We start from the raw sequence: 72,089 nt of genomic DNA on the forward strand, positions 1-72,089 counted from the left end.
TAAATTTATACAAATACCAAACATAAATAAAAAATAAAATAAATTATGAAAATTTATTTAATATGTTATTAAAAATAAATATTAATTTATTTATTTTTATATTCATGAGCCTCGCCGAGTTGAGTTTAGGGCTACTTGAGCTTTGCTCGATTAATAAAAGAGCCTAAAAATCAAGTTCGAGATCGTTCATTTAGTAAACCAGTCGAGTTAAAATAAGTTTTAAACGAGCCGAGCTCGAACTATTCAGGAATAATGCTATTCGTTTGCAGCTCTAAGTACTATCAGAGTATTATAAAACAAAACAAGGGGATCAACTCGTCCCTCCTGAAACTCATTGATCATGTCGGCTATTAATTTTGTTGTTAAAGAGCCTCAAATTAACGCTGAGAATTCGACCTGTAATTGAAACCCTAGCTCGGATTGTTTCGTTCGTTGAATCTTCAAGTAAGAAAAATACTGTAAATCTTTTCAAGAAAATTGAATAAGAAGAGAGAGAGAGAGAGAGAAAGAAAGAGAAAATGTTAGGTTTAAATTATTTGGATATACAACAAAGCAGGATTTTATTTTGAAAAGTAATTTGTCAAAGAATATAGGATGTATTGAAAATAAATTATAACTCTATATAATTTGACAGAGAGTAATTAAACAATTGATATACTTAATAATTTTTGGGTGCAAAAAGAATCACCCAGTCACATACTTCTTTATTCCAGTCTCTTCAGCCCAATAGAGGGCTCTCTGTTCTCTTGCTTTCTTAGTTTCTTGAGAAAGCCCAGCCCATAGGTGACCATTGTTTTTAGGGCATTTATATATAAGTTTTAATTTATGAATTTATATTCCATTAAATTCTAAGTAAGATTTTTTAGACTTTCAAATCTCATTAAATTTTTAATAGTTGGAATTGCCCTTCAAACAATGATTGTTTATCATTTATGATTATCTAGAAAGGAACATGATAATTTGACATTTATTTTGATTTTTAAAATTTTAAAATATCAACTTTCAAATTGAAAAAAAAAAATTTTATGTGCAAAAAAAAAAAAAAAAAACTTTTTGTTGAAAAAATTGAATTATTTGTTTTTGTTCAAAATTAAAAATTTTGTATCTATAAAGGAGAATGATGATGTGCAAAACTGGAAAAAAAATTGATAATGTTCTCAGTTTTAAAATTGAAAAAAATTGATAATGTTCTCGATTTTATTGGATAATTGAATCAAACTAATAAGTTAAAGAGTAAAAACTTTCAAATAATTATCTAAAACATTATTATATAAAATTGATAATATTTTTAATTTAAAAAATATTGAAAAACTGATAATATTATCAGTTTTACTAAATAAGATTTACTGATTTAAAAAAGCTTAAATATGATTTGAACTATCATAATATTTATAAATATGATTTTTAGGTAATTAACTGTTGTTTTTCATGGAAGCCCAATAGAAGACTAATTTGATAAATGCGTTTATATTGGCAGAAAATTCAAATATGTCTCATCGATGTGGAGCTAGTTGGCAATTTAGGGTTGTGTTGAGAATTGACTTGTTTTAGTGATTTTTTTTTTTTTTTTGAGATTTATTAGGAATTTTTTTTTTAAATATTTATATTTCAATTAGTTCATAATATATTTTTATATCCTAATAAATCTTATTACTTGGATATTTAATCCACAAAATCTTAATTTTCATATTTAAAGTATTTTATAAATAATTTAATTCTTATAAATATTTTTTAATTGATTAACAATTTGGTGATGTGAACATTCACGAAACATTTATATTGTCAATATGAATATTATTATTAGGGGTGTTTTGGTAGCTATGTCACTTATAAAACTTACTGGAATATAAAAAATAATTTGAATTAAGTAAAACATACGTAGGTGAAGAGGGATTTACGAATAAATATCTATTTTTTAATTTTTTTTAAAAGAAAAAACATACAAAAAAGTGAAAAAAAGAATTGACACTTTAAAAAAAAACTTTTTAACTAAATTTCATGTTACCCAAGTAGGTCTTAGTTTATTATATTAGCGTCAGTACAATGTTGTATCATAGTAGACAAAGGGCTATTTTGGAACCCACTTCATTTTCTTATAAAAAAAATTAAAAAAAAAAAGTTAAAAAGTAATTCTTAACTCTCTTTTCAAAACATTTCAAAATACGATTGTAATATGGGTCGCGTTTAGAAAAAGTGCTTTTCAAATACTATATATATACGTATTTATATTGTTTATTTAATTATTTATTTTAAACATAGTTTTAAACTTTTTATTACAGGCAATGGAAACTTGAAGGGTATTGCAGCGATGTCATCGGGCCCAAATGCTATATGTATATGGACTTTGTATAACTAGTCTTGTTAAAAAATTATTTAAAAAATTTGAATTTCTAACCTTAAATATATTAAGCCTTGTTTAGGAACATATTTTTTTTAGTAACTTTTTAATTTTTTGACTAAAATATGATATAAAAAAAATTAGTATGTTTGGAATGATTTTTTGATTTTTTACGAAAAAATGTGTAAAAAGTAGGAGAGAAAAGAGAATATTTGACTTTTTGATATAGGTTGTTAATTTTTTAATTTTTTTAATGACTTTTTAAATTTTTGGCTAAAAAATGATGTTGCCAAACGAGCCCTAAAGATGTATTCAAACTGTAAAAAATTATTTAGAAAATTTGAATTTCTATTAAAGAGGTATTCGAACTGTAAAATAATGATATTACTTTATTTTTAAAATGAGATAAAGGTATTTTAATTAAATAAATCTGGGCCATGTAAGAGCATCTCCAGCAAGGATAGTTAAAATAGCTATTCAAAATTTCACTTTATTATTTTAGTTAGTCATTTTTTTTTATATACACTCCAACAAGACTATCTATTTTAGCTATCTTCTATTAAAATATTCTTATACTTTAACTACCTTCTTTCCAATCTATAAAAAAAATAAAACTAACTTCTTTCAAATTATTATTTTTTTCATTCTTCTAAATATAATTATATTTTTGTGAAAGTTACATTTTTCTACTGTCGTATTTTTCAAATGGTCGTATTTTTTCAACGGTCATATTTTTTCAAATTTTTACAATGGTCATATTTTTCCAACGGTCATATTTTTGTACTTTTCTATTATAAATAAGACATTCTCTATCATTTGATCTTACCCTCAACTCAATTTTCCACTTCATCCAAACTTCCATATCTCTCTCTATGGCTTCCAATTCTCTTTATGATATGCTTGTAAATGACTCTGACTTCTCTGAATCTCATGATGATTTGGAGATGCTCAAAGCTGTTACTATGGATGAAGAACTACTAGATAGTGAGATAGGATCAAGCTCACGTCGTGGTTCTGTTCGAGGTCATAAAGTCATTCATCGTGATCATATTCAAGGTCATGAAAGGCTTTTTCTCGACTATTTTGCTAAATTGCCTGTATATCCTCCTGAGCTATTTCGAAGGAGGTTTTCGGATGAAGCGTTCACTTTTTCTTCGAATTCAAGCTACAGTAGAAGCGCACGATCCATACTTTCTCCAAAAAGAAATTGTGCTAGAAAGCTTGGTTTGTCTTCTCTTTAGAAGATAACTGTTGCACTTAGGATGCTTGCTTACGAAGTAGCCGCTGATTTTATAGATGAATATGTGAGAATTGGAGAAAGCACTGCAATAGAAAGCTTAAAATATTTTGTTAAAGCAGTTGTTGATATTTTTTCTAATGAGTGTTTGAGGTCACCAAACAGCAATGACATCGCTAAACTACTAGTGGTTGGTGAAAGTCGTGGATTTCCTGGAATGCTGGGGAGCATTGATTGTATGCATTGGAAATGAAAAAATTGTCCGACTGCGTTGAAAGGTATGTATACTGGTCACATTCATGAACCAACAATTATTTTGGAAGCTGTTGCATCATATGATCTTTGGATTTGGCATGCGTTTTTTGGATTACCTGGGTCTCATAATGATATCAACGTACTAGAAAGGTCTTTTGTATTTACCGAACTTGTTCAAGGGCGTGCTCCTGCAGTCAATTACACCATCACTGGTAATGAATATACAATGGGATACTATCTCGCCAATAGTATATATCCACAATGGTTAACATTTGTGAAAACAATTCCTTCTCAAGGAAATAAGAAAAAACTTTTTGCTGCAGCTCTAGAGGCGACAAGAAAAGATGTAGAACGTGCATTTGGAGTGCTTCAAGCACGATTTGCAATTGTGCATCGACCGGAACGTTTTTGGAATACTAAAATGCTTAAATATATTATGAAGGTGTGCATAATTCTACATAATATGATCATTGAGGATGAGCGGGATGACAATGGAGTAAAAGACTTCAATTATGATCAAATCGATGACAGTCCCCAAGTAACAGTGTTACAGGAGAGAACTATTGAACTTATGGAATTCATTCAATGTCATCATAACATTAGAGACAGGCAAACACATTCTCATCTCCAATCGGACATTGTCGAACACTTGTGGCAATTACATTGTGAGTTGTAAAAGCTTTGAATTTGAAGTTTCATTTTATGTATACTATTAGTTTTGAATGTAATCAGTATATGCTTTTAATTTATGTGTAATTTTATAATTCTATATGCCTTTTAATTATATGGTTATCATTTTAATTCTATATGCCTTTTAATTATATAGTTTTCACTTTAATTATATGCCTTATATATATATAATTAGCAATGTAGAGAAAATACAGCACAAAATAGCAGCAAAAATACCAACAAAATAGTAGCAAAAACACCACAAAAATAGCAGCAAAATAACAGCAAAAATAGTTCAAAAACAGCAGCAAAAATAGCCTAAAAATAGTAGCAAAACAGCCTAAAAACACCATCAAAACAGCCCAAAAACACTAGCAAAATAGCGACAAAAATAGATTAGAAAACATGCCAAAAACAGCAGCAAAACAGTTTAAAAGCAGCAGCAAAAATAGCCAAAAAACACCATCAAAACAGCCCAAAAAACTAGCAAAATAGCAACAAAAATAGATTAGAAAACAAGCCAAAAATGCCAGCAGCACAGCACAAAGAGCAGCAGAACAACACAGCACAAACAACATCAGATTAGACAACTAACATTGTGTACCAAAACATTGCCGAGTTCAACATCTATCCTAGACAAAAGCAGAACCAAAAGCAAAAGCCAAAATATCATATATCAAGTTTCTAGCCTACTAGACAAAAGCCAAAATATCATAAAGAGCAAAGAAAGAATGAATACTAATTCATTCTTCTTTTCTTAATGATTTCCATCTGCCGAGTACGATAAAATTCTTGTTGGATTTCCGGCAAGCCACTGAGATCCATCAAAATAACTCTTTCGTCCTCTTTAAAAAGTTCCATTTCATGCTTTTCAAGTTCCACCTCATGCTTTTCTTGCATGATACGAAGTTTTACTTGTTTTTGAACGTACACTTTGTCAATCATTTCAATTTTCTTGTCAAATATTTTCTTTTTGTCTTGCTTGATGTCCTCCAAAGTTTTTGTAATACTCGAATGTACGCTTTCTTTGTTCTTTCGTTTATTCAATCGCTCATTTTCAGCCTTCCTATCGGTTGGTCTCTCCAAGTCTACAAAAGCATTAGGTGAGACATCGTCTTCCCTTAGATTTATCGAATCCGGAGTACAAGGAGAAAAGGTTGTCCCTGTTCTTGGTCTTTTTGGTTGTTTTTTCTTCTCAGACTCTACCACCTATTTTGGTTGATCCCTTAACATAATCCAACAGTGTTCGACTTTGAATGTAAATTTCTTGAGTTCCTTGTACATAATTTTTGCCTTGGAAATCTGAAAATTAAATAAATAAATAATATTTAGCAACTTCACAAATAATAATAATTGTAGATGTACAATATTCAATACCTTGTCATCCTCATTATGCCACCTTGATGCAATGATTCAATTTGGGCATAGCACCCACAAAACTTATTCATGGCAAGCTGAATGGTTGACCATCGATTCATAAGAGAATTTTCATTTCGATTAGACTCAAATTTCTTGTGCTCATGGAAAAAATCCCATACTCTTTTCCAATAGGTAGAGTGTTTTTGCTCATTCCCATGTACCACATCTAAACTAATATTAAGCCAAGCCGATATAAGGAGTTTGTCTTCTTCTATTGTGAAGTTTCCTTCACGTTGAGGTTTTTTCGACAAAGATTCAATTTCGGCAGTAAATTGAGACTCTTGGGCATATACCTGAGTATTTTGATTCAAATATTGAGATTCCATCAGATAATGTTCATCAATGTTGGGCCTTTCTTATAAAAGATTGGTAAAATAACCATCTTGTTGTGAATCCATACCTATGGTTGAATAATAAATAAGAATTAAAAAAGCAGTGTAGAGCAGAGAACAATTTATTTATTTATTTATGTTTCCATCGAATTGACCAAAAACCTATCAGCACACCAAAACACAATGAAACATGCCAAAACAATAAGTCATTACAAGTTAGAACATGTGCTAGGAGTATCAAACAAAAGTTATCTCTATTTCCCATTTTATTTATAAATAGATTGAGAAAAAAAAAATCTTAAACTTAACAGAAATTCTGATAAAGTAGAAATGATAACAAAACGTGTCATCACTAATCCTGTGGCTAATCACCACCTCTACAACTCACTGTCCACAACACAACTGTTAGAAATTGGGCGCCCATGTGGCATGACCTTTTGAACCTGAACCTTTTGAACCTTATCCATGTAAGTTTGAATTTTAATTTAAAACTTATTTGGATAACCATTCAGGATATCTATATCTATCATATCAATAGATATGGATAGATGGATAGATAGATATTGGTGGTTATATATCTGATTATATATTTTAGATAATATATTGATATATAGGATACGTATATCAGATACGTTATGTGGTTTTTACCCATAACATTTTTTTCCAGACTCTCTCTCTAACTCTCTCACATATGAGAACGATCCAGCTTCTGCACTGTGACTTGTGTGGGTGATATTCCTTTTGTAGTATCACTCCATTGCTGGGTTGATTGTTTACATCCTGGAAGCACGTGATTTATCCACGAGATTCTTCGCTTCAGGCTCTACTGAAAGGTATGATTCTGATATTTTTTCCGCTGCGTCATAATACTTTATGATTTACATTGGTACTAGAGCCAATATGGGTATTTTTGTGTTTTTTTTTTATGCATTAAAATAGGTGTATAATTTTATATAAATATATACACACATTAGATGCATGAAAATTAATGAAGAAGGAAGATGAAGTGCATGGTTTTTGCACTTCCACTCTCATTAGATTGAGAGTGTAAAAAAAAAATACATCTTTTTTATGTTCATTAAATGTCATTTTTAAGAGCATAAATGTATTTATTTTGGAAAATGGAGTCTGGCAGTACCAAAATTGGACCAGAAAACACCCTAGAAGGCAGCGCGTGGGCCGTACACGCCATCTGATGTCGTCAGTGGCCTTCATGTGCTCTCACGCACTTCCACGCGCTGCCACACGCTGCCACGCGCGCGCCGTCCGCGCTGCCCACGCGTGCGGCGCGCTGAGCCACGTGCTAAGCCGCGTGCTGCGCCGTGTGCTGAGCCGCGCCGTTTTTTCTCCACCGGCTTGGCTGCTGATCTTAAGGGTCTGTTTGTTTTTTTTCTAAAATTCAGAATTGCGTTAAATGGTCATAAGTAATTCGTTATAGCTTTGTTTTAAGCGTGGTTAGTATTGTTAGACTCAGAATTAAATTTTCTATATTCTGTAAAATTTTTCAAAATTTTATGAAAGTAAAAAATATTTTCCTGAAATAATAATTCATTATTTCTGCTTTAAAATTCATCTGGTGTTGTATGATTAAGTTTCTGGGGCTGAATTCTTTATTGTAGACTATTGTTGTAGTTTACTATTTACTGGTATGGTTATTGCATTTTACCAGATTCTGGAATATTTATTTCTAATTTTATGTGTGTTTATTATTATTTAAAATTCTAAAAAATACCAGAAAATTCTAGAAATTTTCAGAAGTGATATACTTTCTGTTATGGCATAATTTGAATATTAAATACAACATATTTTTCTATTTTTTGCCTAGAGTTTCTAATATGTTGTAATTAAAATAGTATGATTAATTGTTATTTGTTTAAATTCCATTATTAATTGTGACATAGTATGAGTTGGTTGTGAATTTATATTATGATGTTATTGTATGGAATTAAAATTTTTTATCATGCTTTTAGACATGCCATAGTTAGTGAGAGGTTATTCGGTTGAGAGAAATCTTTGTAGATTAACTCCCGAAAACCAATATTTTGTGCATAAATTAAATTAAATTTTGGATAATTGTCACTTGTGGCGCAAGAGATGATTACGAGCATAGCGGATTTTCAATCTTATGACTTGTGTAATATTGTCACTATTTAATTTAGATTTTTGTGGCAAAATTATATTATGCTAATCAAATTAATTCCAATGCGAATTTGTCTCTAAATTGACTTAGCTTATGGAAGTTAATTGGTTGACCTAGACTTAGTAGAGATGTTCAAATATGAACAATGTAATCATATTTTTTAGATGAGCAAAAGTCTTGGAGACTTTAAGTCAGACCTTAATTAAGCCAAAGTAAGGAAACATGACTCAAAGTCGCCGTGGTTTTGTTGCCTTATTTGGCACAATAAAAACTAATGTGTGCTCTATGGTTAGTGGCATGCTACGTAGTTTTGGTTGGCGAGTTTTGGAGTTATGAAATTAGTAAGCCCTCAATAGATCTGAATATGATCTTGACTATTGAGCGGCGCGGTTTGACTTTGTAATTTGACTTGTAATGATGTTGCATCATTGGATGAAGTAACATTCAAGAGTCACGTCATCTAAGAAATGCGAGCTTAAATGAATTAGTCATTAAGTGTAAGGCGAGTAGCTAGTATGAGCAGTGTTTTTGCTTTCTACCCAATTATTGGGAGTGGATGGAGCAAAATTTCATGCACTATAATAGTGTACATTGAAGTATCACTTGAAGTTAAAAGATTAGCCCTTGGTAGCAGCAAACTCTATTAACACTAAGTGAAAAGATTAGCGCCAAGTGGCTGGAAAATCTATCAGCATTGCCAACTTGTCCAAGTCTGGACACTTACTGTTTCCACAGTTATGTGTGAGACATGAGGAGGTGCTTCTTTGTATGATTCCTTAGCTAGGCTAACGCTTTTGAATAATGTTTACCACTAAGCGCAAACGTTGCAGCATAATAATGAAAAGGTCAAGGCCGACAAGGTTGTTATGACTCTAAGAATTTGACGCATGGCTCGTGAGAGCATTGTGTTAAATTAGACTCTTTAGCCTAATTCACGCTTAAGTTACTTCAAGAGCTGTCATAATTGATAGCTTATTCTCTCCTTATTGTGGATAGTAGAATTAATTGCACGTAACTATGAAGCGAGAAATAGATATGGCAAGAGAAGTATCGTCATCTTTCAACTAGATGTATTAAAGTGTATGGAGAATAAAATTAACTTAACGGTGCAGGGGATTAGCACTTACTGGTTAAATTTGTGACTTAGGCGCACTTAATATCTCCATGACATCCTTTTATGATCTAGTGAATATGAATTAATCGTGAGTCATTACCTAGTTGAGCCTAAACCTTTAAAACTTGTCTTCGAGAACTCACACATTAAGATGATTGAAATTAGTTTATGACATTAGTCATGAACCGGTGGCTTATTATACTTAATCACATTAATGAGATGATGATACGATGGTTTGAGTAGGCCTTCTCGGGCCTACTCGCTTATGACATCATGCTTTCATGTGAATATGTAACTTTGTTCGCAATGGGTGCGCACAAGTAAGTAGGAAAGCCGTAGAAGGTCATTTGTTTTGGCGCATTTAGTCCACTATGATATTTGTGACTAGATATGTGTAAGGATATGATAGCTAAGCCTTAATCTCGACACATTTATAGATTACGATACACATCTGTGTCAAGATTATTTGATCCCCTATAAGTCAAAAGTTTTGAGCTGATTTTTGACATCGCACATATGAGGTTGAGATCAATTAGATAAGAGCTTTTGTGCTTTTAGTTTTGACCAAGGTGGTGAGTATCTATTTGAGTTTTTTTTTTAGAAAGCTCTGTGAAGAGAAATGGATGCTTAGAAAATTGATTATTCCTAGTACTCAACAACACAATGGTGTAGTAGAGATAAGGAATTAAATATTGTTAATGTTAGGTGGATAATGGCGCAAAATGTTTCCTAATTGGGAATTGCACTAGTTTGTTGCCTATATCCCTAACTAAGTGCCCTCCATATCAGATTTTACACTCCATTTGAGTAGTGGGTTAGCGGAGAGCCATCTATGGGCGATCTGTAACCGTTAAGCAGCTTATCTTTATTTTACTTCTCATAAGGTTGCGAAGTTAAGACCTAGGGTTCTATAGCGCATTATTGTATGCTGTCTTGTAAACACATAGGGTCGTGTGGCGCATTATTGTATGCGGTCATGTAAGCCCTCCGGGTCATGTGCATATAGGTAAGCAGCTTTGTGATAGTGTAACTAAGTCACATAAAGTTTTCTTAGTAAAGGTGACGTGAATAGAGTTTTGGAACTCTTTAAGATAGAGAATTCTAAGCATAGCGCTTTTATGTAGCCTACTTGAGAATGGAAAGAAATTTCCAATATCCCAGGGACAGTGGGAGCGATGTGCCTACTAATGGATTACTCTATTAGAAAAGAACACTCTACATTCTTAGTTGCGTGGCAGCGAATATGAAAATTTTTCACGTCATCACTGGGTGATTGAGAAGGAAACATTCATGATTGCTCTGCAAGATGATAAAGAGCCTAGGATAATGCCAAAGGCTCTAGTCCCCTGTTTTTAGAAAGTGGATCAATGTTGCGCAGTTTAAGACAAAATCTTTGAGTATTAACCATTTTTATAATTTGGTTGACTTTCGATTATGACGCGAAATTGTTCTGAAGTTATGCGTAATTTGGATAGTCATTGTTGAGGCATAAGGCTCGCTAGATACCGAAAAGTCGCACCATTGAGGAAAGTGTAGACCATGAGAAGACTTCCTCTTGGGGGAGTGAGGTTATTTTGACTTAGGCTATGATTGACATAAGTTCGAAACATTGATTTGTGGACATTGTGACATAACTTTCTCGTTAGAGAATTGGATAAGTAGATCCGTAGGGATTTATCTTCTGCTTTTATGGTGAAAAGTTAGGAGCGCAAAAAGGTTGCTAGTTCTAATAAATCTTTTACAGCTTAAAACAGTTATCCAAATAGTGGTTCTTAAATTTCGTCAAGCCATGATAGGCCAACGATGATCGATGAAGACCATTGAGGCATGATCAATGGTCCAAAAGAAGTTTTCCTTACTTAGCCATTATGAGCCAGGAATTTATAGCGTTGTTGCCACCTAGGGTGGGCAGTCCTTTGTTTTAGATATGATGGACATGTGTGATGTAATTTATATGCTCGGATGTACGATCCTTAGGGATTGTTTTGGGAGAATTCCTGTTTTGTCTTCGATGACTTACATAAGGAATATCCTAGAACGATTCTAGATGCAAAATTGCAAACCCATTGACTTACCTATTGGTAAAAGCCAGAGCCTTAGCTATTGAGTGAATCCTTGGATTGTCTTTGGGAGAAACAGTTGACCTATATTCTTTGATCTTTTCTTTGTTGTGGGAGCCTAAAGTACGCTATGTGGGCGTATTTGGCATGATAAGTGTTATCTTTGGTAAATGGTCAACTGAGTTGTTTAAACATTGACCTTGCTCATTAGACTGTGGATATAATGCTTTACTAGTAGTATTAATTTGCTCTTTGTAAGATTCAATGCGCTAGTTGGGCGCGTCAAGAATGAACGCAAATTGGTCACCAAAATATCTTTAGAGAGGTTATTGCGCAAGAGGTAGTGATCTTGAATCACTTCATGGAGGATTCCGTTGTATATGTTTATCGCAAGAGGTGCTGATAAGGCTTGTGTTTGGAATCTAGAATTGCGCAAGCTGTGGTCATGTTTTTTATATCGATCACTTATTTGTTGTGAGATGATGGGATGTTGACACAATTATGGTTTGTGTCATAATGATTAGCAGATGATGATGTCAGCAGGCAAGATTGGCTCACTCACACGAGCAATCACTCTTGGCGCTTGGGAGCGAGCAAGGATGAGACTAGTGGTTTATTTTTTATTTGGAGCCAAGAGAGGCTTAAATTATCTACTATGCATGTCGCCTTGGTTACAACCAAGATGAGGTCGTGTTAAGGACCAAACATGGATGTTAGCACCCACTTTCCATGTTATGCCTGTTATGATTAGCCAGATGCGGGATCTCATTTGGCGCCTAGAAGGCAAGCAAATACAGAATTCGGGTTAGGCGCTAGAAAACGACTAGACTAATATCTGTACGGTGTATCGAGTATGATGTCACTCTTTTGGAAGAGTTACTCCACCGTAACATGTATTCATACTATATGTGCTTGGCGACCGAGTAATGAGGTGAGAGAATGGATCCCTGTTTCCTCACCGTGTGAGTCTTACGTGTCATTATTGATATGAATTTCATTTATGTACCCTTTTGTGACTTTTGACTATGTCATAAGGTAAGGCGTTGATGTTCTGCTACTTTGGTATGTTGCCTGCGGTCATGTATGATTCGGCCTTAAGGGACATCACTGGAAAAACGGTCAATCCTAAACTAAATGGCATGAGGGCAAAGGGAAGATTATCTAGTATTACACCACTGTTGTATATTTACTGCGGGCAACTCACATCGCTCTGTATGAGAGGCGGATTGAGTGTGAATATATTGCAAGAATTGAGAGGGTCAAACATGCTCTTTTTGAGGGATTAGAGATGTTTTTTGGACCGGTGTAATTAGATGGGTCTGGGGTATATGAGACACTATTTCTGTTCTTTTTGGGTTGATGTCTCTATATTGGCTCATTTTGAGTTTCTAGTATAGAGCTCCCACATACAGGTGTTCTCAGCAGTCGCACGGTGCATTGGCTAGTATGAGATTGTTCATTTTTGGGGAGATTGAGATAGAGATGTGGTAGTGTCATGCCAACTCATGTGCGAGTGGGAGATGTTAGAAATTGGGCGCCCATGTGGCATGACCCTTTGAACCTTTTGAACCTGAGCCATGTAAGTTTGAAGTTTAATTCAAAACTTATTTGGATAACCATTCAGGATATCTATATCTATCATATCAATAGATATGGATAGATGGATAGATAGATATTGGTGGTTATATATCTGATTATATATTTTAGATAATATATTGATATATCAGATACGTATATCAGATACGTTATGTGGTTTTTATCCATAACCTTTTTTCCCAGACTCTCTCTCTAACTCTTTCCTATATGAGAACGATCCAGCTTCTACACTGTGACTTGTGTGGGTGATATTCCTTTTATAGTATCACTCTACTGCTGGGTTGGTTGTTCACATCCTGGAAGCACGTGATTTACCCACGAGATTCATCGCTTCAGGCTCTACTAAAAGGTATGATTCTGATATTTTATCCGCTGCATCATAATACTTTATGATTTACAAACCACTACTAGCACCATTATATCTTGTTATCACTAATCCTACCTTTCTTGTTTCAAAGAACTATAAAGTAAAGCTCAACCAGCTTCACATCAATATCAGCAATTTTCTACATAAGGCTATCAATCAATCCACAAGAGTTAAGTTTTAGACTACTTGCTTTAGGAAACATAGTTTTGAGTGTGTAATTTGGGTCTCTATTCTGTTGAGGTGGAGGCGTTTCATCTCCATTTCTATTTTGTACCCTGTTTTCATTATCTAACACTCTTTCCTAAGGTGGTAGGACTAATTTGGTAATTGCTTGCTTTTGGGTTTTGCCTAAAGTTTGTGGCTAAGAGTTGGTGATGATGATGCTGATGTATAATTGAAGCAGGTTTTTTTGTTTAATAATAGCAATCAACCTGCAAATTGTTCAATTACACTCAACTACCATTAATTTAGCCCATTTCGAAGTCCAGTCAGGTTTATTCATTAAAATTTGTCTAAATATATGAATTTGTTTCCTCAGATTGTCCAACTACCCACACAGAGATTAGCAGTTCAACTTTTCTGTCAACCGACTTTGGTAGTTATAGATACAAACATTGCTTTGGTAGTTATAGATACAAACACTGCTCTGCTCTTGTTTTAAAAACTTTGTTAATTCTTACTACATTTGCTATTAACCACAGATTTTTAAAAAATAATAAATAACAAATCATCAACAGTTAAGAAGGGTAAGAAAATATCAACTAACTAAGCACAAAATAAAAAATAAAATATTTTTTTATCAGCATATAGAAAAACAAATTAAGGACATTTTAGGTTGCACATGTACCAAACATAAGAGAGTTTTTCATGTCATATGGAATTTATGTTTAAAGTATTCTGTCTATAGAAAGCATTTAAAGTGAATTTATGTTTAAGAGAAATTATGTCATATGGAATTCATGACATAAGAGAATTTAGGTTGCACATGCACCAAACATATGGGAATTTATGTTTAAAGTGTTCTGTCTATGGAATTTATGTCAATGGAAAGCATATGAAATTTATGGAATTCATGTCATATGGAATTCATTCAATGGAGCAGAAATTTAAAGTGTTCTGCCTATATGAAGCTCATCTAATGGGATAAAATAATTGGGTACAATTTACAATCTATATTCTAATAGGAATTACAACAAACATATGGTATGCAATACAAATACATAGACAAATAAACAGAAATGACAAAACTTAGGCCTCGTTTGGAAACGGGCTAATTTAGTAATTTTTTGACTATTTGGCTAAAATATGAGCTAAAAAAAATTAATATGTTTGGGATGACTTTTTGATTTTTTACGAAAAGATGTGCAAAAAGTAGAGAAAAAAGAGAATCTTTGACTTTTTGGTATATGTTGTTGGTTTTTTGACTTTTTTAGTAACTTTTTAGCTTTTTGGCTAAACGGGAGGGTTCTCAAACGAGGCCTTATTACCTCCATTGAGCAAAAAGTTTGAGAAAAAGATAGAGAGGATGAGAGAGTTTGTGAGATTTGGAATGCTTTCTCTATGGATTTGTTGGGGAGGTACTGATAGAACTTTTAGCGCCAAAATAAGGGAAAAATTTTACCGTCAAAAACAAAATTCAGTAGCCAAAAACAAATAAAAAATTAAAAGGCCCATGAACAGTAGCTTGCTTGTCCAGGCGATGTACTGTAGCTCACAACCATCTTAGCGATGCTTGAGCGAGTCTGCTGGAGCCGTCTTTTACCCTTCCAAGCTCGCTTCTATGGCTGACAGCACAAAATGGCTATACTGCTATTCAAATTTTTTGAATTTCTGGCTTTGAAAATTTTAGGCTCCGTTTGGTGGAGCTTTCAAAATATAATTCTACACTCATTTTTGAGTGTAGTGTTTGTTTAGCGTTTTCAAAATTTAATTCCACACTCACTTTTCAAAACTCTTTCTAAAGTGGAAAAATTTGAGTTAACCAGATGTCCTACGTGACGTCCCACCGGTCGTCCGGTTGGTTGACCGAAACAGTGTTCGGTTTTTTTTTTTTTTTTTTTGTGCACCTATTACTTTTATATTACAAAAAAAAAAAAATATGTTTGTGAAATTTTTTTAGAATTTTTTTATGAGTTTTGAATAGAATTTTGGATTGTGTGTTTGGTTATAAGTTATAAATTTTTGTATCAAATATCATATGTCACATTACTCAATTCAAACTCAATTTAAAACTCTTTTCAAAACTTATAACCAAACAAATTTTTTACACTCAAATCATAATTCCAAAACTCACAAACTCAAAATACAACTTTATTCTCAAATCACAATTCTAAAACTCTACTAAACACTACCTTAGTGTTATTATTTAATGCGTCATTATGTAGTGGTGTAGGATCAGCCGGATATGGCCCACGTGCAAATTATAAAATTTAAAAGGAAAAATTATAAAAAAAAATCTCACAATTTGGCCTTTGCATGAGTTTTTAATTTTGTCAATTTAAATTTTAAATTTTAAATTTTTTATTTATTTTTAATTTAAATTGTTTGTCTGTTTTCGTTTAAACAGAAAATTTGTATGTTAGACATTTTATGTATGTGTCCTACAATGAGTTTAATGATTGAAATATATTTTTTCCCCTCAATTTTACTTAAAAAAATAAATTAAATTGATAAAATTAAAAATTTGTTATATTATAAAAGTCAAACTTTGAATTTTTTTTTTCACCAGATTTGTAAAAGTTAAATATTTTTTTGGTTGAACAAAACAGGTAAATGTTAGGAACCTTGAAGTTATAAATGTGTGAGACATTTCTTTAAAGCTATGAACTTTAGAAGGCTGAATGAATTATGATAGATGATTATGTTTAAGAAGCAGAGAAAAAGTGAGCAGTAAGAGCATCTTCATTAAACTTTTTAAAATCATTTTTTAGTTAATAAATTAAAAAAAATTAATTCCATTAAACTCGCTTGAAACTCGTCAAAATTTACGATGGCTACAGTAACTTGTTATAACAAGTGAGGTACTGTTCATCGCTACTTGTGTGTTACCGGATGTCTGTCTGGTCAATCAGTCAACGTCAACTTTTATTTTTTTATTTTTTATTTTTTAAGAATTATTTGATTGATAACTTATCAATTTAATAAAAAAAGAAAGGCTAACAAACACAATAAGAAAATAATATTTTAATAAGAATAAGTTAGAATAGAGAGTTTGATACAGTAAGTGCCAAGAGATGACTAACTAAAATAAAAAAATAGCTCTAATTTGACTAAAAATTTGAAAATTTTGGTGTGGGCTCTAACAAGATATGCTTAGAAATTCCACAAAGATTTTACTTTTGTTTCAGACAATTACTGTACAAGTGAAGTGAAGCTAACAGCACAAATTAATATTCAAAAGAATGATAGCAGTGACTTCTCTCTAGTCAAGCCCAAAATTGATTATAGTCTTATAGATGTTTAGAACCTAAAATAGGAAAAGGAAAAGGAAAAAAAGATGAAAAAATAAAAGAAGAAAGAAACAATCATGGCTACCGAAACCATGAGGACATTATTATTTGGGTAACTGGGGTAGACATCTCTGGTGGATCATCCTAGTTTTTTATTATTATTTATTTTAGTGGTGTAATCAAAAATTTTATTAGCCTAAATTATTTAACAAATATTATTAATATTATTATGTAATTTTTTTGATAGTAATGTTGAAAACATTATAATAAAGATATCAACAAACATACAACTAAGACACAAAAATTGTATATGGATTTCAATATGTAAGGTTATCTAAAATTGTGTCTAGTTTATATGTTCAATATGTTTTTTAAGTTTTACAAAATTTATTGAAATCAACTTTCACATTGTGTGAAAGATAAATAGCTTTAATAATACCAAAAGGGGATACAATAATATTGTGTCAACCACATTGGATGCCTGTTCCCTCTTCTTTAAATTACTATGGTGTTTTTGAGAACCAAACCATCCAAGTTAAGTGCACCTGTTTGTATTGCTAATTTGTATAATCAATCATGCACTAGCTTATTGTCTTTAAAGATTTGTTTAGTTGGAAGATGACCAATTTCTCAACTTCCCCAAATGGAATTATTTGTATAAACAAATTCTCTACTTTATTTATTTATAATGTTCTACATTTGTCTTCCCTTCTTTGGAACCAAACACCCTGGTTGATTTTATTTTATTTTTAAATTAAGAGGATATTTGTCTCAATTGCTCCAACTCAATGCCTATATATATCCACAACTTGTTTTTAATGTATAATCTTTACTTATAATAATAGCATAGCTAGAGGTCTAGATAAAGTTTTTTTTTTTTTTTTTTTTTTGTATATTATTAAATGGGGGCTGGCTTCCCTCCAGTTCGACATGGATTGGAGGATATTGTTGGGCTCTTGGGAGCTCACCAGGGGTTTCATTTCGATAATCTAAATTGTTCAATGTGTAAAACTCATCGAGTACTATATGCCTGTAAAACATCACGTTGATCGGATATCGATAACTATGTAATCAAATTAGTTTTGTATAAAAAAATAGACAGTGGAAAATTAAATGGTTGACATAAATCTAATCTGATGAGATAGCTATCATATCTGATCAACGTGATTATTTACAGGTATATAATACTCAACGAGTTCTATACATTGAACGGTTCAGATTATCAAAACCGGACCCGTGGTGGATCTCTACGGGCCCAACAGTACTCTCCAATTTGATCACGGACTAGACATTAAATGATATTTTGGGACTAGCCATGAGATCTTATTTGATTATGTATGAACTGAGGATGTTAGGTTCAATCGATTCAAGGGAGACAAATAATAAATTTTTTTTTTTAATGTAAATTGAATAATCATATTCATTTTCGCTATGTGCAGGCCTCATATTTCATTTTACAAGTCAAAAATCAATCTAAAAATCATAAAAAAATAAAAAATGACTGATAAATACATAAATGAATAATATCCTCTTAGCATTGTAAGAAAAATGGCATGCATAATCTCATTGTTCATCATATTTTTTGTTTTCAAACGAAAAATAGAAGCTATAATACTTATTTGTTAATACGAGTCTCACTGTATATTTTGTATAGAGTAAATAATTAAATTATGGAAAACATACTCCAATGATTAGCATTGTAAAAAATTAAAGATTAAAATCAACAATTTTCTAGTAGATTTGACTTATCAAATAATTCTCGTTCCTCAAAGAAAAAAAAGAAAAGAAAAGAAGACTGTTGTCATGTTCTTATTGTAAGAATAGAGAAATTATCGGATAGAGGACATACTGGTCTTATTTGAAAAATAAAAGAGAAAAGTCATGATATGTCTCTTCACTATTCAAAGAGCATGCCACTTATTTGCTATAGGTCAGATATGTTTTTCCACACAACAGGGGGATTGGATTATGTTTTTTTTGAAAGTTCAGAGTATCAATTTAAATAAGAAAAAATTTTGATACTTAGGTTTCAAACACCATCTCTTAAAGTTGTAGAGTTCTTTACAAATTCCTATTTGAATCTATGATTTAAAGACAATCTTTCAAATTCATAATTAGAGCAAAAAGAATGAGTGAGAGAGACAAGCCACCAAACCACGAATAGGGAGGAAGAGAAGGGCAAGGTGGGGGGGCCTGGGTCATATATGTTTTTGAGTAGAGAGAACAGGGATTAGTCAAAACATCATTTTATTCATTCAAAGATGAAAAAAAGAGAATTTCGGCAACTCATCAGATTCTGTATCATAAAAAGACCCTCTCCACCAACACTATTTTGTTTTTTAGATTTGATGAATAAAAAAAGGTAGAGCCCAACAAAATCAAACCAACAACTATCAATACACTTTTTTTAACGTTGCGGGTGGTTCAAAGATTTGAATAGAAATTTTATAAGAAAAAAAAAAAAGATAACTGAAATATAAATAAAATATATGACATTTAACCTATAGTTCATGCATACGTTTTCATGCATATTTTTTCTTTCTCTTTTTAAATTTCTTCTCAAATTTATAAACTAAATATAACCTAACATAGATCTATATCATGCTCCTAATAAACCCATTTCTATTTATTTGGCTATGCAAAAATAAAAATAAAAATAGGCAAAATACATCATCCAAAAGAATTAATTTTGAATAATACTAGACAAATAAAATTTTTATACACACAATGATGAGACCATTTTTGATCAACATCTACCGTTATAGTTTAAAATTTATAAATATTACTATTACATCATTTTGAATTAGTTTTTCTTTTAAATTTTTTTTATATATAAATATTATGTTTGTATATCAATTTCATTCATTTTTGTGTATGGTAATCAAAGCAATAAAACAACTTTCAAGAATTTGTATTCATTCTTTTCCAAATCCAACCAATTAAAAAAAAAGGAATTCTGCTCCTCCCATCTTATTTTTTTCTCCTTTCTATTTCATTTAAGAAAAACAATTTCTCAACAAATCCATCTTACCAAATAAGTCAAAAACAAAAACTTTTTAAAAAAAATATTATTTTTCTCTTTATTTTCTTTATGGTTGGGTTGTTTGTTAGCCTCAGAATATGAAATGCACATTTTTTGGATCACAAAAACAGATTTATTTGGAGGTTAAAATTGAAACAACTCAAGGATCTTGGTTTACAAAATAAATATGAATTTTTTGGTGTTCCCAATTAATTGATTGATGACTAATATCTTTTTTCTTTCCGTAAATTTTCATTTTAAGCAATTTATTTCCCTCCTATTAATTATAAAGGGTAATGCTAAGGATGTAAAATTTTCTACCTATGGGGTCTGTAATTTTGTAAACCCCGCACTTTTATGCAAGAAATTTGATTATTTATTTAGTAAAAAAATTTAGACTTATAACATTTTTCAATTGTAAAAGCGATTCCATCTTATGTAACAACTGATTTTCAAATTTTGGACACAAAAGCCTAGTTAATGCGAGAAGTTTCTATGAGAAGAAAGATACCATTAAATTGTTGGGTTCGACTTTTTTCAAGTCTGTCGTATCAACTTGTAAAAGCATTTGCACTTAGGCCAAGTTTGGTAACTTATAAAAACGTCAAAAAGTCAAAAAATTATTCAAAAATTTAAAAAGTTATCACTATTCACTTAAAGTCAAAAATTACGACTGCATAACTCTCAATCTTAATTTTTTTATACACACTAATTTATTCAATTTTTTAATACACATTTTTCCATAAAAAGTCAAAAAATTAACCCAAACATCCATATTTTTTTTCTCAATTTTTTAGTTCAAAAAGACAAAAAGTACACTTATTTAGGACACCCCAAACAACCCCTTAGCAAGTTAATTTTGAAACTAATTTTGGTGATTCGAATTATACATTTTTTACATTCGTTGAGTAAAATATTCATATAAAAAATTAAGATGATTGGATATCGGTAGCTATATGTTTAAATTGTATTTATTTTTAAAAAATGGACGAGAAATATAATTTTAAGAATAACTATACATTTTTTGTAATACAAATTTAATTCAAATATATGCCTACTGATGTCCAATTATTATTTTTTATATGAACATTCTACTCAACAAGTCTTAAAACATAAACGGTTCAAATAATTAAAATGCAACATGTGGTGGACTCTACAAGCCCTTCAAATTCTGTCATGTTGAGATGTGAAAATCAGAAAAGCTTAAATTAGACACTAGTTCATCTAAAAGATACCCATGACCTCCCGTTAGGACTAGTCGTGGTGGCTATTTAGGTTAGACCTAGTTCGTTTAAAAGATAGATAATCTGACTATGATATCATGTTAACTTATTGACTATGAGCTTATTTTAAAATCTAAGTTGTTAGAGAAACACCTAATTTTATTATTTTTATCCTCAACAAATACCTTCAATCCCTATAATGTTTGAAATGCCTCTTGTGGTGTTTGAGATAACTTATTTATAAATAATTAGATTCAAATTGAAGAAAAATAAACAGTTATGTGGACTATTTTAGTATCAGAGTACACACCAAGATACTGTCGTTTTGTACTACGGAGATACACATGATTTTGTTCTTCCTTCACTAGATTAAGCTTTTTAAAATTTGAGTATGACACACTTTATAAGGTAAATCAAGAGTCCCAGCAAACTCATGTGGGACATATTCCCACTCCCCACAACATTCATTTTTGGCATCATGCAACATCATGCTTAAATCAAACCAAAAGCAAACATTCCATAGATGTAGGTTTTGTAATTAGTATGGACTGAGATGCTTGTCTCTCAAACTTTTCTGTCTGTTATATTTGAATAAAAGCTCACACTTAACGATTTGTTGACCTTCATTGGTTTTAAAAATCAAACTTTCTATGGCTTTTCTGACTTTGGCTCTAGCAATCCAATCCATTGTTTGATATTTACTCAAAACTCAAACTCATCTCAATAGTGCCTCTAGTTTCCTATGCTTTTTCATGATTTACAAATGGATGTAATAAATGTACAGCTCTAGCTCTAGCCACGTGATCTAATCTTATGAAGAATGAGTAGTGTTATATAAATAAATTGTTTATATATAAATTTTATTTAGAATGATATTACTTCCTATTACTTTTTAAAAAAATGTTCATTAATGCGACTTGTATTTTTGAGAAAGCCATTGCTGCATAATTTTAGTATAAAATTTTTGTGATTATTTTTCATGAAAAATAACAAGAATTTTAAAAGAATGTGGTTCATGGTTGGTCAAAATTGTGAATGTGAAAAAGTAATTGAAGATGTTAGCTTTTTTACTCTTGATGAGAGCTAAACAGGTAGAGACAATCATTCTCGAAGTCAAACTTTTGTTCCTCATTGGAATAAATGGCCTTTGTTTCTTGAAGAAATAAAGTTGAATACTTTGTTTGAATTATGAATTTGTGTAAGAATTTTTTTTTTCTTTTCAAATTTCTATTTAAATTCATAATTCACACATAACCTAAGTTTATTAGGATATCAGTTTGAATCTACACTTGGGATAAATTGTATATTATGCACCTACCTTTCTCTCCTTTATTGATTTTTTTACATTTGATTGCATTAATAAAGTTTTTTTCCCTGATAAAAAAAAAAAAAAAAATTAGTGAGACAGTTTTAACCCAAAAAAAAAAAAAATGAAAAAAATATTGAATTACACATTATAATATTTTTAATGATTTTACACTTCATGTTCAAGCTGAGGTACCTTTATCTTCTTTTTCTTCTTCTTCTTCTTCTTCCTCTTCTCTTTTTTTAAATTTTTTTTTTTAAAATTCTTATTTTAAGGTAGAAAAGATAAACGAGAAGGCTCAAAACAAGGTTCTCAAGGGGCACAAGAAAACCTAAAAGAAAGCAAACATAAAGGTAAACTCGGTTAAATTATGACGGTAACTTCTATATTTTGATTATTATATCATTTTAATTTTTATAATTTTAGTTGATTTGATTTTGATTATGAATTTATAAATTTGTATCAATTTGGTTTAATTATTGATTATAAGTTTTTTCTTTTATGAAAAATATGTGCATAAGTGACATGTGTCATATTTTTAAGAGTAAAATAATAAACATACTCAATTAAGTAAGTTAATTTCAAGTAATTCAGTAATCATTTTTCATAAAAATATTAACAATATTATTAGTGAGACGAAATTGACACAAAATTTAAAATTAAGAGTTAAAATTAAATTAATTAAAAATGTAAAAATCAAAATGATATAAGGAATAAAATGTATGAACCACCAATAAGGTCAAGCTATCGGAGGATCAAGTTTATGCTTAGCTATGTTTGAGGCTACAAAAATTTGAATATATAAACTAAATCATGAGATGAGAGTGACATCTTCATTCTTTAATCTTTCATGATCAAACACGTATTTTATCAATCTCAAAGGGACCCATTAGCTCATAAACATGGTTTTACACCGATTGAAGTTTCATACTTCTGATATTGATATTTATTAATATATTAAAAAAAAAATCCAATATATATATTTTTTTATCAGTAAAAATCATTTGTTAATTATTAGATTAATACTTATGAGAGTTAGTCTTTTCATCCTTACAAAGTGCCAAGTGTTTGTCTCATAATTTAACTATCTAATATATAACAGTCAATTTAATACACATTTTAATAACATTGTTATTTAAAACCGTTGTCATGAGTAAAAAAAACTGTAATTCTAAAAAGATCCAAGATTTGGGCATGCCTTTGTGTGAAACAATAATGATTTAGAGCTCTAAATTCATCACTAGTGATGTGAAAAAAAAAAAAAAAAATAGCAGACACTGTGGCAATGCATCATTAGTGGTAGTACTAATTAGTAGTCTCAAGCGTTATTGATGTATGAAAATGTCATTAACTTGTTTGATATCCTCCACAAATTGCATGATGTTTATTTTCATAAATAATTTATGAGTAGAGTGGGAGAAATGAATTCTTCCTATTATTATACGATCAGTATCATGAAGAGTGATATTGTTCTTGCTTCACATACAGAGTCACCTAAAACCTGATTTTGTCGGGGTCACATGTCATGCAAAGGCGAAAGCAACGACATCCATCTTATTATTGTAAGTTTTTCTTAATAGATATAATATAAGAGAGATGTCTTTATTTGAGAAGCAGAAGATCCCATAAAATAAAAATAAAAATAAAAATAAAAATAAAAATATAAAACTATAATTGTAGTCATTATATTTTTATCATTATATGATTTTGATCTTTATAATTTTAATTGGTTCAATTTTGATTTTAAGTTTATGATTTTGTCTTAATTTGGTATATTTAGTTACAAGTGTTAATGTTTCTAATGAAAAATGATCATATAAATGGCATGCATTATGTTTTTATAGGTAAAATTATAAATTTATTAATTCAATGAGTTAATCTCAACTAACATAGTGATTATTTTTTCTCAAAAATTCGAATCAGTGTTATCGATTGAGCTAAATTGATTCAAAATATAAAATCAAAACCAAGCTAATTGAAATTATAAAAACAAAAATGACACAGGACCTACCAATAAAAGTCACCAAATTAAAAAAAAAAAAAAAAATGTAGAAGAAAAACATTGGCAATTTCTATGTTAATAAAACAGAGAAAATTGCAGATAAAAAACGGTATTGAAAAATCATTGTACTACTTATAACAATATATATATATATATATAGTACATGATGATGACCCAACAACAGCCTTTTACACTATAACCCCTACCCCTATTTTTTTTATATAACCAGTGTTAAAAACTTAAAAATACACTGCATGATTATATTTTTGTTCTAACCCCACTCATCTAAAAACTACTCAGGTGAACAATCAGGCATTAAAGCTGCCCATTTTTTTTTTTTGTCAAAATTATTTTTTTGAAGTTTTTTCTTTGATCAGATTGGATAATGATTAAGAAAACTTGTTAATCATAGGTCCAGAGACTTTCCCCATCAGAATTTCCCGGCGAATCATCAGACGGCGGTGAATTCATCCTTGGAGGGCTCACCAGCATTCCCCCAGCCATGTCCACCAGCAAATTAGGCATATCGAAAAGTGCCTCCTCATCCATAAACTCATTTCCAGACACTCCAGACATCGTACCCACAACATTACTAGTCCTATCACCAGATTCCTCTTGCTCTGCAGCCGGGTTTTCACCGGCCTCCGATCTCATCAACGTGGAGGCAGTGGCGGCAGCAGCACGTATATCAGCCGGGGACGAAGAAGCCGGCACCGGGTACGAATGAACGTGATTGGGGAAGTTAAGGACGGCATCACTTCCTTTAAGAGCCAACGCCGCCACGTCATAGGCTGCAGCTGCCATTTCCGGGGTCGGGTAGGTCCCGAGCCATATACGAGTAGTCTTACGTGGCTCACGAATCTCCGACACCCATTTTCCACTCCGGCTCCGTATTCCCCGGTATATTGGGTGTTTACCGCGGGCTGGGCGATCCAGTGAGCCGCTCGAGGAAGAGGTGGAGCTCATGGTGGCCTTAGGTGGTGGTGGTGGAGGAGGAGGAGGAGGAGGAGGGGGGTCAATGTGTGATTGGCCTACTGGGCACATGTCAATTGGAGGAGGAGGGTCAGCCATATATTTATATGTATGTAATGTATGTATAGGTGTGTGTTGATTTGGTGGTTAGGTTGAGAGAGGGAAGATATTGAGAGGTTATGTTTGGTATTTAAGGGGAAGTTTAATAGATTTAATTCTAAAAGTAAGAAAGTGAAAGCGTGGGGAATTCGTGGGGTTAATCGTGGCCTTTTATTTGTGCTAATGAGGCTTTTGTGTGTATGATAGTTTGATAAGGAAAGGACACGCATTTTTTTGGGGGGACAAGCTAGCAATTAGCTGTATAAAATTTTTAAGTGGGTAGTGGTTTTTTTTAGTCCATTGTTTAATTTGTCACTACGAGTCGTACAGTCGTTTGCAGTCTAATCAATGTATACACGCACCAAATTGTTGTAAACTTATTAAAATGCCCTTGTTTCTTCTTAAAATATTTATTAATACCAAAAATATTTGTTGATGTGGATGGAATGTTTTGACCTTAACCAAATTTAATTTAATTAAAACGACTCATTCATTGGCTACAATTTTTGCACCTTATCAAAAGACATTAATTCATAATGAGACTATTTGTCACATTCTCTTATATTTTTTATTTTTTTGGTTCCAAGTGTTCTGTTTAGTACGAAATTAAACTCAGAGACAGAAATCATATGATTAAAAAAGTGTTTAGATAGATCATGTGTCTTAACCTCAAATTTGCATTTTTTTATATGGATTGGTCTCAAAAAATTATTTGCATGTTGAAAGTTTTGAATCTCATATTAGTATGTAGTAAGAGTTTTGCTCTAGGTGGTGTCACTATTAAAAAAGAGAGTTTTTGAGCTATTTGCGATGCAAAACGTTTAAATACAGTAAGCTGCCGACGCAAAAAGTGATTAAATGTTTTAAAAAGTCTAATCCATGATTTCCTCATTGAAGCTTCCTAAGATGCGAACCCACTTCATCCGAGTCTCTTAAACCCAACGTACCACACTTAGCCCACTACACCACAATACTTTTTTGTGATTTTCAATGAGATATATATTATTTATAGTATATACACTCAATATTAATATGAAAGTATGTGTATAAAGAAATATATTTATTAAATATAATCAAGTAAATATATATATCTTGAGTATAAAAATATTTTTGTTGCCACGACATCAGTTGCCGACACAAAAAGGTTTAGCTTTTTGCGTCGGCACGGGTTTTGCGTCAACAGATTCAAGTAATACTATAAAATATTAATTTTTTGTGTCAGCCAATGGTGCTGACACTAAAGTTTGATATTTGCGTCGTTAACTTCGTACCGTCGCAAAAAGACTAGCTTTTGTGCGGCAAAACCTGCCGACTCAAAATAATCGACTCAAAAACCTTTTAATTAGTAGTGTGTGTTTTGTTCATATGTTGCCAACATATTTTGGATTGAGTCTATTCTCCTTATTGTGAGATTCTTTTTCCAAGACATTTTTACCCTGATATATTTTGCATATTTCAAGTTAATAATATATATATTTTTTTTATCAATTTTAAAAGAAAAAGAAAAAGAAAATATTTGGGGACAAAAGGATAAGCCAGTGAGACATAATACCCTTAACATTTTAACTCTTCTTATTTATGTTTCCAACAATACTAGAGACCTACATTTTGCATCCACAAATATATCTACAATGATGTGGTAAGGGTGGTGGCTTTTATATCATTGAATGTGTAACAATCAAAAATTAATACTTGTCAGATTACATCATTGTGGGTTGAATTGTGAAAGATTTATGGGGATCTCAAATATTTTTGTTATGTTTCTTGTGTGTGTTACATTTGTTGTACATTTATTAACTATGTGTTAGATTTTTTTATTTTATTTTATAATCTTTAACTTAATTTTCATGATATTTCTAATTTATTTATTACCAGTTGAAAAAAAAAAAAAAAAAAAAAACGCATCTTCAAGCATTTTAAAACTACAAATACCAGGTTAAGAAAAAGGTTAATTAAACCAACTTCTTATATAGACATTTAATTTGAAACTTCTGAAATTAGAATGCCAAATATTGACTTATATAACTAAGGGGGGTATTGAGCATTTAAACATCAATCTAGAATGGAAATCTCAACTGGCTCGGGTGATTGTTGTGTACTCCGCACAATAACCACTAGTGTGCAGCCATTTGAGTCCACTTAAATTTTATTTTGATAATTTGAATCGTTTACTTTTTAAGATATATCTTAATGGGGAGTTTGAGTCCACTAATGTTGACTATTTATTTTGAAAAAGTTCACTAATGTTTATTACTTAAGATTCTTCAGACATGATGTGACTAAATAATACACAGATGTTTTGTTAGTTGATTAAAGTATCTAACTAAAATTAGGGGAACTTGATTGGAAGGAATTAGGATATGGTCCAATCATTTAGTTTGCTAGTAGTTGTTTGCTGTTGTGTTCAGAGTTATTGGTAGGATGTTTTTTGGCTACGTGCTTTGTTTGTTGTGGGTAGATTGCTGCTAATGGTTTTCTTTTTATTTTTTATTTTTTTGTTTCTTGGTTGGCATCTTGTCAACCTAGGTGTTTCTTTTGGGTGAATTTGGATGCAACTCATGATTTGTTGCATAGATGTCTCGATTAGTTGGGATGTTCAATGCAAAACTCAAATTTATTTTCTCAATTTTAATTATGTTGATGTAATTAATTTTTTAAACTAATAAATTTTCTTGTATGATAAAGAAAAAAAAATGTCATCTCATAAATATTAAGGAAGTGCTACTATATACATTTTCAAAAGGTGCATATAATAAGCATTTAAAATTTCAACAATGGTTTATAATTTTTGCTTATTTAAATTATAATTAAATTGGTTGATTTAAAAATAAATAAATCAAATAGGTCTCATAAATATGGCAATTGTGGTATATAGAAAAGAATATCATACAGTGTCATAATCAAAGTCATTTCAATTCATAATCAAATTGAACAACACCTCATAATCAAAATCAATTTTGATCATAACTAAGAGTGCCAAACCAATAATTATAAAAGTCTAATTTTCCCGTAATTAGGAATCCATGTTCTGTCGCTCTGAATACACTTTCAATCATAAAATATAACACAAAAATCTCAATATATGATCATCTGATTAGAATTTCATAGAGACATATGTAGAAAATATACTTAAAGACAAAAAAAAAAAAAAAAAAAAAAAAAATCTGTGCATCGATCTAGTGCTAAGAATTAAATGTGAGAACAACCAGTGATATATACTATGCACCAAATGTTCAAATTTTGCCAAACACATACTCGTGGTTGGATATTGTTCTTGGCCTCCGTTTTTTGAAGTTTTCTTAGTCATGAAAAGGATGCAATATTTTCCAAACCAACCCAAAATGTTGTTTCCACGAATATAGTTGTTAAAGTTACGGGCAAAACGAGTATGTTTTTTGCGGTGGGGTGGGGGGGGGGGGGTGGAGCCAATAATCTCAGGGATGATATTAAGCCAACACAATAAGGTGCTACATAATTAATTAACAGTAATGATAGAGACTCTACAAAATATAACCCCTATAATCTTTAAAATAATCTGAATCATTCATATCATTGTCAGGCACAATTCTTAAAAAAAATTCAAACACATCGATAATCAATACATCAGTAAAGGTCATAGAAGGTCCCAAGAATTTTCTATTAACTAATTTTTTTTAATGATATAGAAATTAGACCCCACCATGGAACTTGTTGAGGTCACAAATGTATGCGGTTTGGTATGTTAATTGAGTCATTTCCCTGTCATGGATTCCTTAATCGACATGTGTCCCTTTGGCTTTTTTATATGTGCCCTAAAAAATAACGATTTGGATTGATTGGCCATGGACCCTGAGAGAAGCCATACCCAACAGGGTATCAAAGATAACTTATCTTCAGTCTATCTAGTACGGCTCATGAGCCCAACATGGGTCCAACTTTGTTATTTTGATTGGTTGATATTTTAGATCCCTTTGTAGATAATTCACAAAAAAATTAAATTAATTTTAACTATATAATTTAATCATATTTATCTTTAAAAAAGTGAACAATAAATTTGAATTTAAAAATAATCCATCCATTATGTATATATAAACATAAACACATATAATTCAATTAAAATTATCATACATATTTATTCAAGCTACGTTTTTATTCATGCATATGTTTGAATATTTTTTTAAAAAATATAATTATATATACACATAAATAATTTAACTAAAATTAAAGAAATATATATATATATATATATTAATCACCTAAATAAAAAAATAAGTCAATTGCTAGTATTTACATACTAGGAAGACTTATTAGAGTCAAAATAAACAAGAGACCCTTTTGATAGAGTCGGTATTAAAAAGGTAAGTATAAAGATTTAGATGGTAGAGATTGAAAATATTAATATTAGTTGTCAGATTTATCACTTTAGATATTCCCTATATCAAGAGAGATTCAACCCTATTGCAATTTATATCCAATTATTATCCATTCTTAGTTTATCCACTTGTAAAAACTCTCTTTCTTTACGTTTTTCAAGCAATGGGTAGTTGCCTTTTTTTTTTTTTTGTCTCGTGGATAATTATATCCAAAAACATTTTAAAAGATAATTACTTAAAAAGAGAAATTATTATATCTAAAGCTACATGTTTATTTATTTATTTTTATTTTATTTTTTAGATTGGGTCTAAAGCTACAAGTTCGCTGAAGTTTGTTGCAAATATGATCCAAGGATATCGGTACTTGTGTTGATATTGTTATATACTAGCATCTTCTACTCATGCAAATACATGTGTAATATAAATATTTGTATAATATATAAATAAATAAAATAAAATTTTATTTGTGTAATTTGAAACTAAAGTAAAAAATTAAAAATAAAATAATAGTAATAATAATAATTATTTTGTCAATTAATTATCCATTTGTTATGAGAATATGAGTGAATTTTAAAAAAATGATGAAGGGTAATTTAGGGAAACAAACTTAAACTTGGCATGCCAAAAAGTGCAACTTCAAAACACCAATAAGGTGTTGGTTTTATATAGTGTGTATATATATATATATATATTAGTTCGGATAAATATTTGGTATAAGAATTAAGGCTGACTAGAAAAATCGAAAAAATCACAATTCAATTCCGTTCAAACCAAATCGGTAGGTTCAATTTGGTTTTTCTAATATGTGGTTTGGTTTTGGTTCATAAATTAGGTGATCCGGTCCGGCAGTTTGGCTTATAATTTGAGATCCACCATTCTGGATTAAAAATAAATCAAATCGTTTAATTAAAAACCTATGCATTTTAATTACCATGAAATTACAACCTTACATACATATATATATATATATATGTGTGTGTGTATCGATTTATTGACGTAAGTTTGTGATTGAGTTATAAAAAATGAACCGTTGAGAGTGAAAAGAATAAAAACTCTATTATAATAACAAACTATTTACAATTTTCAATCTCTCTTACAGTATTTGAAGTTGTAGTTTAAACCAAATTCTGTGTTTAAATAGTTTGGTTTCATAATTTGAATAAATTGATTTGGTTTTAAATTTTATGAAACCATATGTATTGCTTTAGTTCTGATTTTATCCAACCAAACCAACGAGACCACGTCACTCATAATAAAAATATAACCATATCACTTCTTGAAAGAAAAAAAATTACATTGCAGTAACACATGAGTGGATTAGTGAAAAAAAAAAATATATGTCCACCTAATTTTGTTTGTGACCTTTTATTGAAAAAATAATATCGCCATCACATTAATATCTCAAAAAAAATTATTGAAAAAGTAGTTAAACATAATTATCATGTTTTTACCTCAATAAAACCCATAAAATAGTATTAATAGTGCACTTTAATAGCCCCTAAAAAAAAAAATCATTGAAAATGCAGTTAAAGGTAAATTTTGTATTTTCAATTAAAAAAAAAAAATCTTTCGTATAATGATGATAAGATAAAATCACCAGGAGTTTGTATCCTAACAAACAGAAGTCAGATAAGGATAAACATAATAATAAAATGAAAAGAAAAGGATAGAATCCATAGATGAGAGATAATAGGAGCTGATATAGTTTTGGTGTATATATATATACATGATCAGTTGATTCATTACTCATTTGTTTTCTCTGACCTAGTTTTCTTCCATATCTCTAATCTAATACTATATTTCTCAAACCTTGTTTTTGTAAGTGAGAGCAAGAAGTTGAGAATGGCTGTTGGCGTAGGGATGGGTCCGGCCGGCGGGAAGGCATACCCGGGAAAGCTCACTTTTAAAGTCATGGTGACTTGCATTGTTGCGGCTATGGGTGGTTTGATTTTCGGATATGATATTGGCATATCAGGTTAACAAATCAACCCACTTTACCTATTTTTATACTCACTAATAGTTGGTAACAATACAATTTTTTATTTTTATTTATTTTTTATTTTTTTATGGGTGGTTATATTTTGATTTTGATTTATGTGAATTTTACGCATTATAGAAATAGGAAAAAAAAACAATTTATTTTATTTTATTTTTTATGGGTTGTTATATTTTGATTTTGATTTATGTGAATTTTACACATTAGCATTCATAGAAATAGGAAAAAAATGGCAAAAAATTTTTGGTAACAATTTAGTTAATTTTGTACTTTTATTGCATCACACAAAAATAATGATTTCATGGGGATAAATTTTTTAATTAAATCATATATTTAATTTATATCAATAATGCAATTTATTTATCAAATTATTTTATAATTTCATAAAATATAATTTTGTTTTCTCCAATATCTCATTTTATTATCTAAATTTTTTATAAAAATTAATATAATCTTAATTTAATTTGACAAAGTTGTATGTTTAATCACAGCCATGAAGGATATGTAGTTTATAAAGCAAAATTTTCTTTTAAAATTCTAAGAATTCATGGGAAAGATATGAAAGTTATTATGCAATGGTACCCAAGTCTATCCTCATGCGGAAAGAATGGTGGCAATCATTCACACATAGAGTGAACGAATTTATTCTATTTTTTCACATGATTAGTTACTTTAACTTTCACCACGTGCTGGAAATTTCTTTTATTTTTCATGTCAAATTATCTTTGTTCCATACACTCGGTCTCTCTAACTTTTATTATGGGATTTAAAAAGAATTTGGAAGAGTTTGAAAAGTTAGTGAGGGAGGTATAATAAGAAATTTGTGATTTTTTTGTTTACATTTGGTTTAGTTTTTAAATTAACATGTGAATCAAAAAACTAAAAAAAAAACATGTTTGATTTATTAATTTTCAATTTTTTTTTCCTCTCTCTCTCTCTTATATATATTAATAAATCAATCAATTATTTCTTCTCTCTCATCTCTCCTCTCTTATTTTCTTGCATTCTATACATCAATTAATCAAATTTTCTCTTATACCCATTTATTCAATTTCCCAAAAAAAAAAAATACAAATTATTCCAAAATTATTTTCAAAATTCATAATCAAATAATTCTCAATTTTTAAAATTCTTTTCAATAACTTATCTTTCAAAATACAACTCAAAACTCTTTTCAAAAACTTAACCAAACAGAGCCTAAGTTTTAATTTTTCATATATATATTTATTTTTAGTGAATTTTTTAATTTTTTAATATAATATTTGTGAAAAAATATAATAATTCAGTATATTTTCGTATTATTGTATATTTATTAACTTCTTAAGAAAAATAATGACATCTACATAATTACATAAAATTGAACCAAAATACGATCATTGAAATTTTCAAAATTATAATTTTTTGAAATCAAATTTAGCTTCTTTTTTTTTTTTTTTTTTTTTTTTTTGTAGGTCCTATTAACAATGGTTTTTCTTTACCCCCATATAGACAATTGGTTTTTTTTACCCCCCTATTAACAATGGTTGATTGAATAAGGTGTTGAACATGGTGTGGTGTGGTGTAGGTGGAGTGACATCTATGGCACCATTCTTGAAGAAGTTCTTCCCGACTGTCTATAAGAGGGAAGTACTCGATGTTTCGACGAATCAATACTGCAAATTTAACAGCCCAACATTGACGATGTTTACATCGTCACTGTATTTGGCCGCCTTAGTAGCTTCCTTTGTAGCTTCAACGGTGACTCGCAAGTTGGGAAGGAAGTTGTCCATGCTTACCGGTGGAAGTCTCTTTTGTGCTGGTGCCATTGTAAATGGCTTTGCTCAAAATGTGCCAATGCTTATTGTTGGCCGTATGCTTCTTGGTTGCGGTATTGGATTTGCCAATCAGGTATAAGCTATTTGACTTCTCTTAATTGATAAACCCTAAACCCTAGTTTAACTAATGATGAGTTAATTCATCTAATGATTTTTTGTTTTCGTTTTTGTGTGTGTGTGTGTGCGCGCGCGCAGTCTGTGCCACTTTATCTCTCAGAGATGGCTCCATATAAACATCGTGGTCGACTCAACATTGGTTTCCAAATGTCCATAACAATTGGTAACCTATCTGCTAACGTCCTAAACTACGTGTTTGCGATGATCAAGGGTGGTTGGGGATGGCGTTTGAGCTTGGGAGGAGCGGTTGTTCCCGCCCTAATATTCATCATTGGCTCTGTCACCCTCCCCGACACACCAAACTCACTGATCGAGCGTGGCAAACACGAAGAAGCTAAAAGAAGACTTCAAATAATCCGTGGCGTTGCCAATGTTGATGAAGAGTTGGATGATTTGGTCATAGCCAGTGATAATTCAAAGAAAGTAGAACACCCATGGCTTAACCTCTTAAAGAGAAAGTACAGACCCCATTTGATATTTGCCCTTTTCATTCCTTTCTTTCAGCAACTCTCAGGCATGAACGTTATCATGTTTTATGCTCCGGTTTTATTCAAAACAATCGGTTTTGGAGATACTGCTTCTCTTATGTCCGCTGTGATCACCGGTCTTGTGAATTGTTTGGCTACCATTGTTTCAATTGTTTGTGTGGATAAGTTGGGAAGAAGAATATTATTCTTTTGGGGTGGAACTCAGATGTTTATTTCTCAGGTAAATTTATATCTTGTTTTGTTTATATGAACTATTTTTAAAATTATTTATTGTTGTTCAATCGTTTCCTATTATTCTTTAGATTCTCCAAAATATGTTTAGATTCTTCGAACTTGTGCAATTCACCCCAAATATGTTTATATGTTAGATTCTTTTGGGGTGGAACTTGTGCAATTCACCCAAAATATGTTTAGATTCTCCTAAACGTTTTTCATTATATTCTTTTGTTTCTTCAAACTTGCAATTGTTTTTTATTCTTTTTAGGTCCATTCTACTCTTAATTTTTCTCACATTTTCCATTGAATTCACAAGATTTTCATCCGCGCAATGCACTTCATTAGGGTGCAACTTAAGAGCATTATTCAAGAAATTCCCCCCCACCCCCCCTGTTTCTTGCATTTCCCATCACTATCTTACCATTCAAACGATATTCTTATAAAATTTGTTGGTGAGACCCATTTTTAGAAAATCCAATTTATCCTTCTATATATTATGTATTTAATTTCTATATGTTTTATTGTTACTTATTCATTTTTTTTTTTCCCTGCACAAATGCCTAGGTTGTTATAGCAGTTGCAATTGGTTTAAAATTCGGAATACAAGGGAACCCAACCGAATTGCCCAGGTGGTATGCAGGTGGTGTGGTGGCATTCATTTGTCTATTCGTGGCGGGTTTTGCATGGTCATGGGGTCCTCTCGGATGGTTGGTGCCTAGTGAAATCTTCCCCCTTGAAATCCGATCTGCAGCTCAGAGTATCAATGTGTCGACAAACATGCTTTTCACATTTTTCATAGCTCAGATCTTCTTACCAATGCTGTGCAGCTTCAAGTTTGGTTTGTTCATATTTTTCGGTTTTTTTGTGGCGGTGATGACTGTTTTTATATACTTGTTTTTGCCTGAGACAAAGAATATCCCAATTGAAGAGATGAATCAAGTGTGGGCTAAGCATTGGTATTGGAAAAGATTTGTTTCTGATACTACTGATCAAAGTTATGGTAGAGGAGGCATTGAGATGGGCAAGGGAGACCAGTCTTGAAGTGAGTGTGAATATAATTGCTTGATTACGGTGTGCAATGAACAAAGAATTAATGGGGCATGAAGCTGTCCAATAATTTTGCGGGATGTTGACAATCATTTAGATTGATTTTGGGTTTTTTAATATTGGTAGTTGTTCATACACTAAGTTGTTTCAAGTGTCTAGAACCTTATGTTTTGTTTTTTTACTTTCCCGTCTTAGTTATAAACAATTGTTTTTTGATTTTCCTACTGAGATTTCAATAGTTTGCTAAATTTTTTGAGTTGTAGATTCACTTGATGGGTTTTTCCTAAACAAAATAATCTGCAAGTAAAATTTTCATACGTAAAATTTTAAATAAATTGATGTAGTAGTGACATTCTTGAACAGAGCTATTGTACACACGGTTTTATATGGAATCGCAAATAAATTTGATGATAAATAATACTTTTCATTATTAAAATTACAAACTACAATGATAGATTTTTGTGTAAAATGCATCATTAGCCCCTATAGTTTTAATTTGAACAATTTAAACTCTACATTGCAAAATTATAAGAACCAAAATAGAATTCAAAATAAACTATATAGACTACCGGTGTATTGAAAAAAATAAATTGGTGATTCCTATAATTTCTTTTGAATTTTGAATTTTCAGTCCCCCCCATTTTTGCGTATGTTAATTTTCTGTTTAAAATTCTAACAATAAGTGATAGAGAGAGCACATTACAATAAAATTGCTCAAATTAAATTTATGAGGACTAAAGTGAAACTACACTTAAAATAGAGGGACCAGTAAGTGTAATTTATTCTAAATTTTTAGTTTGCACTTTGAAATGAAATGCATGGCTCTGTATATAAATTTTGTACAGAAAAATTTCATTGCACATTACCTTATTTATCTTTATGGCCTTCTGGAATTCGAGGCCTAGTCTCATGAAATAGCTGTATGGGCATGAAAATATTTTGCATTAATTGGTAAACACAAAATAGTTGTTTTATTTGTAATGAATTTTTATTTATTTATTTATTTTTAGTGAATTACATGTGAGAATGAAAATTCTAATAAAATGATCATTTTATTTCACTTTCATTCTAATTTGAGTGAGCCAAATATTACCTTATAGAATAGTAGTCCAGTAAATAAGGAACAACGAAATAACTGTACAACAACAAAAATATATTAGATCATTTGAAAATTATATTTGAATTTGTCTCCTGTGTTTTCCCTATATTGCACTTGCCACTAACACTTGTAGCTATAAAGATTTTACAACCCAGTAATACTACGTCTATAGAAAATTTACACAAAAAAGAAAAAGCATAATTCCTGTAACATATTTTATAGATAAATTTGGTTCTTGTGTCAGCCTAATTGATTACAACTGTTAATATTTTTTAGGACAAATTATACTATCAGTCATTATATTTTATTCATTGTATCATTTTAGCTACTATACTTTTAATTGATTTGATTTTGACCATTAATTTTAGATTTTGTGTCCATTTGGTCGAATTGATAATATCGTTAGTGCTTTTTAATAAAAAATTATCACTAAATTGGTTGATGTTAACTTATTGAGTTTGGTGAGTTTATAATTTTGCTCTTAAAAATATGACACATGACACTTATATAACTATTTTTCATAAAGAAATGCTAAGAGTTGTAACCAATTGAACCAACTTGAGACAAAGTCATAAATTTAAGGTTAAAATCGAACTAATTGAAATTACAAGGATAAATGACACAAGGACCAAAGTACAGAGATTACCGTCGTAATTTTTTTTCTATTTCTTAATGAAAAATATTTACAAAAGTGGCATATGTCATGATTTTAGAGATTAAATTATAAATTCAGTGATTATTTTTTTGTTAAAAATACTAAATGGTGTTATTAATTGAACTAAATTGACACAAAATCTAAAATTAAGGGTAAAAAATTGAGTTAATTGAAAGTATAGGAATCAAAATGAAATTGGATTAAATTGATACAAAATCTAGGATTAAGAGTCAAAAATTGAGACAAAGACATAAATTCAAGGTTAAAATCGAGCCAATCGAAATCACAAGAACAAATGACACAAGAACCAAAGTAGAGAGATTACCCTTGTAATTTTTTCTATTTTTTAATGAAAAATATTCACATAAGTGGCATATGTCATGATTTTAGAGATTAAATTATAAATTCAGTGATTATTTTTTGTCAAAAATACTAATCAGCTTGCTTGTTTTCATTTTTCAAAAATATTTTTCAAAAAATTCTACTTTCTTATTTTCCGTATTTTTTTGTTTTTACTGAATTTTTTTAATATTTTAAACAATTTTTTTTTTTTTACTTTTTAGACACACATAACATAAATATACCTAAAAAGTAAAAAAATTGTAAAAAAAATCTTTTAAAAATTCACTAAATGTAAATACCAAAAATACAAAAAAAAAAAAAAAACAAGAATTCAATACATTTTTTATATTTTTATGTATTTATTAATTTTTTAAAATATTTTTTCACATTTTTTTTATTTTTTAGATACATCTAAGTAAGGTGCATCTAAAAAAGTAAAAAAAATGTTTAAAATTTTAAAAATATTCACTAAAAACAAAAAAACATGAAAACCAAAAAACTCAGTTTTCAAAAAAGTTAATTCAGAAAACTCAAACCAAACACACTGAATGGTGTAATTGATTGAACTAAATTGACACAAAATCTAAAATTAAGGGTAAAAAATTGAACTAATTAAAAGTGTAGGAATCAAAATGAAATTAGATTGAATTGATACAAAATCTAGGATTAAGGGTAAAAAATAAGCCAAATGTAAGGCCTAAAATGACACAACAGACAAAATATCAGGATTACTGCCTCCCAAAAAATTAAAATAAAATAATGTGAGGGTTATATCATTTTAGGTAAGGTGTGACCCCTACCTCAGATGTTTTAGAGCTCAATAATGTTATTGTAACATAATTAAGATTAGATAACAAAAATTAGTTACAAAATAGGACACAATAATATCTGTGCGCTCTACACAATATATGAGATTCGACATGGGTAAGCCCATTAAGGATATGACCTACAACTTAAGGCCCAATCCATGACTCAAATATTAAAGCTTAACATTCTTGGAACTCAACGCTATATCAAGCGCCAATGACATCTAAACACCTGACAAGTGCAGAACCAACCACATCAGCAAACAAAGATCCTACGAAGTTATTACACCACACATCAGCCATTAATGAGCTCCCTTGCAGCATTTATTATGATAACCCTTCACGTTGGAACAGAACAACCATACCATGAACAAGGCAAGCCAGAGTATAGACTTTCGGCCAACATGATGGCTCAGAGTGGACAAGAAAATGATGAGCAAATGATATAAGCAGGTCTCTGAGACGAGAAAAATGTTAAGTTCTCTATCACCATTCTATCTCTACATTCCATCATCCTCTCCCTCCTCTAACTTGATCGTCGGAGGGTTCGCTAGGAGACTCCCCGTTCCCCGTTGAACTCTTGTGCAAGTTTCTCTGCGAGCTCGATCCTCAGGTAACAGTTTGAGAAGCGTGGTTCAGTCCGACCCGTTTCATCTGGAGCACCTTAGTATCATCAGTTGGTGCTGTCTGTGGGAATCCTTTTGCTCTGTGTGGCAATTGTGCTCATTGTCGCTGGAGACCCATTCCCGATAATCCCTACCTGCCACCCACCCAGGTGGATGGTCACAACTAGATCCATGGCCTCTCAACACAACGTTGCCGACCCCCAAGCTGACCCTCCTAACCCAAACAACCCACCGCCGTATTTCACAGAACTCACCAACAGCATTAACCGCTTAGCCGAGCAAAACCAAGCCCTGATCAATGCTTTGCTTCAAAGAGACCTCCCCATACCTCCACCACCACCTCAAGATATACCACCCAACCGAGAACGAGCCCCGAGCCACCCCATCCAACAATCCCAACCATCAAACTTGGAGGGCTTGCGACCCCCTCCTCTAGAAATGAACCCGCCACCTCGGGCCCCATACCCATCGTTCCAAGCACCTACCCGCGAGAGAGAGGCTAATAGTGTCCAACCTCCATTGCATTCTGGCGGTGACAACATTTCCCTTTGGGATGCCGAACTTCGAACCATGAAACTCTAGCTTCAAGGAGTCATGCAAAACATACAGAATAAACCATCCACCACAACCAACTCACCGTTTGTTGCCTCCATTAGGGTCAAACCCCTACCTCCTAAGTTCAAAATGCCCTCGATCGACTCTTTCGACGATGCAATGAACCCAGTCGACCACTTGGAGACTTATAGGACCCTCATGGTCATCCATGCATTCCCCTGATGAGATCATGTGCCGGGCTTTCCCCGTAACACTTAAAGGGTCGACCCGACTCTGGTTTTGTCAGCTGCCGACAGACTCTGTCTCTACTTTTCAGTACCTAAGTGACTCCTTTCTCAGTCACTTCATTGGTGCCTAACGCTAGTGGCATCCGGCAACCCAACTCCTCAACATCCGTCAAACAAAGGGGGAGTTCTTGCTCAGCTTCGTCACCCGCTTCAACACCGAAGCCTTGCAGGTGGCGGAAAACGATGATAAGGTCATTCTCACGGCGTTCATTGCCGGTCTACGATCATCCAATTTCCTTTTCTCCCTCTCCAAAAACCCTCCAACCTCCATGGCAACTCTCCTCTCCAAAGCCCAAAAATACATGAACGCCGAAGATTCCCTAACTGCCCGACAAGACTCCACAACCAAAAACCCGACCCCCAGAGAGAAGAGAAAGGACCTTGAAACCAAAAGCACCCAGTATACACAGCAAACACCTCAGTATACCAATTGACCTGGTCGAGCCGACCAGTCGGCACCTATCCGACCGCTCAGCTGGTTCAAGCGGTACACACCCCTCAATTCCCTCATGGAACAAGTCTTGAACCAGATCCAACGAGATTATCCCTTGAAATGGCCTCAACCGTCGCGATCTCCTTCCAACAGTCGAAACCAGTCCAAATATTGTGGTTTCCATCAGGACTACGGTCACAATACCGAGGAGTGTGTTAACCTTATAGACCAGGTTGAGGGCTTGATATGCCAGGGGCATCTCAGTCAGTTCACGGTAACCCGCCCTCAGTAACGGCCAAGGACCGAACCTACCAGAAACAATCACCGGTGCACCCCTCCTCAACAACCCGCACAACTTAACCAAGGCCATAATCGGCCCCCACAGCAACCCCGAGCAGAAGGCAACCCTGCCTCCCTGGTTGGACAGATCAGAGTTATTGCTGGCGGGCTTTCTTGTGGAGGACCATCCCGTTCGGCCCAACGGGCAAAACTAAGAAAAATAAGGCAGGGCTCAAATAAAGAAGTTGCAACATTGGACCGCCCCTTCAAACACCCCAAGCAATGGATGGAGCCCATCACCTTTACGGAGGCCGATTGCAGAAGCATCTGTTACCCCTATGACGATCCCCTCGTCATCTCTGCTCTCATCTCCAATTACAAAGTCAGACGGGTGCTTGTCGACAACGGTAGCTCTTCAGACATCATCTTCATAAACGTTTATCTCCAGCTCAAGGTCGGGGATGAAAGTTTGTCCCCTCTCCAAACCCCACTGGTTGGCTTCACTGGAGATCGGGTGACCTCCATAGGCTTCATCGATCTTTCCATCACCACTGGAGAATACCCATGACGGACTACTAAGTTGCTCACTTTTCTCGTCGTCAACTGTTCCTCTGCTTATAACATCATCCTCGGCCGCACCACCCTCAACGCTTTTCAAGCTGTCACTTCCACGTATCACCTGGCCATGAAATTCCCTACCGACCTCGGAGTCGGCACCGTGAGTGGAGAACAGACTGTGGCCAGAGAATGCTACGTTGCTTCACTTAAAGAGGTCAAACTGAAGGAGACTATGATCATCGAAGGACTCGACGTTAAAGACGAAGATGAATTAGTCAGAAGGAAACCAATGGAAAAACTTGTTGAAGTCCCCATCGACCCCACCAACCTAACAAAAACAGCAAAGATCAGCAGCCAACTATCTCCCCAAACCAAGGCCGATCTTACAACCCTCCTGACCGAGCACAATGTTGTGTTTCCTTGGACCCATTCTGACATGCCGGGCATCGACCCTTCCTTCATCACTTATCGTTTGAGCATCGAGCCCCATTTTCGACCCTTCGGCCAGAAGCAACGCATCTTTCACCCGGAACGCAACGCTCTTATTGCTTCTGAGGTAGATAAGCCGCTGAAGGCACAGTTTGTCAAGAACGTGGACTACCCCAGATGGTTGTCAAATGTGGTCTTGGTCCATAAAAACAACGGTAAATGGCGACTCTGTGTTAACTACTCCGATCTCAATCGAGCTTGCCCCAAAGATAGTTATCCCCTCCCTCGCATAGATCTGCTTGTCGACGCTACGGCCGGACATCAAATGCTCAGTTTCATGGACGCCTTCTCTGGCTACAATCAAATTCTGATGCACCCATCTGACCAGGAGCATACCTCATTCATCACTGACCGGGGGACCTACCATTATCGTGTCATGCCATTTAGGTTGAAAAATGCCGGGGCAACTTACCAACGGTTAGTCAAAACCGTTTTCTATCACCAGATAGGTCAGAACATGGAAGTGTACGTTGATGACATGCTACGTAAGTATCACCTGATCATCTGGCAGACTTACGGGAGACCTTCGGCACCCTACGTAAGTATCACCTGAAGCTCAATCCGGAGAAATGCGCCTTCGGCGTAGGATCTACGAAGTTCCTGGGTTTCATGGTCAGTCAGCGGGGTATCGAGGCCAACCCCAAAAAGATCAAGGCCCTGATAGAAATCCAGTCTCCCAGAACGGTTAAAGAGGTTCAAAGGTTTACTGGCAGAGTCGCCGCCCTCAACCGCTTCATTTCCCGCGTAACAGACAAGTGCCTCCCATTTTTTAAAGTCCTTTGACAGGCTTTTGAGTGGATGACCGAATCCGAAGAGGCCTTCCAACAATTGAAGCAGTGCATAGCCAATCCCCCTTTACTATCTCAGGCGCTCACGGGTGAGCCCCTTTTTCTCTACTTAGTCGTATCAAGCACCGCGGTCAGTGTGGCCTTTATCAAAGAGGACGGCTCAATACAGCGTCCGATTTATTACATTAGCCAGGCTCTTAGGTGAGCAGAACAGAACTACCCATTGCTAGAAAAAATGACCTTGGCCTTGATCACCACCTCAGGACGACTCCAGCCTTACTTCCAAGCCCACTCCATAGTGGTCTTCACTGACCAACCTTTGAAGAAGATAATGCAATAACCAGAGTTGTCCGGCAGACTTATGCAATGGTCAGTCGAGCTCAGCCAATTTGAAATCTCCTACTGACCTCGAACAGCGATCAAAGGGCAGGCCGTCACCGATTTTATCTTGAAATTCACTAATCCCACTCCAGCCACGGCTCCCCCTCGCCCAAGAAATTCAACACTAAGGCAAAAGATCCCCACTCTTGGACCTTCAATGTCGATGGATCATCCCGCAAAGAAGGCAGTGGGGCTAGTTTTATCCTCACCGCCCCCGATGGTGGTTATTTTAAGTGTGCTCTCTGTTTCCTGTTTGATGCAAGCAATAATGAGGCTGAGTATGAGGCCCTGATAGTAGGTCTTCGCCTAGCCAGAGACATTGGTGTGAGCCATATTCGAGTGTTCAGTGATTCCCAATTGATCGTCGGACAAATCATGGGGGAATTCGATGCCAAGGACGACACAATGCGAGCCTATAGGGATATTGCACTCTTCCTTGTTCGCATTTTCAACACTTTCCACATCAAACATATCCCTCGGTCAGAAAACTCCAAAGCAGATGAAATGGCCTAAATAGCCTCGGCTGACCAGTCTGGCCTCAGCCACGGAGTTTGTCTTGAATACATAGCCCACCCGGCCACTTCGCCAACTCAGCTAGAGGTCCACTTCCTCTAAAATGAACCTATCCCATGGGCAGCGGACATCCTTTTATTCTTGACAAATGGAGAGTTACCAGAAGACAAGCAGCAGGCCGCCAAAGTAAGAGCCCGGTCGTCCAGTTACATCCTCATCAGTAGCCTCCTGTACAAACGAGGATTTTCACGCGCCATACCTCAGGTGCCTCAGCCCCTCCCAAGCAACCTATGTGATAAGGGAAGTTCACGAGGGAGTATGTGGTAACCATTCCGGTGCCAGGTCGCTGGCTCATAAAACACTCCGCACCGATTTTTTCTGGCCTACTCTAAACCAAGATGCCACTGAGTTTGTGCTTAAGTGCAACAAGTGTTAGCGCTTCGCTAACATCCCCCATGCTCTGCCGAAAGAACTGATTACGCTCAGCAACCCCTACCCCTTCGCCAAGTGGGGCATAGACTTAGTTGGTCCATTGCCCACGGGTAGGGGCCAAACCAAGTTCGCTGTGGTAGCCATTGATTACTTCACCAAATGGGTGGAAACGAAACCCCTCACCACAATCATCGAACGAAACACAACTAGATTCATCTGGCAGTAGATCGTTTGTCGATTTAGAATCTCCCAAGCCATCATCTCCGACAACGGAAAGCAATTCGACAATGCCAAGTTCAGGAAATTTTGTGCAGAGCTCAACATTCAGCTGTGCTTCTATTCCCCAAGCCATCCCCAAGCCAACGGGCAAGTCGAGGTCACCAATCGCTCTCTCTTGAAGATCATCAAAACTAAGTTGGAAGCCGCGAAGGGACTCTGGGCCTATCGCACTACCGCCTGAACCCCTACTGGGGAGACCCTTTTTCGCTTAACATACAGCGTTGAGGCTATCATCCCAGTTGAAATCGGCCTGCCAACCTCGAGGGTTCTGCACCCAGATCTAGAACTTACCGAAGACCTGCGTTGGGCTGATTTAGACTTGATTGAAGAGCTCCGAGAGACAGCTGCTGCAGATGGGCCTCATATCAACAAAAAATGAGAACACACTACAACCGCAAAGTTTGGCTAAGGGAGTTTGCAGTTGGGGACCTAGTTTTGTGCGAGGCGACTCTCGCCACCAAAAATCCCGCTGAAGGCAAGTTTGCTGCCAAATGGGGAGGGCCTTACGTCGTTAAAGCCAGACCTCGCCCAGGCATCTATCGACTCCAAGACATGGAAGGCAGAGACCTCCCCCATCCATGGAACACCGAGCATTTGAAGCGTTACTTCCAGTAAAATAGCGTCTTCTACTTTTGTATTGCTCAATTGTTGTATGTTCTTTTTGACGATCTACATGCTTGTTCGTTTTTGTCCTTTCTATATGTGGTGTAAAACTTGTGATCAATAGGTTACCCCTTAAATGCAAATGACTTTATATCTCCATTACCTGCATAATGACTTGTTAACCAATGTACGAAGCGCTTAGCCAGACTGAGTTAAGTAAAGCCTCAGCCAGACTGAGCACGAAGAGCTCATCCAGTCTGAGTTAACTAAAGCCTTAGCCAGATTGAGCACGAAGCGCTCAGCCAGACTGAGTTAGCTAAAGCCTCAGCCGGACTGAGCACGAAGAGCTCAGCCAGTCTGAGTTAACTAAAGCCTCAGCCAGACTGAGCACGAAGAGCTCAGCCAGACTGAGTTAATTAAAGACTCAGCCAGACTGAGCACGACGAGCTTAGCCAGATTGAGTCAACTAAAGCTTTACCATGGTAGATCTTTCCAAGTCTTAGCCAAAACTCCAGTAGAGCTTTCACACGATTGGCATACTTGTCAACATCCAAGTCCATGTTACAACATTTTTTAACTCATTTTTTTACATATAGACCAAACTCTCATTTTTAACATCTTCATGTCTGCCCATCCTTAACATTTTTACTTCATACTTTTACCGCAAGTTAATTCGGTTAGCCTTTTTTAAACTTTTTACGTCACAATTTACCAGCCATTTTCATTATTCCAAAACGTCTAACTTTCACACCCACTTTTCATTGAATTCTGCTTAGGCATTCTCATTATTCCAAACTTACAACTCAAAAGAAATAAGGATAGCAATGATACAAAAGAACACTTGTTTTATTTACAAAACTTACGGTTAAATACAACTTGCTCCAGAAATTACATAAGAAAAAAAAAAAAAAAACAAAACCAGACAAAAGCAAAATTTTTACATAGATCATTCCTCCTCACTAGAGGCCAGATCCTCCTTCTTAACCCCCTCGTCCAAGGGGGTCTGGGCGACGTCGTCTTCTCCTATCTTCACGAGGCTGAAGTCGATGTCTGGAAATAGATCTTGCGCCTTGTGCATGAAGGTTTTCCAACCGCTGTCCTAGAACTCGCTCATTTTATGTTTATAGAAGTATGACCGCTGGAAGCTCTGGATCACCTCCTCTTCACTCCTTCCTCCGGCGGCCACCTGTAGACACCCCATTTTTGACCGACCTTGAGACTCAGACATCACCAGTTGAGCGCTTGGTGATACTGCATATCGTGCTCGTCCAGAAGTTTTAGAGTCTCGGCTGCGAGCCTTGCCTCCAGACTTCTAGACTCTTTTGTGCTTTGCCTCGGTTTGCGAACCAGGCTCGATTTTCTCTGTTTCTTTCCCTGAGGGGAGGGAGAGGTCCCGTAGATTATCTCTCAGTGGCCGTGGGCTACATTTTGTGGCTGTAGGCCATTTTTCCCATTTCGGAGCCCGGTTCCCGGTTTTCAGAGCCGTCAGGCCGTGTGCCACGGTTCGGGACCGCTTAACCATCTCCTATTGCTCCGGTTTTTGGCATGCATCTTATTTACTCCCTTTTGAGGGACACTGAGGTCTGAGAGACCCACTTCGTGGTCGAACACCACTCCCGGTGCCTAACAGCCAGTTTTCGGGGCCTTGGGCTGCGCGTTTCGGCCCCCGAACCTTCATTTTGCATCGGTTTGGGCTTATTTTTGGTGGAGACCTTATTTTCACTGTTAGAAAGCTTGTAGGAGGGTGGGAGGCCAACAATTTTTCTGAAAAGCCAACTTCTTTTTGGTCAAAAGTAGTTCAGCATGAATCCGGGAAGGAGAAAAATCTGCGCGGCTTCACCGAAACGGGCGTAACTCTTTGCACAAGAGGAATTAAGATATGAGGCCACCACCATTGGAAAGCTTACTTCCGGGGCTTCATTTTTCACTCAAGAATATCCCAAGTCCAAGTCCGGGGGGGGGGAGATGTGGTTGGTTGAAGTCTGGTTTGACCGAATCTGCGCGGCTTCACGGAAAAGGGCATAACTTTTTCTACAGGAAGAATTTTAATGCAAGGTTTGCGCCATTGGAAAGCTAACTTCTGGGGATTCATCCTAGGAGGTGGCCGGCCACTTTTTTCCCATTGACCTAGCCGGCCGGCCACTTTTTCTGGCCGGCCGGCCACTTACCTGGTGGATGACTTTTTCCCCCCTTTTAAACTAGCCGGCCATTTTTGCCCTTGTGAGTGCATTCCAGCCATGTATTTGTTTTTACACTTCACCCATGTCCAAGGGTTTTGGCACTTTTGGATGGAAACTTGACTCATTTTTCCCTCCATTTTTTCCCCCTTTTTTCCCCCTCCTTGGCTTATATATCAGCAGCTCCAGCTGCTGGTTTAGGGTTAGAAAAAAATTCCCTCAAGCCCTTTGCATTGGATCTCTCTCCCTCTCCATCTTCAAGCTTCCATACTTCCAACCCTACACCATTTTACACTACACCACCAAGCCCCACCCTTCCCTCCTTCATTCCAGCAGCTGGAGGCTGTTCTTCAAAGCCTAAGGAGCCACAAACTCAAGCCAAGAAGCTATCAAAGTTTGGTCTTCAAGGGTGAGTACCAATTCCCTCTTTTTGAGCTTAATTTTGCAACATTTGTTTAGCTATTTTGCTTGCTGTTTTGAGCTCCGACCAAAACTGAAAGTACCCTTTATTTGAGCTCTATTTCATGTTTCATTAAGCGAATTTTGGTATTTGAGGTCCCTATCTTACACTTGCTTCATTATCCTTCTTATATACCGTAATCTTGCATAGTATTTTTGGCCTGTGTGTGATCTGTTTTGGAGCATGGTGTAAACTGTATATAGGCTTATTTTGAGCCCCTCTTCAACATTGAAGAAGGGCTCATTACTGTTTGGGACCTCCATGTGCCACTTGTCATTATATCCCTCTTTGGTCCCCATTTTTGCATGATCTATTAGCCTATTATGCTTCTGTTTTTGGTCATTTTACAGAACTGAAAACAGTCTTATTTTGACCCCACATTCATGTTTCATTGAGGGTCTTTGGCTGTTTGATGAATGTTTTGTATACTTTGTGTTTTGACCTCTTTTGGGCCCTATCTTGCATGGCATTTTGAGCATACTTGTATACTGATTTAGGCTTGGCCATCAACTGTAAAATATCATATTTTTGGCCCCTCTTCAATATTGTAGAAGGCCCCTAGTCTTTTTGGGGTCGGCAGCTGTGAGTTGCCTCTTTATCTTGCATTTAGGGCCATTTTTGCGTGCTATTTTTGCCCTATTTGTGCTTGCTGTTTGGCCATTCTTTGAACTGTAAAAATGCTTGTCTAGGGGCTGCCTTGCTTCTGTCTTTTCATCTCATGTTCAAATTACGCATGCATTGCATAGCTATAGGCCATTTCATGCGCCAAAACTCACGTTTCGGGACTCGTTCCATGCATCGGGTTTCATTTTACCGGGTTTCGGGGCTGTTTTGCATCTCATTTTACCTCTGGTTTTTGCATTATCATATGCCATATGCCATGTCTTTGCCATGTCTCATTAGAGTGGCATTCTGGTGCCTGAGGGTCGGTCCTCGGTTTGCGTGCACGCGTGCACGCATTTCGAGTTGTCTTGTTTTCATCTGATGGCCTCCTATGTGAGTGTGGCTAAGGCTCTCTCATGTTGGTGTAAGCCCATTGTTGCATTGCGTATGCCATTTCATCCATAGCATTGTGTATGCTCGGTTGTGTATTTCCTCGTGCAGCGTGTGTGCCATTCCATAACATTGTGTATGTTAGGATTGTATCTTAGTTGCATTTCATGCATGTCATGAATATTGCATCGTGTTCGGGATAGTAGTTAGCCCGGGCACGGGAAATGAGGTACGTTTCGTACTCCGAGTGACGGAACGTGTCTCAAATCCAAGTCACCGACACTCCGGATTACCCATGATGGAGTTAGGTTTTGTTGTGTTTATATGTGCATTCATTCTACATTGAATTGCACATTTCGACCCCTCGGCCATCATGCATTGATATGCATGATTGATGGCACGAGGATCGAGGCATGCATATATCTGTGAAAATACATTGCTATGCCCCTTTCCTGCTCTCTGTTGCAGTAAATCAAGAATCAGCGGTCTTCCGAGGCTTGGCATGCATTTCAAGAATAGGTGCAAACAGAGGCTAATTGGGGCATCGTCATGGATTTTCGCGCAAAGGCAACCCGGGCATGCATCATTCATCAAAGTCAAGGCAGTCCCTGACTTGCATGCCAGTTTACAGCTTTCTTAGTTAATTTGTAAATTAATTAGGAATTTGTACATTATTTGAACTGTAATATTTGGACTGTACTATTCTTTCATTTGGGACTGTATTATTTATTCGAACCCTCTGTGCAAGGGCATAATTGTAATAAGTGTACGTGAGTGTGATGTATGTCTTCCAACCCCACGTCTTTCTTCCCTTTTATTTACCTGCTTATGATGGTTAGATTAGGGCATATTTCAATTAGCATACAGTATGACAGCATGTTTGCATCATTCATCTGTTTTGCATGCACCGGGCTCGGCGCATCATACTAACTGCATTTGTATTTCAATTCCAAGTTGAATACATGTTAGCTATAGTATTCCATATGCCATGTTTAGAATAGCCGAGCCTGCTATAGTTGCATTTTTGCATGTGTTGCATTACGCACTTCTGTATAATTAGGATCATGCATGGATTTCTAATAAGTTTTTGTTTTGGCTTGGAGTACTCGGTAAGTTTTATGCTTTAGCATCCTTGCATGCGTGTGAGTGACTGCCATGAATAGCATGCTTACCATGAGGCTAATTGCTTATGTGATATATCTGCCTGAATGCCTGTGGGTGAAGGTTGCGTTATTTGGATTGGGACAATTCATCAAATATTTGTTTTAAGCCCACTAGATAGTGGCAAAACCATATTTTCTAAGCCCACCCGAGGGTGGCAAAATCTGCATTTTAAACCTACTTGCGAGTAGCAAACCATCTTTCAAAAAACAAATATGAAATGTTTTGTTCCAAATCAGGCGATCCAGGTTATATTTGTATGTTGTGCGCATCACATAGTAAACTAGGCTAATAACCGGAATAAGAACACACAATGTTTTCAAAAATTGATATCATGGTTAGTAAAGGCCGATCTTTGATCGGGCGAGCGGGGGTGCTCACGAAGTGACCTTCCCCAATCGTACCCAAGTTCCCGAGCCGAGACAACTTTGGTGACGACGGACACGTGGCCTTTGGCACCGAGTCAGGGTTTCCTAAATTTCCCATTAAAAAACATTTAGGTGGCGACTCTATATCTGACAAAGCAGTCCATGTTTGACACTTCTTTCAAAAATCTATTTTTCTCAAAACGATTTGCCGGATTTGGACTCTTTGGTTCAGACTTAGAACCGTGACAAATTTGAGAGTCCTGAGCTGTAGTGACCCCAAATGAACAGAACGGGAGCTCGTTCCTCCCGGGGCGTTCGGGGACGTCTACACCACCCTCGACGGCCCAGCCCCCCCTCACCCTCCTTTGACAAGCTGTTGGCGACAGCGGCATTAATGGCCATTTGGAAGTCGACGGATCCCTTGAACTGCTCTACAGCTGTCATACATAGGTCGGGGTACGCCGCCCTCTCAGACGCCGACCTGGCCCTTTCATCCGCTGGGGCCTTCTCCAACTCTGCCCTCTCAAACGCCAACTTGGCCCTCTCATCCGCTAGGGCCTTCTCTAACTCTGCCATCTCAGACGCCGACTTGGCCCTCTCATCCGCCAGGGCCTTCTCAAACTCTGCAATCCGACCGTCGGCCTCTTCCTTCTCCTTGACCGCCTGGTCGCGTAGCACTTCACTATTGCTCATGGCCTTCTCCTACCTCTCATTAGCAGTGGTTCAGGCCTGTTGGGCCAGCTCTAGTTGTTTCCTATCGCTCGCCAGCTGGAACTCCAGCAATACCACCTTGCGGCGTTCCGTTTCTAACTCCGACCTAGTCCCAAGGAGCTCAGCACCAGCATGGTCCGCTGCATGGCCCTTAACCACCTCAAACACTTTCATTTTCTTCGCTCTTTACGCACGTTCCAGTGCCTTCGCGCACGCGCTCTGAGTGGTTTTCTTCCAGCCCGCTGTCTCCTCCAATAATTTTTGGAATTGTCCCTTCACCCCTTCCAGTTGAACCCTCAGCGGCTCTATCTCCATCTTTGCACGAGCTACTTTATTCAATAGGGCAGCCACCAAGGTCGCTGCCTCTATCTGGGTTGAGCACAACCCTCTCAAGAGGTCGGCCTCCCCCAACCAGGCCATTGACCGCACGACAGTGTCCTTTAACACTCAAACTAGGTGGTCAGCCGCCACCCTAGCCCTCTTCACTTCGTCTGTCGAGCGACCCGCCAGCGTGCGCGCATGGTACAACACGGTCGTCAGCGCGACACTCGTACCCGGAGTGCTGGTCCCAGTCTTCCCTTTGTTAGGACTAGGGTTACTTCTAGTACAGGAACTGGCGTCATCGTTTGGGCACTTGGGCTTAAGTTTTCCTTCAGCACTTGGGCGCCTGGACCTTCCTCTTCCGTCGCCACCTGGGCGGTCTCCATGTGTCCTTTTAACACTTGGGCGGTCTCCCATTCTGGAGCTTTGTCCACCCTTCCCTCTTTCATCCTTACCACCATAGGGGCGTCCTCACTCCCAACCTTCATCTTCTTCAAAACGGGGGCGCTTTTCCCCCTTTCTACAGCCACCCTCTTCTTCTTTGTCTTCTTCAATAGTGCTTCCACCTCTTGCTTGCCCCTCTCATTCAACGGGTCTACTAGGGGCGGCAGTGGGGCGAAGCCAGTCAAGTCCTTGTCACCCAACGGCTTGGGACACAGTCGGACCCACTCTCTCATCACCAGCTTAGGAGGAGGCCCCAACTGTGTCTCCTTAAACTTTTTTGCCTTGGCAAAGGTCCTTCTCTCTTTCGCCTCCTCCGCCTTTCGCCTTGCCTCCAACTCCTCCACTGCAGGGCCTTCTTCCACCGACAGCGATCCTAACCCTAAGGCATATAAAGCTGAAGGACGGATCAAGTTATCCCACCTAACACCCTCTTTCTCCCTTCACTCATTCACTTTTTGACCCTACCCTCTGCTTTCTCCCTAAACTTCGGCCCCGTTGACTTCGTGGGGACCTTCCATGTCATGCGTACCCCCTTCCCCCCATTCGCTGATACGAAGAACCACCTCGGCCTCAAACCCTTCACAGACGATGGTAGCCCGGCTACTAGCCCCTTACCTGCCACCGCATGCAAAGTCACTTATGTCTCTTGCTGACCGGACGCTTTGTAGTAAGAAAAGAATTCTTCCACTGTCATCGCCGTTCCCTCGGTCGCCTGTAGCCATGTGATCGCGCAGGCCATTAAAATTTTCCATGTGTTGGGCATTAACTGCCACGGCGCCGCCTCTAGTCAGTTCAGTATATCTACCACTACTGGGGGGATGGGAAACCTCAGCCCTGCCTGCAATGCTTCTTCGTACAATGAGAACTCCGTCGACCGCGCATCTGACGCCCTCTCCTTATATGTGGGCATCCTCAATTCTATCTCTGCCGGAATTTGGTACTTCCGTTGTACCTCATCCAACTTCTCCACCGTAAATATGGACTTGTCGGGCTTGGTGTGCCAGTGGTCCAGCTCCACTTAGCTAATTAGCCTAGCGACGACAATCATCGTCGTCAGAAGGGCCCGTGTCACTTGCTCCGCTCGCCCCTCTTCCCTTCGCTCCGCCCGATACTATTCCTCTAGTTCCATTGCGTCGTCGACCCCTAAAGAGTCTAGTCTCGTGGTTGGCACTTCGTCTCGAGCCATCTCTCCTACGTGTCTACGTATAGCTTCAGACGCTGGCACGAGGAAGTTCATGAAGTGTCATAGAGGTGTATCACTGGAAACAAATGAGCTTACTTTTGGGACGTGCTAGTTTTTTGCAAAAAGGTAGGTAAAGCGAACAATTCCAAATGCCCACGGTTTTCCTATATTCCAAGGGTCAAGGTTAAATTTCGCCAGTTGAAAAATTTTCAAAATTTTTTTTAAACCCGTCTTTTCAACATCCTATATTACCCTATCACTTCGTTTCTTGTTAAAACGCATTGCCTCCCCCACTATGGGATTCCGCCACGTGTACAACCACGATCCACTGCCCCCTTCCCCTACCCCATCTATTCCACTTCATATCACCACGTACTTCGCCACTCCTCGAGCCCCGCGCACCGCCACTCCACCTTCTCGCTCAGTCACCCCTCGCGGTCGGCCCTCCTCTCAGTCGACCTTCTTACTCGGCCACCTTTCGCTGTTGGCCCTCCCCATGGTCGGCCCTCCTCTCAGTCGACCTTCTCACTCAGCCACCATTCGCGGTCGGCCCTCTCCACAGTCGACCTTCTCACTCGGCCACCCTTCGCGATCGGCCCTCCCCATGGTCGGTCCCTCCACTCGGCCACCTTTCGCGGTCGGCCCTCCCTATGGTTGGCCCCTCCACTCGGCCACCCTTCGCGGTTGGTCCTCCCCATGGTCGGTACCTCCACTCGGCCACCCTTTGCGGTCGGCCCTCTTCACAGCCGGTCCTCATCACAGTCGGTCCCTCCACCCGACCACCCCTCGCGGTCGGCCCTCCTCATGGTCGGTGTCTCCACTAGGCCACCCTCACAACCCTTGTTTTCTTCCTATTCCCTTCGTTGGACTGAAGCTGCATTTGGGAATGGGGGATTACTGATATGGGTAAGCCCATTAAGGATATGGCCCACCACTTAAGGCCCAATCCATGACTCAAATACTAAGGCTCAACATTCTTGGTACCCAATGCTACACCAAGCGCCAATGACATCTAAACACTTGGCAAGTGTAGAACCAGCCACATCAGCAGATAAAGATCTTACAAAGTTATTGCACCACACATCAGCCATTAATGAGCTCCCCTGCAGCATTTATTACGATAACCCTTCACGTTGGAACAGAATAGCCTCACCATGAACAAGGCAAGCTAGAGCATAGACTTTCGACTAACATGACGTCTCGGAGTGGACAAGAAAATGATGAGCAAAGAATATAAGCAGGTCTCTAAGACGAGAAAAAGATTAAGTTCTCTATCACCATTCTATTTCTACATTCCATCATGCTCTCCTTCCTCTAACTTAATCGTTAAAGGGTTCGCTGGGGGACTCCCATTTCCCGTTGAACTCTTGTGCATGTCTCTCTGCGAGCTTGACGCTCGGGTAACGGTTTGAGAAGCGTGAATCAGTCTGACCCGTTTCATCTAGAGCACCTCAGTATCATTAAGATTCATAGCAAATGCCATTCTTTTATTATGTAATTTATTTTTGGAATTTACTTTCTAAAACTCGTATGCATTTTCCTCTTAAATTTGCAAGAGTAGTATTGTTTGGTTTAGAGTTTGGAGACTTGTTCTTTCTACCTATGTAATTGTAAGGAGCAGCTTCTCTTCAGTCAGTGATGGGATTAGAAGGTACTGTTAGGCCTGTGGGGACTCACCACAGGTCCCGTTTCAATAATCTGAACCGTTCAATATGTAGAAATCGTTGAGTATTATAAGTCTGTAAAAAATCACAGTGATCGGATATTGATAGCTACGTGATCAAATCAGTTTTGTATTAAAAAAATGGAACGTGAAAAAAATAAACGATTGGCAAAAATCTGATACGATGAGATAGCTATTGATATCCGATCAACGTGATATTTCACAAACATATAGTACTCGACGAGTTCTACACATTGACGGTTCAAATTATAAAAAGGGACCCGTGGTGGGTCTCTACGGGCCCAATAATATCCTCTAATCCAATCACGGATCGGAGAGAAATCCAACCCTAATTGTAATGGGAGTGTAAAATGATTTTAGCATTTATGGATTCATTTCATTAATCATAGACGCATTGAATATGGTTTCTTGTGACAGAGAGATTAATTGATTCATTGGATTAGATACTGAATTGTAAAAAAATTAATAAAATTTCTTGTAAATTTTTGATGCATTATTTTGGAACCCTTAACGTGCACGGACGGAATTTGCACAAATTATTGATTGCCCCCTTTGCCATTCATCTCACTTGATGGAAGGATTCAATGCTTTATTTGATTCTTGGATTGTATACAAGGGATTCATCCATTTGACTGGAAAAACATTGAAAAACATGTGGAGCCTACCATCTTTTTGCATTTCTCTATCTTATGTTTGGTGATTGGATGTTATGTACCATTGGATTTTATTGTGGTGTTTGGGAACTTGGGTGGGATTTTTTTTTTATTTTTTTTACTAAAAGATAAATTTTTTACAAAATAAAAAAAAATACATTCAAATAAAATATCACATCTAATCTCATAATTATTTTATTTTTTCTCTCACAAATATCACATCCAATCACAAAAAAACTCAACTATCTTCCTAAACACAAATTTTTTTTTTCTCCAATAATATCTTACAACTAAAAAACCTACATTAAAATCACTTCCCAAACACTCACTATATCTCACAAAAAAGTGAAAGATATTTAAGAGCTTTCATCAGGCTTAACAAATTTAGTATCGAATTATAATTTAAAAATTATTTTTTTATTTCATACAATCTTTATTCTAACTTTATTTTATTTTTTAAAAAAAAAAAAAAACTTTATCACCCATTCCTTTGAAGAATAATACCCAAAAAGAGTCAAAATAATTGGGCCAAATATCTCAAAAAATAATAAATTATTGAATTACCAATGAATAGTACTTAACAAATTTATTGAGGCACTATAACAAATACAAATAATAGCTTATCATGAAATTAATTTATTAAGGCTAATATGAATGCTCTTCAATAGGCTCTTTAAAATAGGCTTCTTGATTATTATAATTAGTCTAGACCCATTTTACTCAATCTAACAATTGACTTATTATTATGTTAATTATTTTAACATTTATCTTTCAAGCTAATTACATTTGAAGAGTATTGAAGGCTAAAAATATGTGCAGATGCATAGGTCAAATAAAGATGGTGTTTGAACACATAAATAAAAAAGTGATTAAGTAAAATAAATTTTTTTTTTGGGTACTTTAATTAGTGAAAAATAAAAAGTAGTGTCACATCTATATGGTATTACATATCCCGTACTAATGAATATAGAACTGTCATTCATCTAACGATAAAATATAAGCACTTTTCTTTTATCTTATACTGTATCATAATTTTTCCAAACATAATAAAAGTAGATTTACAATATATATATATATATATATATATAAAAGGACACTCATTTTTTGGATCAAAGGAATTTTTTTAATCCAAAAGGACACTTATTGTTCAACGCTTACCTATTTGTTTATCTATTTAAATGTCATCTATCTGTTCAACTATTTGTTTAACACTTATTGTCACCTTTCTGTTCATCTATATATATGCATATCACCTATCTATTTACCTATTTGTCCAACTCACCACCGCCACTAGCCGCCGTCAGTGACTTTTCAACGCCACATCCTTATCACAAAAAAAGATTTAACATACAGTCAATAAACTTTTCACCGATTAACCCTATGTGTAATCATATTATGGGTTGTTTTGGGAATGATACATTTTAATCAAAAAGTCAAAAAATTATTTAAAAAAATCTACTCTTTTTTTCTTTTTCTTTTTTATATAAAAAATAAAAATTCATTAAAGAATTCAATTCCAAAAAAACAACCATACATCTTTAGCTATTAAATGTTCTCTTGACTTTGTTTTATCCAATTCGGCCAATAAACAAGGCCCAAATGTGTGTAACAATGACTATATATCTTTAGCCATACATATTCTCTTGACTTCATTATATGCAATTCGGCCAATTAAAAAAGGCCCAATTGTGTAGAACAATGACTTGTCATGTGCCACTATAAGCTTCTGAGAGAGTAGTCTATGTCCAACCAAATTCAGGTCCACTTTGAGAACATTTTGATGATTGAAAAATCAGTTGAGTTGACTGTCAAGCAAGCGTGGGTTGGGTTGGGTTGGGTTGGGGGTATAGTAAAGTAGAGACGGTCAATGTACGTTCAAAGACTGCCTTAAATTCGATTTTGACAACGAAAGCAGCCATTGCAAAACGGTTCTCCTAAGTTTAAAATGACTGCTCTGGTCAACAATACCATATGAAAAAAAGTTAAAGATGATGAAATTTTTTTTATGAAAAATTTATAATTTTTAAATTACTTTGATTAGCGTGTGGTATTTTATTCTAAGTGTAATTCAAGAGTTATAAATCTTTTATAATTATTTTCATGAAAATTCTTTCATGATACGTAGCATTGCTGATACCATATTATTATTAGGCCACAAAATATCAAATTATTTATAATTTAATATATTTTAAAATAATTTGTGATTACGATTGCGATTGTGATTGTACTAAGAATTTGATATCTATTGACTAGATTAATTGGAGGTGCAACAATGGGTTGTCTGGTTAAAATAATAGCAAGTGGTTTACAAGAAAACTTTTGACTTACATCTGTAATTAAGAAAAAGAAAAAAGATTAGCATCTGCTGGGGATATCTAGCCTATCTATATGGAAATTGAGAAGATTTGTGTAATGAGATATTAAATTATATGGGCCAGCAATTTGGTATAATCGGGAATATATGGAAGTGTCTATTGTACCTTTTACTAATTTGCGATTGCCATTGGGAGCCATTTGGGATGCTTAGGCTATCAAATTATTTATAATTTAATATATTTTAAAATAATTTTATATTTTTTAAACATTAATAACAGCATTAAAGGCTATTTTTAGTAATTTTGTATTATTATTATGGGATTCTTAGTTCAACATCCATGATACGAGGATTTTATAAAATAAATGATATGTGACATTGTCATAATAATAGTTAGGGTCACTCAATATTTTCTCAAAAAAATTTCATAGAAAAATTTCTCTGTGACGAACTGAAATTTCACTAATAATATTATTGAGGGACCTTAATTAATAAGAAAAAAAAAATATTAGACCTCTCCTACTATCCAAAATTAGAAATAGATATTTCAATAATTTTCTTATTATACATTTCAGTTTACCCATGCCTTCTAAATAAAAAATAAAAATAAGATGTCTAAAAAGGTTTCTAGAGAATTGGTAATTAATAGTTTAGTCACACGATTCATAGAAATTGACCATACATTGATGTGGTGGGGAGGAAAATTACAATAAGAGGCCGACCTATAAAGATGGGTTGGACTAGAAAAAGAAGTTCAAATGGTGAAGGGGAGTCCAGTAAATGAGAAAGATGTATCAACTAAATTTGTAATAAGAAAAAAACAAATCTCTTGATGAAAACAAATCAAGGATCATATATGATGAAGATGAGGTCTCCAATAAAGTCAGTCATTAGATTTGATTGATATTTAGATTGTGAGTAGACGGATCATAGAGGAAGGAGTTATGAACAATCAACTAGTATCAAATTTCTGTAGAAGAACACATTTTATTAACTTGATTGTCGAAGCACATGCTCTTACCAAAAGGCAACTCTCACCGTTTGTGCACTTTTGTTTATATCATGAATTTGTGGAATGAGAGGACATGTGATTTGCCATTTTGGCCGCTTTTTTTTTTTTTTTTTTTTTTTTTTTTGGTTGCCATTTTGGCCTATTTGATATGGTGTTTTTGTTTTCTTTGTCTCGAAAGCACTCATTATAAACTCAAATAAGTTTTTATTTTTTATTTTTATGATTTTTAAAAACTGAAAACGTAATAGGTTTCTCTTTTTCTGTTCCTTTACACAAATTTGAAATTCAAACACAATTTAACACAGTAACCGCCAACATGTTGCAAATTACACTATTGCACGTATTGCATACCCGTGCTATTAGAATTCTATTTGCTCTCTGAATAAATAAAAACAAAAATTAACTCAGCATTTAGCAACCGAATATGCTCGAACCAATTGATTGACTGAAGGTATATCTGTTGGAGTTTATCATTAAATCTAAAACTTCTCAGTCAAATATATTAATGAATATCATAAGGAAGAAGAACATGTGCCTCGTGGCAGCAGTAGTATTATGCATTATAGTTGTTGGTTCCTCCCCAACTTTTGTGATTGCGCTAGCTCATGATTGAGCTTTTTGTACTTTCCTTCGTTATTGATGTAATCTGATATGAAATGTATGTTGTCACCATCAATAAAGTTTTCTTTTTGTTGATTAAAAAAAAATATGCATGGTGGTTGGTATTTAATTGGTCCTACTCTGTTTGGAATGTTCTTTTTTTATGATTTTCTTTGCACGTTTCCATGACTAAATCTTTGTCCTTTTGTGCCACCCTTTTTCTATTTTTCTTTTTTTTTTTAATGAATAAAGTCTATAATGGTCCCTAATTCGTTGCTTCAAAACCCTGATCAGTGATGAGTGGTCAGGATGGTTTCCAAATTGTGTTGGCAACAACAGTAATAATTGGGCACATCATTTACACCATGAAAATGAAAAGACTCTTGCACGCACTAAACTTTGTAGCCCCTTCTTCCTATGCTTTTATTCTCATTATTGAGGGTATACCTATCAATTGTTGACTCTCGATACCTATTGATTTATAATTGGTATGATTGATTTATAGTGAAATCGATAGCTATTAATTCTTAATTGATATGTTTACTTTAGAATTGATATAATTAGTTTGACTGTGACAAAATTACTTTTTGCAATTAATGATTTAGAAAAAAAAAAAAAAAATGTAATAACCGTAACATCCGATTTTAGATGCGTGTCCATCAATGGTTCTAAATTCTAATATCATTAAACCATAACACACCTTTGTAAATGCTGTGGTTAGTTTTTGTGCACACATCTTTCCTGCCCATTTATAAAGGCCCATTATCATAACACTAGTCTAATCCTTCATCGGGAGTAAAGTAAAATTTTAGTGAGGGTTTTCTTTTATAAATAATAATTTGTTAATTTTTTGTTTCTTTATTTTTGCATGTAGAATTTATTTGTTTTATTATTAAAAACATTGAGAATTTATTTTTACCCTTTATTAATGGAGTCTTTAGTCAATAAGAATTTTTTTAGTTGGGCCTTTATATGAAGAGGCTTTTCTTTTTCTTTTTTTTTTTTTCCAACAAAAAGTCCTTTTTTTAATAAGCTCTCGGACATAAATATGAATATTTGATAAAAATGTGTTTTTAGTATTTAATATTTATGATTAAAAACATTTAACAATGAGATTTTTATTTTTATGAATCTCAAGACAAGATTTTTTTTTTTTTTTAAATTTTAAATGAAAAGTATATTTTTTTGATTCTTAAACAAAAAGAGAGTCGGAACATTGGTGTTTGACAAATAAGCTGACTCAAAAAAACCCACCAAACACCCCATTGTGACGTCCAAATTTGACAAATAAGTGTTTGCTTTATGCAAGAGGCAAAATCATTGGAATTTGGAATTGATGAACATTAATAATGCCACGGATCGCGTGATTACGTTGCGTTGGGTTTCACAATCAATAGGGATTGTTTGAAATGTTCTAAATAAGTGTACTTTTTAATTTTTTATAAAATATGAGTTGGGTTTGAAATGATGTGGTAGAGAGGTAATGTGACTTAAATAAGATGATGTGATTTAAATAAGATAATGACTTTTTAACTTTTTAACTTTTTTTAAAAATGCTAAAATTAGCCTAAAATTTCTATACTCACGGAAAGAAATTAGGCTTTTTATCACGAAAATTTGTCATCGTAAAAAGTATTACCGGTTAATATGAAAACCACTAGGGGTGTGCGCGGTGCGGGTCGGTGCGGTTTGAGAGAAAAATAGAAACCGTATGGCGGGTGGCGGATTGATAAAAGTGTCACTAGAATTTGCCATTTTCCTTATCAAAAATCGGCGGTTCGGTTGGTAAATAATGGCGGATTTGCCTTGGCGGTTCGGGCGGATTGGCGGTTTATAAAAAATATAATTCAAATTACAAAACTTAAATCAAAGAGTAAAAAAAAGACGAGAGATACCGTGATGTTAAGCATCTTGCGAAGTTTTCTTCTAATGCAACAAGTGTAGCAACAACCTGATAATATCAATGACTATGCCATCAGTTCATTACAAGCATCTGTGGAAGCTACAATGATCAAATACAATACATAAAATTAATATCATTCAGGGTTTACAATATATTGAAAATGTTTACTGTTGAAAAGTATTTAGATTGAAAAGTGAGCTGATGCAAGTTTGCAATATGGCTAGAAAAAAAAAAAGATTGAAAAGTGAATTGGAATCCAACTTTATTTTGGATTATTGACATCTTGAATTCCCCTCGAGTAGTAATGTAATACTATATTCTAAGGTATAGAACAACAAGCAAACTTAAGTAAAAAAGAATTTTTAGAATCTTATAAAACATGATTTAATAGCGGTGCGGGTCGGTGCGGTTTGGAAGAAAAATAGAAACCGGCGGATTAATAAAAGTGTCACTAGAATTTGTCATTTTTCTTACCAAAAATCGGCGGTTCGATTGGCAAATAATAACGAATTTACCTTGGCGGTGCAGCTCGGTGCGATTTTGACGATTTCGACGATTTCGGCGATATTATGCACACCCCTAAAAACCACAATCACAATGGGACCTTAACAAGGGTGAAAAGTCACTTGCATTTTCTAGTAACTTACTTTTTGTAGTATTGACCTCTATATGAGATTAATAGTTTCACCCTACTACCTATGTGTGAATTTATTTTTTTGTATATTTGTTAGAATTTCTCTCGGCCATTTTGAAAGTTTCTTTATATTAATTGTGTGTTCTATTTAATCTTCCTTATTATGATTCTAAAATACTTGTATTGAAGAATTAATTAAACTAGAAATTATGGAAGTTTCAATCTTTAACATACATACATGAATCCAATACAAAAGAATGCCATGTTTTGATATACTTGTGTTGGAGCCTAGACCTAGACATCTCTTAAAAAAGAAAAAAACTAGAGAGAGAGAGAGAAGTAATGGTGGGAACCAAACAAAGCTAAAATCATGATAGAATACTTTTGCATTGACTTCATAAGTCCCTAATTTATGAGCGTTCCCCTTAACACATAGGACAACCACCTATAACTGTTGAATGACAAATTTAATGACCTCTAATTGAATTTTGAGTGATATTAGGGATATCAAATAATATATCAAATGTTTTACTAAACCTCTCACATGGGTGTGGGATACGAGAGGTATGATAAAATATTTGGTAAATTATTTGGAATCTCTAACATTTTCCTTAAATTTTTGCTTTGCCTTTAGTGTTTGTTTGGAGGAAATGCTCTTGGTATTGAACTTAAAATTCAACAAAATATACAATTTCATATTTGGTTAAAGACAATTAGGGTTTGAACTAATAGTCTACTTAGATATAATGGATCACTAAATATAAATAATGGAGTAGAATACAAAATAAGAGATTAAAAAGAAATTTAGACTAATTAATTAAATTATAAAATTTACAAGATTTTATTATTGTTACTTTTTAAATTCTGAATCAATCCAAATATAAAATAATAGCATATATATACTTTAAAAGGGTGTTTGAGATTTATTTTTTCTATGTAGCTTTTTCATTGGTTTATTTTTGTCTTTTGTGCATGTTTAAAAAAAAAAATTAAAAAAAAAAACTTTAGATTTCTAGAATCTACTCAAATAGACAAACCGAAAATTTAATAAAAACTTAAAAAGTTCTAAAACAAGTTCAGAAAAAAAAAAACCAAAATAGTAGATTTTTTTGACTTTTTATTTTTGGAATTTTTTTTTATACATTTTAAATTCATCTACACAAGATGGATCGAAAAAAAAAAAATGTTGATATAATTTTTTTTTAAAATCACTAAAAATTAATAAAAAAAAACTTATTTGGAAGTTCTCAAACATCCACTATCGAGATCAAAGGTGGTATTAAGGTCAAGTTTGGTATATACAAAATAATCCATCTTTTTAACTTTTTATATTTTTTTCATCACATTACCTCTCTATTTTTCTGCATATCTTTTCATAAAAAGACAAAAAATACACTTATTTAAATCATCTCAAACAACCCCTAAATACGAAGAAGGAAGATAAAGTAAGGAAGAAAAGACGACAATGGTGACAAAAAAGGAGAAGTAGGTTTTTTGCACCGCCCATAAGTGATTATTATCTTCAAGTATATTTTATATTATTTATCATTTGATAAATTATTGAGTCTCAAAACTGTAACTAATAAATATTAAATTATGCCACCATATAAATTTACCAAAGACTGTCCCATAATTTTTCTCAATCCATTGGGTTGGTGGCTTTGCGAATAGTTTATTTAGTGTCTTTTAACTATTTTTTTTTTTTATAAAAATAAGTATAAAAAATAAAATAAAATAATTTTATAACAAATAAATTAGAATAATACACGACTTATTTGGGTGATCACCTCTAAAAACTGTGCTCAAGTTTATTTAGTGTCCTTTAACTATTTGTTGAGTTTTGATAAGTAGCTAGGGTTCTATTTGTTCGAAGATCACTCCGTTTGAAATTATTTCACTCTACTCCCAAGAGCTGACAAATTATAGTTGCTCAAATCAAATGGAACATCATTCTCTAACCGCCACGTCAGTTTTAGTCAAATAGCAAAATGATGCTTTTCTTTTTCTTAAGACTTTTTTACCACTAATAATTCAAGCCATGCGCTTCACATAGGGTGGGCATTCGTTGGATTGGGTCGAACCGAGTTCAGGCTGGGGCGGGCCGACACTTTGTGTCTGCTTAAGCTCAGTTTAATTTTAACATCAGATCTCTAAATCTATTTGAGTTTGATTAAAAAAATAATTATAAATTTTACTTCTACTCATCAAGCTATATGTTCATAAATAAATGAAAATTAAATTTCCACAATTGAATTCAATCATATATTGTATTTTTTAAATAAATATATAAATATTATTATAAATTAAAAGATAATTTTAAATAAACTCAATCAAACGTTATCACAAATATGTGAGTTTCAATAATATCAACAAAGATAAAATTTAGATCCCAACAAAAAAATATTTTTTAATATATTATAATTAATTAATTAATTTAATAACGTTCCGGGCCGGGCCGGGCCGGGCCAGGTTGAAAGTATAAATCCCAAGTCCAACTTATTAATATATCGGACTAAAAATGTCAGTCTAATCCGGCCCTATAAGTTAAAACAATCTTTTCAAATCCTAAAAAAATATAATCGGGGACAGACTAATCAACCGATGCCCACCTTTGGTTTCACAAATGAGTGTGGGCTTCTTTCCGATCCAAATTTAGATTGCAGGGTATTATTTAGGTCTATAAACTTCACCACAGATCTGTTTCAATGATATAAATAATTTATTTTGTACTTCTCTATTTGAGATAACTATGTTTTTTTAAATATATTATCTATTTTTTTAAGATAAATGTGATAAAATGAAAATGTTATGATTATCGGATCAATTTAATTTTTTATATACAGAAAATTTTACAAAGTAAACTGTTTAAATTATCAAAATAAGAACCGTGGTGTGCCTTACAAACCATAACATAACATTCAAGTAATATATTTTGAATTTGAGAGAATCGCCACTTTTTTTTAAAATAGACCAATGAGATTCATAGTGAACTACAAAATTGAAACATAAGATATATTACATGCACTAACATCATATTGAATTCTTGATTAATAATAAAAACTTTTAAACTACTATACAGAGGCATAATTTTATTATTTATATTATATTATAATTCCAACAGGTTTCAATTCTGACCGCGCGTGCTCCTCCCCCTTCACTTGGACTAAGACGTGTGTTCTCAATAGAAATTATTCAATGTTATTGGAGTATTGAATAATTTTTTGTGTTATCAAAGCACTTAAAATAGAAGAGAAATGTTTTAATGTGTAATGCATGTTGTATTTATATTCAATTTATACACTTTTATGAGATCATTTATATAAATTTGTGATAGAGTTGCATACGGTGTGTATTGTACATCAATTTTTTTTTATTTTTTTTTCAAAATAGAAATATGTTTAAAAAAAGGAAAAGAAAAATAAAAAGAAAGAAGCCTATTGGCTTCTGAGTTTTTATTTTTTATTTTTTATTTTAATGATAAGGATAAGGATTTTTTTGTTAAGACTCTAATCTAATAAGCATTTTTTTTTCTTTTTCTACTTTTTATGTTTGGATTCATTATCAAGAACATGACTAACATGTTAAACACCTTAAAAACATGGATATACATGTATCTATACTATTATAGAAAATGTTCATGTTTTGTCCTTAATTAACAACATGGAGTTTCTCCATTGAGTCATCCTATTTATATTAGTAATACAGGAAGATTGAGGCTCATCAATTCATTACTTTTTCTCAATAAGTAAACATTATTCAAATATAGATTATTTTTATATATAATATTTGATATAGAATTGTATGATTTATTATAATTCTCTCGTTTCAAAACAAAAGAATGTCAATCATAATTGAAATGAATTTATGTATAAAAGTTTTTTTTTTTGTCCCAACTACATTTATATGGCCGATGTGCACGACATTTATTGGTTAATTTATGGGGATTGAATTTTCTCCAGTTGGAATGTCTAATTGATCAATCCAATCTAATTTATTGTGGGTCTATTTCGAATACATCTTGATTATTTAAAGCATTAATTTTATAAGATTATTCAAGGAAATCACATTTCATCCAAACTTTCAACTGTGGAATAAAAGTTATTGGTTGTTTTTGGATGATTTAAATAAATATATTTTTTTATTTTTTATAAAAAAAAAATGTATAACAAAATAAAGAAGTAATATGATCCTAAAAAATAAAAAGATGGCTATTGTAGAGGATGCCAAACTTGTAAAATTTAATTCCATGGGAAACTACGGCTAAGTGAATTTTGGCCAAGTTTGGCAATTACAAAATAATTCATCTTTTTATTTTTTTCTATCATATCACTTCTCTATTTTTCTGTACATCTTTTTGTAAAAAGACAAAAAGTGCACTTATTTAGGTCATCCCAGACAATCCCTTAATTGTTGATTAATGATAAAATTTATCACTTTATATTTTAATTTCATAAAATTTATCATTAATTTGTAAATAGTTTTTTTAAATAAATTTTCCTCCATTTAACTAGAGCATCGGTAAAGTTGTACGTAATCTTAATCATATCTTTACAATATGACACGGCAATAAACTTTAATAGACTTAGGTCTAGTTTGGAAAGACTGAATAAGTGTATTTTTTGAATTTTTTTGTATTATGTGTAAAAAAAATAGAGATGAGATGTTGATTGATGTGACTTAAAAAAGATAAAAAGATGAAATAAGTGCACTTTTTTCTTTGTAGCCAAACTTGACCTTAAACCAAAACAACTAAAATAAAGAAAAGAATAAATAAAAAATAGAAGAGAAGTAGAGGCTTTTTGTCTCTACTTTCTGTGAGAAAAAGGGATGATATTGAAAGTCAAGGCATCCTTGTCAAATGGGTCCCCTTATTAACCGTCCAACACGCTTTTAATTTTAGAGGAAGTTTCACATTTCACATAATGAGATTAGAATTAGTTATTAACTTATCATGCCTAGAAAAAGAACTTTTCATTTGTTAAATCAATATCAATCATTTTTTAATTTGTCGTTATTAAAAAACACGGATTCTATAATCTTCCTAGTTTCTAAACACGGAGAAATATTATACATGACATTGATTTTATTTTATTTTATTTTTTATATCATTTTGTATCACTATTTATATGAAATTTGATAACTGATATTTTGTTTCATTTCGACACTTACATGAATATTGATAATTATTAAAGAAATATTGCAATATTCTTTTACAAAAGAGCATAAATTAAATATTTTGTAGATTTTTTTTGCAGAGTGTTCATAGTGGATATTTCAAGAATTTTTTAGGATAGATATTCAAAATTTTATTTTTTTTAGACTTTTCAAATCACACACAAATAAATAAATAAATAAAATAATATTATAATATATTGATATCATTGTTTTAGAAAAATAAAATGTAGATACAAAAATTTACATAAATATATTTTGTTTTTATCATTAGCATGACCCCTCCCCAAAAAAAAAACTCCTTTAATTCAAATTGAGATAGGCTAGGCTATAAAACTGTTGATTAATATTAAAATTTGAGCCACGTTTGTTTGGCGAATTAGGTTAGATGAGATTATTAATGAGGGGAAAGTTAGTGAAAAGATTGTTAATGTGAGGATTGTTAGTGAGGGGATTAAGTAAGTGTGTTTATTTTAATGATAGTAAGAGAGATGATTAGTGATGAGATTGGTAAATATTTTTATATAAAATAAAAATAAAATATTTATATATTAAAAAAATTCTAAAACAAATATAATTTTTTTTACAAATAACATGTTGCACTTAGGTTAAAAAAATAATAAAAATAAAAGTGCAAAACAAACATGAGCTTAAGTGATACACTTGTTGGGAACTGTAAAATCACATAATTTGTCAAAGAGACATTTTGCACAGGCTAAGGAAGTAAAACTCCAAAATATGTCGTGTGTTTATATCACAAAGTGTATATATATATATATATTCCTCCGTTTGGAAAGTAGGTTGGTTTTTTGACTTTTTTGACTATTTTAGCTTGGGTTAAAAAGTTTGATTTGGGAAGGACTTTTTGACTTTTTAAACTTTTTTTTGTGAGAGAAGAGTGTAATGATTATTGGTTGGATGTGATGTTTTGTTTATTGTGGCTAAAATAGCCTATTTTGTCTTTTGTGACTATTTTAGCCCCAAAACCATTTGCCAAACACCACCTTATGGGTTGAATTGAGTGTTCAAGAAAGTGAGGAAAATAGATTAAGATGTTCAAAATAAAGCTTTAGCCGGAATTACACATTTATATATATATATATATATATATATAAGTTCCAGGGTGTTCAACTGAACATCCATACCATGCTTGGGTATAGAGTTGCCCTTGTTTGTGGAGACGTGGGAGAGACAGATCGGAATTTGAGTTTTGGATTTTGAATTTTAAATTATAGATTTGAGCTTGAATTTAAAAATATTTTATAAGCATAATTTTTTTATGTAAAATATATTTTTAGAATGATGTGACAGTTACATTCTTATAATTATGAGCCATAATGAAAGGTTATTTGATATAGAATTTATGTTCAGAAATATGTTTGTAATCCTTTTGAATTTTGAGTTTTGGATTTTAGGTGTCAAATTGGACAAAAGTTGGCTTTGAGAGTAATTTGAGAAAATTTATGCTAAAGTGAGAAAAGAAAAAATTTTAGGGGTTAAAATTGAAAAAAAAAAAAAAAAAAGGGTTAACACGTTTTATAAACACGTTGCTACCAACGTGGCATCTTTGTTTGGAGTGGTAAGGGTCAAAGTGAGAAAAAAAATTTAAAAGTCAAAATGAGAAAATTATGAAAGAATAATCACTGTGTTTGGTTTGAGTTTTTTGAATTAAGTTTTTTAAAAATTGATTTTTTTGATTTTCGTGTTTTTTTGTTTTTAGTGAATATTTTTAAAATTTTAAACATTTTTTTTTACTTTTTTAGATGCACCTTACTTAGATATGTCTAAAAAGTAAAAAAATTGTAAAAAAATATTTTAAAAAATTAAGAAATACATAAAAATACAAAAAAATGTACTAAATTCTTATATTTTTTTTTATATTTTTGGTATTAGTGAATTTTTAAAAGATTTTTTTTACAATTTTTTTACTTTTTAGGTGTATTTATGTTAGGTGTGTCTAAAAAGTAAAAAATTTGCATAAAATATTAAAAAAATTCAATAAAAAAAAACACGAAAAATAAGAGTGTAGAATTTTCTGAAAACTGTTTTTAAAAAATGGGAACTAAGCAAATGTTATTTACCATTACTTCTTTTCTTAAGACTTCCCACATCATCTTTTTATTTATTTATTTATTTTTTAAATTCCAATTTCGTTCAAACATAAAATTTTATTTTTATCCCTAACTTTCTAGCCCTAATTTTTCAAAACCTAACCATAATTTCACCAACCATCTCCATCACCCAGACACTAGCCACCACCCCTCATTCCGGTTGGCAACCTCCATTGTCATCACCAACATCACCTCTAGCCCCTAACATCTCCACCCTTACTCACCAACCATCGTAACACTACCATTCACATCACTCTTAGACTCTCTTTTTCTTTCTCTATCTCTATGTCTATCTCTTGTTAGATCTCAATTGTGATTACAAAAGATCAGTGATGATGGCAAATACCCTCCTTACACGATTGTCACGACTATAGTGCTGCTTGCGATTTTTCCAGATTCTTTCTAGTACTTCAGGGTCTAACCACCACCATTTGTTCGGTGGTCTACAACTGAACTACTATCGTTTGTTTAGTGGTTTACATCCAAACTTATACTGTTTGTTCAATATTGGTTTTTCGAACCAAGAAAAATTGAACACAAGCATTTAGGAGAGGGCTCTAGGTAGTTGTATGGATGGCAGTGATAGAAAATGACTAAGATTAGTGGAATGAGAGATTTGGGTAAAAGAAACGAGGTGGATGATTGCTAGTGGAAGCAAAGGAAGAAAGATGGAGCTAGGGAGGTGGGTCATAGGAAAAGAAAAGTTGTCGGTGAGGGAGGGGGGCTGAAGGAGAATTTCCAGTGAAGGAGAAAGGCTATGGTAGAGTTGCTGGTGAGAGAAATGGTTTGGAGGCAATGGGGGAAGATTGCTGATGTTGGGATGAGAATTTAAAGGATATATTTGGAATTACAGAAACGTCCAAAGAAAATAAGAAAGGAAAAATTTTTGTGGCAGGAGTTCAAAGAAGTGAGAGGTTCTAAGAACAAAACTAGGGACATTTAGCAATTCCCTTATGAAATTTGAAAGGGGCAAATTGTAATTTACCCTACTAGAATATAAAAAACTTATGGTATGATAAATCGGTCTATCATGATGCTTTTACAGTTTTTGTTGCAAAACAAAAATTATTAATTTTCGAATTTAAAAAAAAAATGAAATTGAATTTACAAAAGTAAATACAAAAAGCTATTTTTTAAAATTTTCACATTTTTGTCCAAAAAAAAAATAAAAATCATACGAAATTAGTTTGGTTTGATTTCAATTCCGGAATCAATTTTTTTTTTTTTGTGGTCAAGAAAATAGAAATTAATTTGACAAAAACTAAATGCCAAAATATAATTTTTTAAAATTATTTTCACCATCCAAAAATATAAAACTATATGAAAATAACTAATGTTTTTTATTTATTATTTGTTTTTGTATTAAATTAGTTTTTAACTTTTTCAAAAAAATCACAAAATATATTATGAAAATCAGAAATTCGCCCCCCCCCCCCCCTCTTTTTCATGTTATTCTCCAAACTAGTTTTTAATTTTTCTTCAACAAAAAAAATACCCAAAAAAAAAGAAAAAGAAAAAGAACTAAATCAAACAGTGTGATTCTTTCTTCAAATTAACACTTTATTTGTTTCTGAGAAAAATATTTTTAAATAAAAAACAATTTTCATGAAAAAAAGTCAAAAATTAATTTTCTACTTGGTTTGGGATACACTATATAAGTACACCCTTTTATTTTTTTTGGTCCATATCATTTTTTTACTTTTCTATATATTTTGTTTATAAAATGTTAGAAAGTACACTTATGATAGTGATTGGTGCTCAATGAATTGCAAAAGTTAAATTATAGGTGTCTTTAACATTTCATTTTCTCAAATTTATTGGGATCAATTACAGCCGTATAATTTTTCAAAAATAATTGCATATATGTAGAAAAGTTTATAATTAATTTATAATTTTTTTTTAAATACCATTAATATGATATTTTTCCATTTTTTTTTTCAACCAAACAAACAGTATAGGTGATCATGGATCGAATTGAGTCGGGTGGTCTTCCATCCACCATTCGTTTGAACTTTGGCAGATTTAGAAAAATCAATTCACATCCGTTTGCTTAATTGATGAATGTGGATTGCGTAGGCCATGTGAGTTGGCAAGTAAATGAAGATTGACTTAAAGATTTGGCCTTTATTCAAATAATCAAAACTATTCGTTCTCTGACAAATTGATTTGAATTATTAAAATACCTAGTTTTTAAACTTAAACATGATGTTATTTACGTTGTATTTGGTTAGAAAAATTGCGACGGAATTCAAAAAAAGAAAGAAAAAATATATAAAATTAAATAAAACATAAATATATTTTATTTATCTATCGCTTATCAATTTCTTTTTTATTTTAACTTTTTTTTCTAAATCTCCCAATCAAACTTAAGAAGCGTAGCATTATATTGAGGCAAAAGGAAATCCGTGTTTGCTTAGTTGATGAATGTGGATTGCGTGGGCCTTGTGAGTTGGCAAGTGAAAGAAAATCGATTTAATGATTTGGCTTTTATTCAAATAATCAAAACTACTTGTTCTGCGACAAATTAATTTGAATTATTAAAATACCCAGTTTTTAAATTGAAACATGTTGTGATTTACACTATATTCGTTAAAAAAATTGCGAAGGAATTTAAAAAAAAAGAAAAAATATATAAAATTAAATAAAATATAAATATATTTTAATTATCTATCGCTTATCATTTTATTTTTTATTTTAATTTTTTTTCTTTTAAATCTCCCAATCAAACTTAAGAAGCGCAGCATTATGATGAGGCAAAAGGAAATCCGCATTTGCTTCGTTGATGAACGTGGATTGCGTGAGTCATGTGAGTTGGCAAGTGAATGAAAATTGACTTAATGATTTGGCCGTTATTCAAATAATCAAAACTACTCGTTCTGCGACAAATTGATTTGAATTATTAAAATACTCAATTTTTAATTTGAAATATGATGTGATTTACGTTGTATTTGGTTAAAAAAATGGCGAAGGAATTTAAAAAAAGAAGAAAAAATATATATAATTAAATAAAATATATATATATATATATTTTATTTATCTATCGCTTATCATTTTCTTTTTTATTTTAAATTTTTTTTCTAAATCTCTCAATCAAACTTAAGAAGTGCAGCATTATGATGACGCAAAAGGAAATCCACGTTTGCTTAGTTGATGAATGTGAATTGCGCAAGCCATGTGAGTTGGCAAGTGAATGAAAATTGATTTTATGATTTGACCTTTATTCAAATAATCAAAACTACTTGTTCTGCGACAAATCGATTTGAATTATTAAAATACACAATTTTTAAATTGAAATATGATGTGATTTACACTGTATTTGGTTAAAAAAATTGCAAAGGAATTTTAAAAAAGAAAGAAAAAATATATGAAATAAAATATATTTTATTTATCTATCGCTTATCATTTTCTTTTTATTTTAATTTTTTTTTTCTAA

At 33.7% G+C, this 72,089-nt stretch overlaps 3 protein-coding genes across 3 annotated transcripts; 2 read left to right on the top strand and 1 right to left on the bottom strand.

Annotated features, from left to right (window-relative positions):
* Positions 1–3,210: 3,210 nt before the first annotated feature.
* Positions 3,211–4,506, top strand: LOC145805458 (uncharacterized). Its single transcript, XM_082900594.1, has 3 exons — positions 3,211–3,479; positions 3,600–3,811; positions 3,899–4,506. Exons 1-3 carry the CDS (start codon positions 3,211–3,213, stop codon positions 4,504–4,506), a joined length of 1,089 nt encoding a protein of 362 aa, XP_082756720.1.
* A 20,135-nt stretch (positions 4,507–24,641) lies between these two features.
* Positions 24,642–25,737, bottom strand: LOC114306566 (Integrase-type DNA-binding superfamily protein). Its single transcript, XM_028251842.2, has one exon. It carries the CDS (start codon positions 25,598–25,600, stop codon positions 24,932–24,934), a length of 669 nt encoding a protein of 222 aa, XP_028107643.1. The 5' UTR covers positions 25,601–25,737; the 3' UTR covers positions 24,642–24,931.
* Positions 25,738–31,794: 6,057 nt separating this feature from the next.
* LOC114305945 (sugar carrier protein C) lies at positions 31,795–35,638 on the top strand. The gene is made up of 4 exons (XM_028251095.2): positions 31,795–31,927; positions 33,513–33,835; positions 33,958–34,587; positions 35,148–35,638. The coding sequence occupies exons 1-4, from the start codon at positions 31,795–31,797 to the stop codon at positions 35,622–35,624; spliced, it is 1,563 nt and encodes a 520-aa protein (XP_028106896.2). The 3' UTR covers positions 35,625–35,638.
* Positions 35,639–72,089: the final 36,451 nt, after the last annotated feature.

The sequence above is a fragment of the Camellia sinensis genome, chromosome 13 (genome assembly GCF_055761805.1).
Source record: "Camellia sinensis isolate YWXY chromosome 13, ASM5576180v1, whole genome shotgun sequence".
NCBI lineage: Eukaryota > Viridiplantae > Streptophyta > Magnoliopsida > Ericales > Theaceae > Camellia > Camellia sinensis.

What these genes read in the sequence shown, in the direction of transcription:
- LOC114306566 (XM_028251842.2), bottom strand. Translation starts at nt 25,600, where the DNA reads ATGGCTGACCCTCCTCCTCCAATTGACATGTGCCCAGTAGGCCAATCA.
- LOC114305945 (XM_028251095.2), top strand. Translation starts at nt 31,795, where the DNA reads ATGGCTGTTGGCGTAGGGATGGGTCCGGCCGGCGGGAAGGCATACCCG. An exon ending in ATATGATATTGGCATATCAG is followed by an intron (nt 31,928 to 33,512) that starts GTTAACAAATCA and finishes GGTGTGGTGTAG; the next exon opens with GTGGAGTGACATCTATGGCA. An exon ending in CTCAGATGTTTATTTCTCAG is followed by an intron (nt 34,588 to 35,147) that starts GTAAATTTATAT and finishes ACAAATGCCTAG; the next exon opens with GTTGTTATAGCAGTTGCAAT.
- LOC145805458 (XM_082900594.1), top strand. Translation starts at nt 3,211, where the DNA reads ATGGCTTCCAATTCTCTTTATGATATGCTTGTAAATGACTCTGACTTC. An exon ending in AGGAGGTTTTCGGATGAAGC is followed by an intron (nt 3,480 to 3,599) that starts GTTCACTTTTTC and finishes TGTTGCACTTAG; the next exon opens with GATGCTTGCTTACGAAGTAG. An exon ending in AATGCTGGGGAGCATTGATT is followed by an intron (nt 3,812 to 3,898) that starts GTATGCATTGGA and finishes TTATTTTGGAAG; the next exon opens with CTGTTGCATCATATGATCTT.